Source organism: Aristolochia californica, unplaced genomic scaffold, assembly GCF_029961685.1.
Source record: "Aristolochia californica isolate CCGP_79_NKW_82.1479 unplaced genomic scaffold, dmAriCali1.0.hap1 SCAF_8, whole genome shotgun sequence".
Classification (NCBI taxonomy): domain Eukaryota; kingdom Viridiplantae; phylum Streptophyta; class Magnoliopsida; order Piperales; family Aristolochiaceae; genus Aristolochia; species Aristolochia californica.
The window spans coordinates 35,918,533-35,990,621 of record NW_027182279.1 but is presented as its reverse complement, the minus strand read 5'-3'; the positions used below and the strand labels follow the sequence as shown (position 1 = coordinate 35,990,621).

The following is a 72,089-nucleotide window of genomic DNA, read 5'->3' as shown; positions in this document are numbered from 1 at the left end:
ACAACAATGAATATATCATGGATTGTACGGGGGCTCTGCCCCCGCACCCCAGGAGGGGGGCCCCACGACAACCTTACCGCGATGGTTGATCCACGACCAACTCAACGTAAGTCATTAATTAGGCTCCCCAAACTTAACATCATAGAATCCTGCAAAACAACATGGTATTAGAGCCTTTTCATCTAAATAGTTCATTCTATGTTCGGTTGATCACAACGTACTTTGATGTACTCTGTAGCAATAGCCAAATCAACAATAGAAATAAGTATTTTTTACAGAATCAATTACTAGATTCTTGAGCCTCCATTATAGCTTGGTAGACATGTTTTTGGGCACTCTCCATGCATGAAATTTATATGCTACTACTTTACATGATAACAACATATCATGAAAAGTTTCGATTTCTTCTTGTTGCTGCAAACTATGAATTAAAGCACACTCTATGCACTTTACTGCTTGATTTTCTCCATGAATTGATTCATTGAGAAGCCAAGGTGACAAGTTTTATAGTATTGAAGGTGGAGAATTGATGTACCTCAAAAAAAAATTCATTGAAACTATTGCAAACACACTGGTTACCTCATAAGATAAATTCCAGAAACCTGAAAAAATAACAAATATTTCTTCTTCTCAGTGATTATTTTTCTTGGCCTTAAGTACACTGGCTCTCCCTCATTGTTGTAGCAAGTTCTCCCTTTTTCTTGAGTTCTGGAATTCAGAACTCTACTTGGACGTTAACCTTAATCTGGTAACTATTCTGGAATTCAAGTTGATATTTTTCAGAAATTGTTGTTTTAAGTTCAGCAATTGCTAATTCATTAGTCAGATATCCAGCTATTGAGTTGCTGTTGGAAACGTAGGACAGGATCATGGAACTTTCCCTTATTCAATCTAAGTTCAGAATATGTCAAATTTGAAGTTTCCTTTATAACAAGGCTGGTGCATACAACAAAGGGGAAACTTGCCTATTTTAGACAAGTCTGAAATCAGGTTCTATTCCTTGTTGGTACTTACCTTTTTGAGACTTTCCATGAATTGATAATTGAATATATTCATGATATATCTCTTATTTAGACATTGGACTATGTTTTTCCTGCATGCATACTTGAGGATCATTAAAGCTATGCATGGTACTTCTCTTATTTTAATGCTGGATTATGTCTTTCATGCATCCATACGTAAAAGGACTGATGTCTCATTCACATTAATATTGATCTTTCTACTGAGTTCCGACAAGTATTCTCATGATCTTGAGCTCTTAGGAGATCCCCTAGTTAAAGATAAAATAAGTGATTCAACCTATAAGAAGTGCTGCTATTTACTTGAATCTTTTGTGGATTATTTTCTTAGAAAAATTTCATGGTTAAATATTTGAACTTTCACATGGTTGGTAAAAGTAATTTTCTTAAAATTACCACTATTATTTTAAAAGGGATTATCAAACTACTTGAGTTGGTCTCAACCATTTAAGCGTTTTCTTATCACTTGTGACCTATCAGGTCACCTAACAAAGACACCTCCACCTATGGATGAGAAAGACAATATGCACACCAAATGGCTTAAAGAATACACTTGTTATTAGTTGGTTGATTAATAGTACGGAAGAAAGTGTCGCCTATAATGTTATTTATCTTGAGACGGTTAACGAATATGAGATACTTGAGCAAAGTTATATTCTAACACTGATAGCTTGCAAAAATTATACAATATTTTTAAAATAATATATAATACCAAACATGGGGAGAACTTGCATGATTACCTTGCCATGATTACAACAACACATATAGAGAAGTTGTAATAGGCTAAAGAGGCTTTAAGCCAAACTTAGGAGCACTTGAGAAATATACATTGTAAGTTTGAGGAGTCTGAGCATCATGCTAAGGAATTTGAGTGTCAAGCTAAGGAGTCAGAGTGTCGAGCTATGTCTAAGTATCATGCTGAAAAGCGGATGAATATCTATGAAATGTCTAAAAAAATAAGATGAAGGTCATCGAGGATAAGGTGCATTGGTTCTTTCAATAGATGCAGACTCAGAGTCATCCACCTCTAGACCCTTCCATAGATGTTGTGTAGTTTTTATTGTTTTCTTCTTTGGCGATTATTATTATTGCTCTCGTTAGTTTGGAATTAGGGCATCTAATTCCTAACAAGTGGTATCAGAGCTTTGGTTCGTGATTGAGAGTAATGGCTGGTAGAGAATGATCGACACTTGGAATCAACATGTTTGTTGGTATATATTTTGCGTTATGGGGGGATGCAGATCAAATATTATTTTTACATTAAAAAGTTGCACTCACTACTTCTGGATATGAAACCAGAAGGTATGTATGAAAGCTGATGAGTGGAATCTCCTTGATAGACATGTGTTGGGAATAGTCTGGTTAACACTATCGAAGAACGTCAATCACAACATGGTGTCGAAAAAAACCATAACGGGGATGATGAAGAGTTTTTTAGATATGTATGAGAAGCCTTTGGCAAATAATAATGTACATCTCATGAAAAAACTCTTCAATTTTAAAGATGATAGAAAATACATCAGTGGCAATGCATTTGAATGAGTTTAGCATGCTTGTCAATCAATTGACCTCCGTTCAAATTAAATTTGATGATGAGGTGTGTGCTTTAATTCTTTTGGCATATCTACCAAATTTTTGGGAGCCTATGAGGGCTATGGTCAACAACTCTATAGGCAATGAGAAGTTGATCTTTAATGATGTTCGAGATACTATTCTTACTGAGAAAGTTTGTAGAAAGGACTCCAGAGAATCATCAACATCTAATTCTACCCTAAATATCAAGACTAGGGGTAGGAACTTCAAGAGAAATTCCAACAAGGGCAATGATAGAGGAAGTCAAGGAATGGAAAAAGCAAGTCCAAATTTGGAAGAAATGTAGAGTGCTCGAATTGTGGCAAGTCTGGTCACATAAAGAAGAATTGCATAACACCGAAGATGGATGAAAAGAAAAATTATACTACACATGCGGAGACTGATGAAGTACAAGATGCTTTATTCTTATCGATTGATAGCCCTATTGACTCTTGGGTGTTAGATTCAGGAGCTTCTTTTTACACCATTGCGCACCGTGAGATCATGGAGAATTATGTAGTTGGAGATCACGGAAAGGTGTATCTTGTTGATGGAGAACCTTTGGATATTATTGGTATTGGTAATGTCATTTCAAGGATGTCAAACCGGTTAGTGTGGAAAATTTTACAAGGGGAGACTTGTACCAAAACTGAGGCGTAATCTGATCTCAATAGGGCAACTTGATGTTGAAGGTCATAATGTGACTTTTAATGATGTTGCCTGAAAAGTCATTACGGGAGCCATATTTATTGAACGAGGAGTTAAAACTGAAACTCTTTACATCACTTCTAGTTGCAGAGACACGATTTTAGTTGTTGATGCTATTACTGATTCTAATTTGTAGCATTACAGACTCAACCACATGAGTGAGAAGGAAATGTGTGCTTCAGTCCAAGGGAAGCTACCAGGGTTAAAAACCGTAAACAACAATTTGTGTGAAGGCTGTATTTTTGACAAGCAGAAAAGAGCTAACTTTTTTAAGGCTGAAATGGAGCAAAAGATAGCAAAATTGGAGCTAGTTCACACAGATGTGTGGGGGGCTTCAACTGTTACCTCCCTTAGTGGTTCTAACTACTATGTGACATTTATTGATGAGGCAAGCAGAAAGGTATGAGTTTATTTCCTGAAAAAGAAATTCGATGTTTCTTATACGTTCAAGAGATGGAGAGCAATGGTTGAGAATGAGAGAGATTTGAAGGTGAAGTGCCTGTAGTCAAATAATGGGAGAGAATACATAGATGATGATTTCAAGCGGTATTGTGCTGATAATGGAATTAAGATGAAAAAGACCATTCTTGAAAAATTTCAACATATTGGTGTGGCAGAGATGATGAATAGGACTTTGAACGAGCGTGCTAAGAGCATGAGATTACATGCGAGATTACCAAATATGTTCTAGTCATAGTCTATTAGCACCGCTGCATATTTGATCAACAGAGGTCCTCAACACCATTGGATTGAAAAATACTAGCAGAGGTCTGGAGCAGCAAGGAGGAAAACCTTTCTTTCTTGAAAGTGTTTGGTTGTTTTTCTTATATTCACATTGGTTCTGTTGTTAGAAGTAAACTTGATGCTAAATCTAAGATATGATTCTTTTTCGGCTATGGTGGTACCGAGTTTGGTTAATGCTTCTGGGATGACCAAAGTTGTAAGGTTATCAGGAGCAAGGATGTGATCTTCAATGAAGCTGCCCTATATAAAGATAGGTTGAGAACAGAGTCTGATAGCACAAGTAATGAAGCCAAGAAGTCTGACGTGATTCAGTTGAGAGATCTTCCATTTATTGAGATAAAGAGTATTGCTCAGGAACACTAGGAAAACATACCCCCAGAAGTAAATCAGAACATTCCTGTGAGTGAATTCAGGAGATCTGTCAGAACTAGCAAACTACCATAGAGGTACTCCCTTGTGCTGAATTTTATTATGTTGACTGATAAAGGTGAATAAGTGAGTTATGAGGAAACTGTGCAAGTTGAGGAATCCACCAAGTGGGAGTTAGCCATGAGGGATGAGATGGATTCACTGTTATCCAATCTGGCAGTTTATTGAGTTATCAAAAGAGAAGAAGGCCTAGCATAATAAATGGGTTTACTGAATTAAAGACGAACATAATGACAACAAACGGTACAAGGCAAGACTGGTTGTAAAGGGATTTCAACAAAAAAGAAGGCATTGACTACATTGAGATTTTTTCTCCAGTAGTAAGATTGACTACTATTAGAAAAATGCTTGATCTAGTGACAAATGAAGACTTACACTTAGAACAGTTAGGAAATGAAGAAAAGGTGTGCAAACTTCAAAAGGGCTTGTATGATCTTAAACAAGCTCCAAGACAATGTTATAAGAAGTTTGACATCTTCATGAGTAGTATTGGTTTCTTGAGGTGCCAGGCGAATCATTGTTGCTATGTGAAGAACTTTGATGACTCATACATCATCCTACTGCTATATGTTGATGACATGTTGATAGCAGGTAGGGGTGGCATTGAGCCGAGCTGAGCCTGAACCTACCTATGTTCTAGTCGAGTTTGATTTAAATATGTTGAATTTATGAAAAAAAAAAATACTTCATTGACTTGTTCACTTATTATAATCAGAGTATATGAATCTCTATTTATAATAGAGGAAGGTAGTAGAGTCCAATTACAATAAAACTACATTTGTCCCAATTACACCCAAACTCTAATACTTAAAGATAAGTCCTAGCATAATTAAATAACTCAATATAGATAAAAGACAAACATAACTCAAACTAGAACTCTTCTAGGACGTGACCATAAGATAAAGATGCCTTTGTGAGTCCTTGATCTTTCAACTAATGTGGTTCGGATGTCAACTTGTGGTAATCATGGTGGGTCCTACTTCTTATGTGCTTGGGCTCATCTTGTGGGCCTTCCTTGGTCATGTGGACTGGATCCAATCTTCCAACAAAATATTTCGAACTCGAGCTCATGCCAAGCCCAGCCTTGAGCCTAAAATTGTTATCAAACTCGAGCCCAATAATTTTAACCAAGTTAGAGCTCGAGTTCAAGCCGAGTTCAAGCTTCCACCTATAATTAAAACTTTGCATAAAATAAATATCAAATAAATTATATTTAAAATTAATAAAAAGGTTGATGTTGGTAACTCTACAGGATATTCTAGCAAGCAACCACCTAAACTCATATTCAGTGGCCACTTATTGACCGAAATCCAACTCCACTAAAAAATGTTTCCCCAATTTCACTTGTACATGGTAAAATCCTTTGCGATGTAGCTTGCAAATTTTTTTATCTATGGCTTTGACGAAATTCTCTCAACTCGGATGGAAGAAAAAGCAATAAAACAAAATAGGCCCCGAGGTTTGTTCCAAACAAGCTATCGTTTGTTCTTCCAAAGGTGAAAAACCAGGTAAAACTTTGGCTCATAGCACCAAAAGAGCCAAAAACCAAGAACCATCAAGGGCATCTAAAGAACATAATTTAATTTTATAAGCAAAAAAATAGATCGAAATATAGCAACTGCAAAACTTGCACTCGGCGGGGAACTTCTCCAACGGAGGAAAAAAAATAGATAAATCTCACAAAAAAGCAGTTTCAATGAAATGACAAAATGTGTCAATAGAAATCCAAATTTAGTTGCATATCAATTGGCTAATCATTAGATAGTTAAAAAGAAAAAAGAAAAAAGATTATTGCAATAGTGGGAAAGAAAATTCTTACAATAAATGTCAAGAGATTCAAGCTCACAGTGACGCATTACATTTCCTCAACTACTACTTTGAATTTTGAAACTTCAAATTTGCAAAAAAATGCCCCAAATGTAGTTTTAAACATTGAAATTTTGGAAAAATACTTATTTAAAAAATTAATTAAGAAAATATGAATCTTTAAAAAGTATTCATCAAAATACCCAATTTTCATAAGGTTAAAATACCCAATTTTTTCTTCTGGTTTTCTAACTTCTCTCTTCAAAAACTCGACTCTGACGAGAAATCTATAAAAAAAAAAGGAGATTGAATTCTGTTGTCACGAACCGAGTGTTCTTGTTGACGAAATCGAGCGATTTCTGGGCGACTTCAAAACTAGAGGGTAGTAGAAATGATAAAATCGCATTGGGATGAGAAGCAGAGATAGAAGAAGGTGCCTATCACTCCCTTCGGTGGGGAAAAAGTTCGAAGGATGAAATCGAAGAGGAAGATTAGAGAGGAAGACATCGAAGAGGAAAATGAAGAATAAGAAGATGAAATCGAATAAAATACCAAAACTTACCTAACGGAGCAGATTGAAGTCGACTTCCTTACCCTTTTTGGTTCAATCTCCGTTGTCGAATCCAGAATCATGACTTTCCCTATTCTTGCCCCCTCCGTCTCTCCTCCCCCGATTCTGACTTCTGAAAAGTGAAAAATGAAAACCCTTGCTTCGCACACGGGGCCCTCCTTAAGTTAATGAGCCGACTCGTGAGCTTTCGGTCATGCTTGTCTCGTTAACTCAAACGAGTCTTATCTGGATCCAAATAAATCAAATTGAATAGAGCTGGAATCGAGCCGAACTCGATCCGCTTGCGAACCAGCTTGATTCGATGCCACCCCTAATAGCAGGTGCTTGCAAACAAGAAATAGATAAGTTGAAAAGGGAGTTGTCCAAGAAGTTTGCAATGAAGGATTTGCGTGCTACAAAAAAAATCCTTGGGATGAGGATTACTAGGGATACTGATATCCTGAAACACTCACATGAATATGTGAAGAAGGTTTTGAGCAGATTCAACATGAATGATGCAAAAACAGTGAGTACTCCTTTGGCTAGTCACTTTAGGCTATCTAAAAAGCAACCACCTTTTACAGAGTAGAAGCAAGCCATCATGGCCAATGTGCCTTATGCTTCTACTATTAGCAGTTTCATGTATGCTATGGTGTGCACTAGACCAGACATAGCTCATGCAGTGGGAGTCGGGTAAATAACATTGGGAAGCAGTGAAGTGGATTCTTAGGTATTTGAGAGGCATTGCAAACTCAACCTTATGTTTCAGAAAGTTTTACTTGCGATTACAGGGTTATGTAGATGCTGACATGGTTGGAGACATTGATATCAAGAAGAGTACCACTGGATATGCATACACATTGGGTGGTACAATGATTAGCTAGGTCTCTAAGTTGTAGAAGATAGTTTCTCTTTCCACTACTGAGGTAGAATATGTCACCGTGACTGAAGCCAACTAAGAGATGGTATGGTTGTAGTCTTTCTTGAAAGAATTAGGTCTCAAGCATGGGAAAAATGTGCTTTATTGTGACAATCATAGTGCTATTCATTTACCAAAGAACCTTGTTTATCATGCCAGAACAAAGCACATACAGGTGCGTTATCACTTCATCAGATCGGCTCTAGAGGATGGAGTGTTAGCACTTGAGAAAATTCAAGGGAGTTAGAATCCAACTGATATGTTGACGAAGATTGTAATGATGGTGAAACTAAAGTTGTGTGCAACTTCAATTGGACATCTCTCTGAGGATTGAGAAGTCGTTGCCGCTGCAGAGGAGAATCATCTATTGTGGCCCGAGAGAGGTTAGAGAAAAACACATATGAGTGTGTGTGATTGAGCTTGTAAACTATTTCATCTTCATAGTGGATTACTGCAGTGGTGGAAGATCAGACGTAGTCTAACCTTGAGGTGAACCAGTATAAATCTTGTTGTATTTTCATGCTTTTTTTTTCGTGATTATTATATAAATTTGTAAATTTTTTATATAATTTATAATTTTTTTGGGATCTTACTGTATATATTTTTCTTGCTATACTTTTCATTTTATAAATCAATTGATTTTTTTAATTCATACTAAATAGAAAAATATAAAAAATTATAATTATTTATGCTTTTCTCTTTGTCAGTGAATTTGTAGAGGTTTAAGATCTTTGACATCGATTTTGAAATTCATTGGGAAAGATTTTGCTTCAGCTAGTGAATTTGTAAATTTTTTGGTAGGGTACTACCAATGGAAATGTGCAATGTGAATTCTACTAATAACAAATTTCACTAGTGAGTCCATTTTTTTGTAGTGAATCCTAGTGTGGGCCTATGCTTGAAAAATTATAGTACTAATAAGTCCTTGTATAGGCAAGCAAGGCTATAAATTTCTTTGTACCTAATTTCTATTGATCATATGTCTCAAGTGTGTGCAAGTGTGCTGGAAATCCCTTTATCTGTTAGGAAAAAAAGTGTCCAGTTAGCTGTTTTAAATCCCAAGCATTGGTCTAGGATAGTAACCCTAGAGTGTTATAAATTATGTTACAATGTGGGACCCACCATGGTGCGCGAGCTGGTGGGACCCACCATGAGGACGTGAGATGCCAAGAAGAGTCATCACCCAAAGCTAACACAAGCTAAAAAGATAAGAAGCACAAGTTGAAATGAGTTAGAAGATTTTGTTGGAAGATGGGATCCAACCCACAGACCAAAGAAGACCCACATATCTAAGAGTATTATAAGATGGGTCACCATCCGAGGAAGGCCCACAAGATGGGTCCAAACACATAAGAAGTAGGATCTACCATGATTAACACGAGCTAGCATCCTTATCACATAAATTGGAAGATCAAGAATAACTCACAAAGATAACCACAATACGGTTGGAAGATCAAGAAGGACTCACAAAGATAACCACGAGCTGGCATCTTTATCTTATGGTCACGTCATAGAAGAGTTTTAGTTTGAATTATATTTGTCTTCTATTTATATTGAATTATTTAATTATGCTAAGACTTATCCTTAAGTGTTAGAGTTTGGGTGTAATTGGGACAAAGGTAGTTTTATTGTAATTGGACTCTACTACTTTACTCTATTATAAATAGAGGTTCATGTACTCTAAATATAATAAGTTAATGAAGTCAAAGAAGTATTTCTCTTTTTCATAAATTCAACATGGTATCAGAGCAAGTTATGTGAGTTGACTTGGTCAACCCACACAGATAATGAGATCCTTTTCTCTAAACCCTACACCCCAAGTCTAGATATTTTTTCTTTTCAGTCCCTACACCCATTAGTTTTTTTTTGTATTTTCACCTCTATACTGAGCTTTTAATATTAAAAATTATATATTGACGAAAAGAAATTCGAGTCTAATTTCCAATAAAAAAATATTTTTTTTCAATCAAAGTTATCTACAAAGAGAAATCGATATTTGAACTTGAGAAGCTCAGATTGCAAAAGAGGTTTGAGTAGCAGTAAAAAGCTTCAACTTCCAAGATATTTTATACTATCGAGAACGAGACTTTATATGGAGAATTATATATCAAAAGAAATATCTATAAGTCTATTTTCTAAAATATTCAACCAATTCTTGATCTGAATTTTATATAAGGATATATTGATTGGAAGAGTAAATGGTCATGCTGTCAAAAGGATAAACAGTATTTAGTTCGGCCAGATTACAAAGATCAAAATCTATTTGATTATTTACCTTCTAATAATTATATTTCATGAAGAGAAGTTATACTTGGATAAAATTTATTTAAGTTGTTGGAAGATAGGCTCAAGCCCACAAGCTCAAGACAAGAAGCCCACACGTCAAAGGAGTGGCATATGTATAAAATATGGTACTTTCCATAAAGATGGCATAGAAGTGTAAATATGTGTTCCTTTTATGTCTTTTGTTTTATCAAGTTGTAGCCCTAAGGGTATTGTAAAACTATAAATAAAGGCATTGGCTAAGAGGTAGGGCATTGAAGCACTCTCTTCTCTTTCCACAAATTCGTCCAGCCCTCATTTTTCTTTTTGACGCAACCCTCTTCTCCCTTAATCCAAACTCTCTTCTTCTTCTCTTCTCCTTCTCTCTTCTTCTTCTTCTTCTTCTTCTTTCTTGTTGATCTAAAGTTCCTTTCATGAGATCCTAAATTCTACATGGTATCAGAGCAAGGAGTTTAGGATCTCTTCATGGAATTATTATGAAATTTGTTCAAGAAGTTGTAAAAAGAGTTCAGTCATAAAGAGATAAGTTCATCATCTTCTTATTTACCTTTTTTTTGTTTCCTTTTCTTATTTACATACTCCTTTTTACTGTTTTTCTTTACTTCTTGAATTTTGAGTCACATCAAGTCAAGATAAATCTTTATGTGTTGTAAAGATTTATTTCTATGACTAAATTGATGTTATAATCTTGACTCCTTGTAAATCAATTACAAGAGTGATCAAGATCATTTGTTGTTTGCATCTTATTAAGATTGATGGGTGAAATTCAATTACCTTTATGTAATTTGGATCCATCTCATTTGAGGTAGAAATCTAGCACATGTTGCTGTATCTTCTCCTACTTAAGGTTGCTCATGGGTTTGTGTTATGTTGTTGGATGCCCATTATATGTTTGATGAAATGCCAATAGCCATTTACCCTTTGTAGTTCCATTTTTTTTAACTTCAACAATTGAATTTTTTCTTACGTTGAAGTCTCCCATGAGCTGAAGATAAATCTCTTCCAAGTGTCTTGGTTTGTCTTTAAATCTTCTTTAATATTTGGTCTATTGTTCGTTTGTGTTGGAGTTTGAATTAAGGCCTAATCGGTTGCATCTACTTTATTCTCTTTGTTATTATGAATACAAGAGAAGTTGAGTGATGGCTGGATGTTATTATCACTTTCTAAAGGCACAAAAATTGTTGATAATTTGGTGCTTGCCCGTGTGAAAGAAATTGGTTCTTGTTCTCTTTTGTTGGTGATTGATTTGGTCTACCGGTTCTTCAAATTACATAGAGTAATTGTTCTTTGAAGGCCTTTTTCCCTTGAACTCCATATTTTACTTGCCTCATAATGGAGATTGGATAAAATAGTAATAAGAGTGATATACTCCGTATTACTACAATTCCACTTAGAGGTCTCTCCAATTACATGAGCTGGTCACAATCGGTTCGGAGGGTTCTTATTACTCGTGACCTCTTGAGCCACGTTGTTAACTTTCCTCCTCCGATTGATGAAGAAGAGATGTCTTACCACAAGTGGGTTAAGGATGATAACATGGTGATAAGTTGGCTCATTAATAGCATGGAAGAGCAGGTTGCCAACAATGTGGTCCACTTGGAAACCGCCAAGAACATATGGGACACTTGTGCCAAGCTTTACTCAAGCACTGTTTCATTACAAAAAATATATGATGTCTTACAAAACATGCTGCATACGAAACATGGAGATAATATTCATGAATTTTTGGCACGGTTTCACGGTCTTCTTCAAGAATGGAAACTAGCACAGCCATATTCCACTGATATTGCCGTTCAAGAATGACAAAGAGAAGCTTTGGCAGTAGCCATTTGCTTATCGAATATTAAACCATACTTTGAGGTGGCCAAAACTCAACTTCTAAGTTCTTCTGCTCTTCCATCCTTCGATGATATTAGTGCGACATTAATTAGGATACCAGATCCATCCCCTCCTTCTCCTATTGATGCTCCATCAGCGATGTTCTCTGGCAATCGGGGAACATCTTCCTCATCCCGAGGACAGGGCAAAAATATGAGAAGGGGTCGAACTGTGAGAGGGGCTGAAAATAGAGGTGGTAGAATGGGTCAGAATTCTTTCCGTACAGAGCCTCAACTTTGCACTTATTGTGGCCATCAGAACCACCTTGTGGCATCATGTTGGAAACTTCATGGCAAGCCTGATTGGGCCACAGCTAACCCAGTCTCAATAAACGTTGAGAAAAATGAAGATAAAGCTGAATCATCATCCGAAAATGTGACTCTTACGGCTGAGGACTATGCTGCATTTCAGAAAATGAAGTCCTTCATGGAATCATCTATTCCCTTATCATCTACTGCTGCCACTACTATTGCCTCAGGTATGCTTTCTTCCTCGTCTTCCTCATCCTCTTGGATCATCGACTCCTGGGCCTCCAAACATCTATCAGGTAACAAACACTTGTTGCGGTCCTTATCTCCTTGTTATCCTCATAAATTCATTACTATTACTGATGGTACCAAAACCAAGGTCCTTGGCAAAGGTCCCTCCTCTCTTACTTCATTTATTCCCCTTCAAGATGTTTTGTTTGTTCCTCAATTTCCTTTAAATTTGCTCTCGGTTAGCCAATTGACCAAACAATTAAATTGACCTATCACATTCTCATCGTCTTCTTGTGTCTTTCAAGATCTCACTACGAAGTGGGTGATTGGTGGCGGTGATGAAAAGGGGGGTTTGTACTACTTCACTCTTCCACCATTAGCTGCATTATCTTCCACTACATCTGAGGCCCAACTTTGGCACAACCGACTTGGTCATCCGTCTACCCCTTCACTTCGTTCTTTGGTTCCATCTTTAAAAGGACTTTCTAATATCAGTTGTGAGGTTTGTCAATTAAATAAACATGTCAGGAGTACATATTCTCCTCGTCTTACAACTACAAGTACTGCTCCATTTGAGCTAATACATTCTGATGTATGGGGCCCTTTATGTGTCTCAAATATTTCCCAAGTTAAATATTTTGTCATTTTTGTTGATGATTTTACTCGAGTGACTTGGTTATATCTATTTAAAGAGCATTCCGAAATTCTTCCTTTGTTTAAAAATTTTCATGCTATGGACTTGTCACAATTTGGGAAGAAAATTCAAACCATTAGATCTGATAATGCTAAGGAATATATGTCTCATGACTTCAAATCATTTTGTGAGAGTAATGGGCTTATTCATCAAACATCATGTGCCTATACTCCTCAACAAAATGATGTTGCTGAAAGGAAGAATCATCATCTTCTTGAAGTTGCTCGGGGCCTCCTCTACTCCATGAAGGTACCCTATTTCTATTGGCCTCATGCTATACTTTCCAGCATGCTTTCTCATTAATAGGTTACCTTCATCAGTCCTTCATCATAAAACTCCTTACTCTGTGTTATTTAATGGTGAAGATTTTTTTTCTCTTCCTTTGAAAGTGTTTAGATGTACATGTTTTGTACATATTACATCTCCACATAAAAATAAACTTGATCCTCGGTCTATGAAGTGCATTTTTTTGGGATACTCTCGCACCCAGAAAGGTTATGTATGTTACAATCCTACCCTTCGGAGGATGTTTATCTCTAGGGATGTGACTTTCTTTGAGGACACTCCCTTCTACTCCTCCCATGATGCTCCTCCAGGATGGACTTGTCCTTCTTCTACTCCTTGTCCACTTGTGCCATTCAATCTTGAAGTGGATCCATCCCCTGATACACCGGCCGTACCTTCACCTGTGGAGTTGTCAGATCCACCCGAGGTAAGTCCTTCTCCTCCTATGTATGGGCCTGAATTTGATACTCGACCAATTGCTTTAAGAAAAGAACGTCGCTCCTGTACTACTTCGCATCCTATCTCAAATTTTATGTCTCACCATCGCTTGTCTTTCGAGTGTTTTCAGTTTCTTGCGTCCCTTTCTTCTACTTTCGTTCCGCAGTCGTATTAGGAGGCCTTGAGACATCCAGGATGGAAGGCGGCTATGGATGAAGAAATGCACGCCTTATACGAAAACCAAACCTGGTACTTAACATCACTCCCAAAAGGTAAAAGACCTGTTGGTTGTCGATGGATTTTTTCGGTGAAACATAATCCGGATGGATCGGTTGCTCGTCTTAAAGCTCGACTGGTTGCTAAGGGCTATACGTAGTGCTATGGGATAGATTATGAGGAGACCTTCTCTCTTGTTGCAAAATTGAATTCGGTACGCATCATCTTATCTATTGCTGCTAACTCCTCATGGCTAGTCTATCAGTTGGATGTTAAAAATGCTTTTTTAAATGGTGATATCAGTGAGGAGATTTATATGGTTCAACCACCTGGTTATGTGGTTGAGGGAGAGTCAGTATGCCTGTTAAAAAAGTCTTTATATGGGCTTAAGCAGTTCCCTCGGGCTTGGTTTAATAAATTTAGTCAAACACTCCTAAGGTTTGGTTTTCATCGATGCTCAGTTGATCATTCCGTATATTATAAAGAAATGGTCAAAGGGAAAATATTATTGGCCGTATATGTGGATGATATTATCTTAACCGGTGATGATGCTTTGAGCATACAAGAGGTGAAACAGATGATATGTCAAGAATTCAAGACTAAAGACCTTGGTATGCTTAAATATTTTTTGGGTATAGAAGTTCTTCAATCCAAACATGGGATAATATTGTCTCAAAAGAAATATGTCTTGGATCTCCTTGAAGAAACAGGAATGAAGGGTTGTAGACCAGTTGACACACCTATGGATACAAATGTAAAATTATGTGCCACAAATGAAGAAGATATTGATATTGGCAAATACCAAAGACTCGTGGGAAAACTGATTTATCTCACGGTAACTAGACCAGACATATCATATGCTGTAAGTGTGGTGAGTCAATTCATGCGCAAACCACAAATTACCTACTGGAAGGCTTTAGAGAGAATATTACGTTATCTAAAAGGAGCTCCAGGAAGAGGATTGTTGTATAAAAAACATGGGCACTTCAACATAGAAGGCTTCTCAGATACAGATTGGGCTGGATCTCCTGATGATAGAAAATCTACATCAGGATATTGTACTTTGGTTGGGGGAAACTTGGTTACATGGAAAGTAAGAAGCAAAATGTGGTTGCAAGATCTAGCGCCGAAGCAGAATACACTATGGCCCATACCGTTAGTGAACTTTTATGGATTAGGACCCTTCTTACCAAAGTAGGTTTTTATAAAAAGGGGTCCATGAATCTACATTGTGAAATCAAGCAGCCATTCATATCACTTCAAATCCAGTTTTTCATGAAAGAACTAAACACATTGAGGTGGATGTCATTTTATACGGGAGAAGTTTAAGCAGGAATAATCTCTCTCAAACATGTGTCCTCTCAAGAGCAAGTGGCTGATATTCTCACTAAACCCGTTACATCTAAAATCCTATCATTTATATGTGGCAAGCTGGGTATTTATGATGTCTTTTCTCCTTCAGCTTGAGGGGGAGTGTTGGAAGATGGGCCAAGCCCACAAGCTCAAGACAAGAAGCTCACACGTCAAAGAAGTGGCATATGTGTAAAATATGGTACTTTCCATAAAGATGGCATAGAAGTGTAAATATGTGTTCCTTTTATGTCTTTTGTTTTATCAAGTTGTAGCCCTAAAGGTATTGTAAAACTATAAATAAAGGCATTGGCTAAGAGGTAGGGCATTGAAGCACTCTCCTCTCTTTCCACAAATTCGTCCAGCCCTCATTTTTCGTTTTTGACGCAACCCTCTTCTCCCTTAATCCAAACTCTCTTCTTCCACGTTCTTCTTCTTCTCTTCTCCTTCTCTCTTCTTCTTTTTCTTCTTTCTTGTTGATCTAAAGTTCCTTTCATGAGATCCTAAATTCTACATAAGTCTAGTTTCAGAATGAGAAAAAATTATGTCAATTTGATCCATATTTAAAGATATATTTGCATTGGGAGAATCAAAGGCCATGGTAGTATTCTATTGCATTGAAAAATCCGAATTTAAGACGATTGTTTTGCATTACTGTTTGAGTTGCTATATCAGGAAAATATCTCACTTCTCCCTATTTTAAGGACTTATTACTAGATCTATGTTATTTGGCCTTATTGTTGCATCTATGATATTTGGTTCAAGCTGGGATCACTGCCATTACCTCCCAACTTAAAGGGGAGAAGTAGAAGAAGTACAAGAAGGAGGTATTTTATTCCATATGTTGTGGATAAGTTTATGTGCCCAAAATATTCAAGAAAAGGGGAGCACAAAAGATGAAGTTTCTGAATCTAAGAAAAAATATTTATATCGGATTATGAATATTTCATGGGTTCTTCTACAAGATTTATTATTTTGGTTCGTGTTATATGTGTCGAAAGATGGTCGTGTTATATTCAGTTGCAGCTATTATGTCTCTTTGGGGACATTATTATTGAAGAAGAGGTGGCCTCAGTATCCTTTCTCATATCATCATTTATTTGACCCCGTAAAAAAATATCCCGATTGGGAAACCACAATGGGTCTTATCGAAAAATAAAATCACGGTTGGGAAACCATGATGGAGGATACCCTATAAAAAAATATCACGGTTGGGAAACCATGACGGAGGAACTTAATACCTTATAAAAAAATATCATGGTTGGGAAACCATGACGGGCCTTGTAAAAAAATATCACAGTTGGGAAATCATGGCAGGGGAAATTATTATTACATCTATGTTATACCCCCTTGAATTGGCCAGTTGGGCCTCATGGAACAGAGCGCCAGCGTGAGGGGGAGTGTTGGAAGATGGGATGACTATCATTTTATACAAAACGATTCTATACAACATTTGCATCAAGCTGGGAGTTCATGATGTTCTCTCACCCCCAACTTGACAGGGAGTGTTGGAAGATGAGCTCCAACCCACACGACCAAGGAAGACCCACATATCTAAGAGTATTATAAGATGAGCCACACAACCAAGGAAGACCCACAAGATGGGCCCAAGCACATAAGAAGTAGGACCCACCATGTTTACCACGAGCTGACATTCTTATCACATAAGTTGGAAGATCAAAAAGGACTCACAAAGATAACCACGAGCTGACATCTTTATCTTATGGTCATGTCATAGAAGAGTTCTAGTTTGAGTTATGTTTGTCTTCTATGTATATTGAGTTATTTAATTATGCTAAAGTTTGTCCTTAAGTGTTAGAGTTTGGGTGTAATTGGGACAAAGGTAGTTTTATTGTAATTGGACTCTACTACCTTCCTCTATTATAAATAGAGGTTCATGTACTCTGATTATAATAAGTTAATGAAGTTAAGGAAGTATTTCTCTTTTCATAAATTCAATAGACTTGAAGATCATGTGGGACCCACAAAGATAACACGAGCTGGTAACCTTATCAATATGAGTTGGAAGATCATGTGGGACCCACAAGGATAAGGCCATGAGCTAGCCTCCTCCCTTATGTCCATGTTATTGAAGAAGAGTTCTAGTTCAACTAATATTAGACCTCTAGTAGATTGTGTTATATTTTCATGACAGACTTATCTTACATAGTTAGAGTTGGAATGTAATTAGAAGATTGAAAGGTTACTTGTATAAGCACTATATGACTTCTCTACTATAAATAGAGGTGTTTTAATTCGGAATTAAGCAAGTTACACAATTCATTCTTGAGTAAATCTTGTCGAATTTAGGACCCCATGAATAATACCTCGAGCAAAGGGAGAGAGAAAGAAAAAAGGGAAAAAGAGAAAGGCTCTCGGGTAGAGAGAGAAGAGAAGGAAAATAAAGGAGATTAGAGACAGAGCATTTCACACGAGAGAGGAGAAAAAGAAGAAGAGACTTGCTTGATATTTTCGAGTTAAAATCACCCCTATTTATAGTTGAGGAGGTGATAGAATCCATGTACAACTAACCTTATGACTTCTAATTACATTCTAACTGAAACTCTCTAAGATAAGCCTATTATGATAAGATTACATTATCTATTTAAGAGACTAATTTAACTCAAGTACAAACACCTTCTTTAGGTATGTGAATCAAGCTAGAGAGCCAGCTCATGGTCTTACCTTGTGGGTCTCACATGATCTTCCAGTTCAAGTAGATAGAGGTACCAGTTCATGGTATCTTTGTGGGTCTCACTTGATCTTCTAATCTTCTATTCTATTTCAGCACATGTTCCTATCTCTTAGCTCGAGCTACTTTGTATGAGGACTCTTGTTGACACCTCTCGAGCTCATGGTGGGTCCCACTAGGTTTTGTTGCAATGGTGGATCCCACATTGTAACACTCCCTCTAAAGCTAGGGGCGAGAAAACATCATAGATGCCCAGCTTGTTGCAGATATTGGACAAAATTTTATGAGTGATTGGTTTGGTGAGAATGTCTGCAACCTGGTTCTGTGAAGATACATACTGGAGAGATAAGATGTCGGTAGTGAACTTTTCTCATATGAAGTGGCAATCTATTTCTATATGCTTTATTCTCTCATGGAAAACTAGATTTGATGTGATGTGAATTGCAACCTGATTATGTCAATATAGGTTCATAGGAGCTTTATAAAAACCCAGTTCAGTGAGGAGAGATCTGATCCATAGGAGTTCACTGACTATGTGTGACATGTCTTTGTATTTTGCTTTTGCACTAGACCGTGCTACTACATTTTGTTTCTTGCTCCTCCATATAACCAAGCTTCCTCCAACCATCATACAATATCCCAAAGTAGATTTTCTGTCATCCGGGGATCCGACCCAGTCTACATCCGAGAATCCTTCGATGTTGAAGTGTCCATGATTTTTATAGAGGAGCCCTCTTCCTGGTGTTCCTTTAAGATATTGTAATATCTGTTCTAGTACTTGCTAATGACTAAGTTGTGGTTTGTGCATATATTGACTTACCACACTCACTGCATATGAAATATTTGTCCTCATTACGCAAAGATAAATAAGTCTTTTCGCCAATCTTTTATATTTTTCGACATCTACTTCTTCTCCAGTACTTGCACATAATTTTGTATTCGAGTCCATAGGAGTTTCTGCCGGTCTACATCCTAGCATTCTGGTCTCCTCCTGTAGGTCAAGGACATACTTGATTTGAGACAATATAATTCCATGTCTGGATTGTAGTACTTCAATACCCAAAAAATATTTGAGCAGTCCGAGATCCTTTGTCTTGAATTCAGCACATATCCTTTCTTTTGTCTTTGGATGCCCTTGGGATCACTGCCAGTTATAATAATATCGTCAACATATACAACTAGAATTACCTTGCCTGTTGGTGTGTCTTTAAAAAAGACAGAGTGATTTCTAGAGCATATGTGAAATTCAGCCTGTATGAGTGTTTGGCTAAAATTTATTGAGGATCCCATGAATAATACCTCGAGCAAGGGGAGAAAGAAAAAAAATGGAAAAAGAGAAAAGCTCTCGGGTAGAGAGAGCAGAGAAGGAAAATAAAAGAGAGTATAGAGAGAACACTTCACACGAGAGAGAAGAAAAAAAATAAGAAACTTGCTTGATGAATTCTGAGTTACAATCACCTCTATTTATAGTTGAGGAGGTGATAGAGTCCATGTACAAATAATTTTAGGACTCTTAATTATATTCCAACTAGAACTCTCCAAGATAAGCCTATCATGATAAGATTACATTATCTATTTAAGAGACTAATTTAACTCTCAACTACAAATTCCTTCTTTAAGGACGTGAATCAAGCTAGAGAGCCAGCTCTTGGTCTTATCTTGTGGGTCCCACATGATACTTCCAGCTCATGTAGATAGAGATACCAGCTCATGGAATCTTTGTGGGTCCCACTCGATCTTCAAATCTTCTATTTAATTCCAGTACATGTTCCTTATCTTTTAGCTAGAGCCACTTTGTATGAGGACTCTTATTGACACCTCTCGAGCTCATGGTGGGTCTCACCAGCTTGTGGGGCTATGGTGGATCCCACATTGCAACACTCCCCCTCAAGCTGGGGGTGAGAAAACATCGTAGATGCCCAACTTGCTGCAAATGTTGGAAATTTTTTGTTAGTGACTGATTTGGTGAGAATGTCTGCAACCTGCTTCTGTGAAGATACATGCTGGTGAGATAAGATGCCGACAGTGAATTTTTCTCATATGAAGTGGCAGTCTATTTCTATATGCTTTGTTCTCTCATGGAAGACTGGATTTGATATGATGTGAATTGTAGCCTGATTATCACAATATAGATTCATAAGAGCCTCTTTGTAAAAACCCAGTTTAGTTAGGAGAGATCTGATCCATAGGAGTTCATTGATTGTGTATGCCATGACTCTGTACTCTTCTTCTGTACTAGACCTTGCAACTACATTTGATTTCTTGCTCATCCATGTAACCAAGTTTCCTCCAACCATCGTACAATAACCCGAAGTAGATTTTCTGTCATCTGGGGATCCGGCCCAGTCTGCATCTGAGAATCCTTCGATGTTGAAGTGTCTATAATTTTTATAAAGGAGCCCTCTTCCTAGTGCTCCTTTCATATATCGTAATATTCATTCTAGTGCTTGCCAATGACTGATTGTATATGAAATATCTAGCCTCGTTACGCAGAGATAAATAAGTCTTCCCACCAATCTTTGATATTTTCTGACATCTACTTCTTCTCCAGTACCTGTAAATAATTTTGTATTTGAGTCCATAGGAGTTTCTGCTAGTCTACATCCCAGCATTCTGGTCTCCTCTAGTACGTCAAGGACATACTTCCTTTGAGATAATATAATTCCATGTCTGGATCGTAGTACTTCAATACCCAAAAAATATTTGAGTAGTCCGAGATCCTTTGTCTTGACATCAGTACATATCCTTTCTTTTGTCTTTTGGATGCCCTCAAGATCACTGCTAGTTATAATAATGTCATCAACATATACGGCTAGAATTACCTTGCCCTTCAGTGTGTCTTTAATAAAGATGGAGTGATCCCCAGAGCATCTGTGAAATCCGGCCCGTATGAGTGCTTGGCTAAAATTTTCAAACCATGCACGAGGTGTCTGTTTGAGACCATAAATAGATTTTTGTAGTCGACATACGGACTCCCCCTCAACCACATACCCAGGTGGTTGTTGCATATAAATGTCCTCCTTTATATCTCCATTCAGAAAAGCATTTTTACATCAAGTTGATAGACTTGCCAGGAAGAATTAGCTGCAAGAGATAATAACAAACGTACCGAGTTTAATTTAGCCACTAGAGAGAAGGTTTCTTCATAATCAATGTCATAACATTGTGTACAACCTTTAGCAACAAGGTGAGCTTTCAACCGAGCCACGGACCCATCCGAATTGTGTTTCAGCGTAAGTACCCATTAGCAACCGATGGGTTTCTTATCTAAAGGAAGGGGAACTAGAGCATATGTCTGATTTTCATAAAGAGCCTGTATTTCTTCATCCATAGCCGCCTTCCACCCTGGATGTTTGAGAGCCTCCTGATAGGTTTGTGGTACATGTACGGAGGAAATAGCTGATATAAATTGACAACAAACATGGGATAGACGATGATGAGATACAAAGTTTGTTATGGGATGAGAAGTAGAAGGCATGGTGCATGATCTGGGCGTTTTCCTAACAGCAATAGCAGGAGTATCATATTCTAGGCCAAAAATAATCGGAGAAGATGGACTTACCTTGGTAGGTTCTGACAACTCAGCAGGTGTGGAGTCAGTCAATGTTTCTGGGGGATGAGTAGTTTCTATAGCACGGGGCACAACCGGTCGAGGAGAACTTGATACGAAAAATAAACCTGAAGGAACATTATTAGAATAATATGGAGAGTCTTAAAAAAATGTGACATCCTGAGACATAAGTAAACGCTGAAGAGAGGTATTATAGCAAACATAACCCTTTTGTGTGTGAGAGTATCCTAATAAGATACACTTCATAGATTTGGGATCAAGATTGCTGTGTTTTGGGGAGGAAATATGAACAAAACATTGACAACCGAAGACTCTCAAAGGTAGTGAAGAAGGTCATCATCAGGTAATAATAGAGAGTACGAAGATTTTTTACCAAGAACGGAAGAGGGTAACCGATTTATAAGAAAACATGAGATAAGAACTACATGCGGCCAATAAAAATATGGAACTTTCATGGCATACAATAAACCACAAGCTACCTCAAGAATATGATGGTTCTTCCGTACGGCTACACCATTTTGTTGAGGGGTGTAAGCACATGATGTTTGATGAATAATGCCATTTTCTTGACAAAACATGTCAAGATCTTTGGATGTGTATTCTTTGGCATTATCCGACCGAAGCAGTTTAATTTTCTGCCCAAACTGAGTGAGTACCATTGCATGAAAAGATTTAAATATCAAAGGTATTTTAGAACGCTCTTTAAACAAAAATAACCAAGTGGTACGAGTGAAGTCATCAATGGTAACAAATTTATGTGAAAGACATGAAGAAATTGAGTATAGAAGATGTTTGTTACTTGTAAGATGCTTGGAGGCTCCTGAGTCAATTATCCACAATGAAGAGGAGGTAGAAAACATACATGAAGTGGTGGTGACAGTGGTTGGTGAAGAAGTACTTAGGGAGGACCTCATCATGGTCTTCATTTTTTTGGAATAGTTCATAATCTTCATCAGTAAAAGTATGCTTTGGAGTTGTTGTGGTAGACTGCTCTACCTTTGTATCACTCACTAAGGCTTGGTTAGTCCTATTCTCATTAGCTTTATAACATTTGTCGCGAGAGTGGCCCAATTTACCTTATATAGAGTATTCTTTTAGGTAAAATCATGTGTCTCTAGTATGGCCATATCCCTTAAAATGGGTGCATTCGTTCCCATTTGTTCGGTCAAAACTAGTCCTTCCATCTTCCTCCTCTATAAAATTTGCCTCGGCCTCGGCCTTGGTTAGATGGTATTCCCCTATGTCCAGAGTACATAGCGGATGACATTTTAGTAGTAGAGGGAGAAGCGTCTAGAATACGGAGAAGTGTAACACATACATCATCAAAAGTGGGAACCGCGAAAGAGCTAAGAAGGTGAGTCTTAACAACTTCAGGATGCGGTTTAATGTTGGCAAGGCATATGGCAGTTACCACAGCCTCTTTCTATTTATCTTGGACAAAGATATCTATAGAGGTTGGTTGGGCAAGCTTCCATTCTTGAAAAAAGCCTCGAAAGCGGGCCAAATATCCATGTATATTGTCTCCTTGTTTGGTGGTAAGCATCCGTTGTAAAATATCATATGGCCTTTGAAAGTATGTTGTCCGAGCTTGAATACAACTTGGAGCATGTCTCCCAATTTGTTTAGCCGTCTCTATATGAATGACATTATTGGAGACATGTTCTTCCATACTATTGATTAGCCAACTAATAACCAATGTATCCTCCTTTAACCATTTGGTATAGAATATATTATCTTCATCAATATGTAGTCCACGATTGGTGAGATGACCAACTAGGTCCTTCGTGATAAGAAATCGACGAACCGATGTGGACCAATTCATAAAATTTTCCCATAAGGGTGCAGTGGTGATTCTGAGTATGTCACTCTTGTGAATCATATTATCTTCAGCCATTGTAGGCAAATCAAGTGAAATAATTCTCCAATCAAGTAATCAAAATATGACCAAGTGGAGGCTTTAACCAACTCGGATAATGGAGATGCTCAGCATAAATGCTAAGTAATTAATTTTAATGGATAATGAATCATAAAAGGATCAAAATCATCCTTCTTTATCTGGGAATCTTTTTCCCATAGATTTATAAAAAAATCCAATATGCACTGGTCTCGGTCAAAGTATTGTGCAAACCGACAAACACTGCCTTGATAATCTCTTCTAATCAAAGATAATCAAATATGCATATATTCTCATAATTTCATAAGTTAAAAAAATATGAATAAGGACATCTATAAACTACCTCCTAATACTAAAAATCAGTAGCATAAAATTAATAATATCATAAATAAATACTTATCTCTTGAACTTCAATCTTGCTTCATAAGGTGCCTTCTATGAGCAGCTTTTAATCATATCTTCATAGAGTGTAATGGGGATCCTCAATTGGTAGTTCTGATACCATGTTGAATTTAGGATCCCATGTATAATGCCACGAGCAAGGGGAGAGAGAAAGAAAAAATGGAAAAAGAGAAGAGCTTTCGGGTAGAGAGAGAGGAGAAGGAAAATAAAAGAGAGTATAGAGAGAACACTTCACACGAGAAAGAAGAAAAAAATAAGAAACTTGTTTGATGAATTCCGAGTTACAATCACCTCTATTTATAGTTGAGGAGGTGATAGACTCCATGTATATGTAATTTTAGGACCCCTAATTATATTCCAACTAGAACTCTCCAAGATAACCCTTTAATGATAAAATTACATTATCTATTTAAGAGACTAATTTAACTCAACTACAAACACCTTCTTTAAGGACGTGAATCAAGCTAGAGAGCCAGCTCTTGGTTTTATCTTGTGGGTCCCACTTGATCTTCCAGCTTATGTAGATAGAGATACCCGCTCATGGTATCTTTGTGGGTCCCACTTGATCTTCAAATCTTCTATTTAATTCCAGCACATGTTTTTTATCTTTCAGCTAGACCACTTTGTATGAAGACTCTTGTTGATACCTCTCGAGCTCATGGTGGGTCCCACCAGCTTGTGGGGCTATGGGGTGTCCCACATTGTAACAAAATTTTCAAACCATGAACGAGGCGATAGTTTGAGACCATAGAGAGATTTTTGTATTCAACATACGGACTCCCCCTCAACCACATATCCAGGTGGTTGAAGCATTTAAATGTCTTCCTTTATATTCCCATTCAGAAAAGAATTTTTGACATCAAGTTGATAGACATGACAAGAAGAGTTAGCTATCAGAGATAATAATAAATGTAGCGTGTTTAATTTAGCCACTGGAGAGAAGGTTTCTTCATAATTAATGCCATAACCTTGTGTAGAGCCTTTAGCAACAAGGCGAGCTTTCAAACGAGCCACATACCCATCCGGATTGTGTTTCACCATAAATACCCATTTGCAACCGATGGGTTTCTTATTTGAAGGAAGGGGGACTAGAGCCCATGCTAGATTTTCATAAAGGGTCTGCATTTCTTCATCCATAGCCGCCTTCCACCTTGGATGTTTGAGAGCCTCCGGATAGGACTGTGGTACAGATACGGAGGAAATAACTGATAGAAATTGACAACAAATAGGCGATAGATGATGATAAGACACAAATTTTGTTATGGGATGAGAAGTAGAAGGCATGGTGCATGATCTAGGTTCTTTCCTAACTGTAATAGGATGAGTATCATATTATGGGCCAAAAATAATCGGAGAAGATGGACTTACCTCGATAGGATCCGACAACTCAGCAGGTGTGGTGTCAACCAGTATTTCTAGGGGCTGAGTAGTTTCTACAACAAGGGGCACAACCGGGCGAGGAGAACCTAGTACATAAGATAAACATGGAGGAACATTATCAGAATAATATGGAGAGTCTTCAAAAAATGTGACATCCCTAGACACAAGTAAACGCTGAAGAGAGGGATTATAGCAACATAACCCTTTTGTGTTCGAGTGTATCCTAAGTAGATACACTTCACAAATTTGGGATCAAGTTTACTGTGTTTTGGGGAGGAAATATGGACAAGACATTGATAGTCGAAGACTCTCAAGGGCAGTAAACAATGATCATCATCAGGAAATAGTAGAGAGTAGGGAGATTTTTTACCTAGAACGGAAGAGGGTAACTGGTTTATAAGAAAACATGTGGTAAGAACTACATGCGGCCAATAATAGTATGGAACTTGCTTGACATATAGTAAACCGTGAGCTACCTCAAGAATTTGAAGGTTCTTCCGTTGGGCTACACCATTTTGTTGATGGTGTAAGCACATGATGTCTGATGAATAATGCCATTTTCTTGACAAAACGAGTCAAGATCTTTGGATGTGTATTCTTTAGCATTATCTGACCAAAGGACCTAAATTTTTTGCCCAAACTAAGTGAGTACCATTGCATGAAAATATTTAAATATCAATGGTATTTCAGAACGCTCTTTAAACAAAATTAACCAAGTGATACGAGTGAAGTCATCAATGAATGTAATCAAATATTTCACTTGAGAAATATTGGAGACACTCAAGGGTCCCATACATCAATATGAATTAACCAAAAAGGAGAGACACTTTTAATTCCTAGACGAGGTGAGTATGTAGACCTCTGATCTTTACTCATTTGACATGTTTCACTATGAAGGTTCGACCTCTCTTTAGGAAAAATATGATGAAGAGATTGGGCGAACGGATGTCCCAACCGATTGTGCCATAACTTGGTTTCAGTGTCACAGGTGGATGCAATATTTATTTTTGGCACATCTAGGTAGTAGAGCCAAGCCCTTGTTCATGGCCTCCACCAATCACCCACTTCGTTTTAAGATCCTGAAACACACATGAAGTGGTGAGAAAGTGATAGAGCAATTAAAATGTTTAGTGAACTAACTAGCCGATAAAAGATTCAAAGGAAAAGTAGGAACGAAAAGGATATTAGTGAGCAGAAGTGATGGTGTAACAGAAGTGGATTTTTTCCCTTGAACTTTAGTATGCGAATCGTCAACAATGGTAACAAATTTATGTGAAAGACATGGAGAAACTAAGTGTAGTAGAAACGGAATTAATTATCCACGATGAAGAGGAGGCATAAAATATACATGAAGTAGTGGTGGCAGTGATTGGTGAAGAAGTACTTGGGGAGGACCCCATCATGGTCTTCATTTTATGGAATAGTTCATAGTCTTCATCAGTAAAAGTATTTTTTGCAGTTGTTGTAGTAGATTTCTCTACTTTTGTATCACTCACTAAAGCTTGGTTAACCTTATTCTCATTAGCTTTATAACATCTTTCGCGAGAGTGCCCTCTATTTGTATGTCAAAACGATTCTTCCATAGGTTGATGGGACTCAAATGGGCTGAGCAGCAAAAACCCTGCTCAAATTTTGGGAATGGGGATTTTTTGTTCCGTGAAGCAGAGCAACAAAGCGATTACTCCAATTTTTACGGAATTCCGATTTTTGGGTCTGAAATGCAAGATGGGATTTTTTTGGGGATTCAGACAATGGTAGAAAATTTTCATTGGGTGATATATGTTTCATGTTGATGAGAACATCACCAATACATTTGTTCTTTGTCAAATTGAAAATGTTGTGCTTAATTTTTTGGGTGATTTGTATGCTGCTTGGCCATTGTTCATGTCATTTATTCAACCAGGTGTGAGTTATGGAAATGAGATGGTAGCAAACGTGGGAAAACTAGAGAGACTACTGGGTTGAACAGTCTGACAAATTTTCAACTAGCTGCTGCTATTGCAGTGCAAAAATAGGTTCGAGTAGATAGTCTGGTTGGAGCTAATCCAGAGGTGATAACGAAAATGGAAGATGACGGGAAATTGTTTGATGAAATGCCTGGAAGAAAGGTGGAGAACTAGATATCTATGCTTAGAAGTTTTGTTGAACAGGGGAATTTGATAAATTATATTACTGTTCATATGCATAGTAGCAAATTTTGGGCGGAACAATGCCTCACTGAGCACAATAATATTATTTTTTCTATTATTTTGAAGGCTTCTTCAAAATTGTGTGATTTGAATGAAGGGAGGAAGCTCCTCTCTCTTATTTTTCAAGTGGGGAGTCATGATATTTTTGTTTCAACGGGTCTTATTGACATGTACGTTAAGTGCAGATATGTTGAATTTGCTTGTGATGTGCTCAATGAAGTCTCTGATAATGATATGGTTAGTGCATAATGGTTGATGGCTGAATTAAGACCGATGGTTTTAGTTTCAGGGGAGCCTCTTCAGCGGTTTGGTGCCTATATGCTTGAATGTCTTGTTGCAAGGTTGGCCTACTCAGGAAGTTCGATTTACAAAACACTAAAATGCAAGGAGCCTGGTAGTCCTCCACATGTACGCATAACTAGTGTTGATGATTCTCAATCTGCCTATGCTCAGGGAGGTGGGCTCCACATTGTAGGACAAAGGCTGGAAAGAGTTGCTGATTCTTGCAATGTGCCCTTTGAATTCCATGCTGCAGCCATGCCAGGATGTGAAGTTGAATTGGTGCATTTGCATGTTCTACCTGAAGTGGCTCATGGGTTCTTCAACAAAGTGATGTTTGTTGTGCCAGTGTAGAACACAATGCTGCTAGATAGCCAAGGACATAATGCTACTGTGGCAGCGCAGAAAACATTGCTGCTAGACAGCCAAGGACACAGTGTTGTTGTGCCAGTGCAGAAAAATTTGCTGCTAGACAGCCAAGGACATAGTGTTGCTGTGGCAGTGCAAAAAAACATTGCTGCTAGATTGCCAAAAATCAGTGCTGAAAAAAGTGGCAGTGCAAAATGAAACATGTGTTGTTAATTCTGGAAATCTAGATAACTCTTTGGTTGTAATTGAGCAAATGCTCCAAAATTATTTTTGGTATTTAACAACCTTAGTTTTGGGTTTGGATAGTCATGGGTTATGCAGATATCCACCTATTGTTGGGGGGTAATGTAGCCTGCAAGATCTGTGTTGGCATGCTCAGAGGGATTCATCCTAGTATTGGGTGCATGTTTACAATAGTGCCAATTGATATGGGAGGTGCCACAAAAATTTGTTGTCCAAATAAATATTCTGGGTACTACCACAGGAACATTAGAGTCTATAGTAAATTTATTTTTCAACACTGCACATTGTTCCAGTAATATTGAAGTGGTCAGTGAATGGGCTTTGTATGGTTCCAATCTCTCAACATTATGAGCTATTGTCTCTGAAAGATGCTAGTGATAAAGAACAGCTACAGGTAACTTACCTGGGGCTATTCAGCATGCTGCTAAGTACTTGCGCTCAGGGTAATTTAGTAAAGAATGTTAGGCAATTTGCTGAACAAGGACTGTTTCCAAATACTGCAAACAATGCTTGTTGGGTGGCTATTCTCAATCGAACAGGTCAGTCCCAGCATATGCTAACTGAAGAGGCTTTTGGGTTCTTAAAAAATATGAGGTCTGTAGGTGTTAATCTAGAGGGTGTTGTTATTCTTTCAGTCCTCTTCACTTCTGCCCAGTTGAAGGACTTCAATAGTGGTCTGTAGATTCTTGACTTGGTTCATACAAACCAAATTCCTATGAGTAGCCATTTAATAGTGATAGTGGTTGCTAGGTATGCCAAATATACAACAATCAATGATGCTCAATCTATTTTTGGTAGCAGGGACCAGCAAATTCAACCAGCATTGAATGCTCTCTTAGATGATGTGCTCGCTCAATCTTTTCTCAAAGGGACAAGAAGAACAACCTGATCTCTGCCTTGTGTTGGAATTTTTGTGGAGCCATAGCAGCGTTGTATGCACAGTCAAGTGAAGGACCACTGGATGAACTTGGGCAGCCAGCTGTAATAAGGAATCAGCTCAATCCGGCTACTGAAGTTATCGGGGACATGTTACATTTTGCCCATGAGGCAACCGTTGAGGTAGATCACACAAGGGTTGTTAATGTCGAAGCAGATGTTGCTAGTTTGGAGCAGGTGATAGTTCAACTTGTTGTTTGGTTGCTTATCCATATTAGGGTGTGCTACAGCAAGTGATGTTGGCAGTGTCGACAAAAAAAAAAAATTTGCTTCTCGGGTGGAATGCTCTAGTTTTGTTGTCCAGAGGGCTGACATAGATACTGCGGATGCTACTTGGGAATAGGTGGAGATGTCACTAGGCAGACCTTACCTTCGAGCTAGAGAACAAACTATTTCTCTAAGGGGGGCAAGGGGGGGGGGGGGGGGGGGGGGGGGGGGGGGGGGGGGGGGTGTAATGTTATGCATGCAATACGATTATTAAGTTATTTAGAGTATAATTAATTGTTTTTTTAATTTACTTTATTTTATTTCAGTTAAAGAATTAATAGGTCACAGGGGTATTTTTATAATATTTTATCTTGAACCTTGTAAAGGTGAACCCTATTTATTCCAAAAATAGTTAGTGAAAAGGAGAATTTGATTATTATCTTATTTTTACTAATTATTTTTAGAAATAATAATGATCAAATTATTTTTTTTTATTTTTTTCTTTTATAGTTTCCACATTGAGCCTTAGATTATATGTTAGATTCCGTGGATGTTGCTCCTCCCCTTCCTTGGTGTCGTCTCGGCGGAATACCTAAGTTCAGGGGAGAAATAATTTCTTCACCCTTATCCGTGCGCGAAGATGATTTCGCACGTGCGAGATCATAAAGTGAATAAAAATAAAAACTTTTTCCTTAAACTCTCATTCCTCATGGCTCTTGAAGAAATTGAAAATACATTTTAATAGAAATAAGTTTCTAGGGACTATTAGTGTCTCATGTTTTTTGTAAATATTTTTCTAATTAAAAATTCTTATTAAAAAATCATATAATTTTCTAAGTAAGATTTTCCTACAATTAATTGTTTTTTTAATTTACTTTATTTTATTTCAGTTAAAGAATTAATAGGTCACAGGGGTATTTTTATAATATTTTATCTAACCTTGTAAAGGTGAACCCTATTTATTCCAAAAATAGTTAGTGAAAAGGAGAATTTGATTATTATCTTATTTTTACTAATTATTTTTAGAAATAATAATGATCAAATTATTATTTTTTATTTGTTTCTTTTCTAGTTTCCACATTGAGCCTTAGATTATATGTTAGATTCCGCGGATGTTGCTCCTCCCCTTCCTCGGTGTCGTCTTGGCGGAATACCTAAGTTCAGGAGAGAAATAATTTCTTCACCCCTCCTCGTGCGCGAAGATGATTTCACACGTGTGAGATCGTAAAGTGAGTAAAAATAAAAACTTTTTCCTTAAACTCTCATTCCTCATGGCTCTTAAAGAAATTGAAAATACATTTTAATAGAAATAAGTTTCTAGGAACTATTAGTGTCTCATGTTTTTTGTAAATATTTTTCTAATTAAAAATTCTTATTAAAAAATAATATAATTTTCTAAGTAAGATTTTCTTACCAAGATGGGCTAGAAAATCGTATAAAATTTTTTTGAATAAGTATTTGACAATTGATGCTGTAATAATTTTAGCATGAGGCAATTATTGTAATTTTGTGTTTAATATTTTATTTGATTAAAAATTTATCGTTAAGTATAGTAATATATTAGATTAATTATTAATTTTTATTTATTTCCCTAGAAGAGGCAATAAGAGGTCTATTTAACTTTCCTAAGAAAATTTTAAAATATTTCTTGTAATTTTTTAATAACTCACTAATAGTAATAGGATTTTATTTAAAGTTTTTTTTTGGAAATATGTATCATAGGAAACAAATTTCTAGTTTTTCCCAGTATATAAGTTTCAACCAGAGGCACTAAGGAGGCCATAGTAAATTTATGGCCAGATTCAAAAATTACAAAACAAGCTAGAACACATTTGGGGTAAAAAAGATTAATATTAGTGTATTTTAATCTATTATTGAAATTCAATCCTGAACCTTCCCTATTATTCTTTTTTTTTTTAAATGTATGCATAATTTTATATATAATTTATTTTATTTTATATAGAGTATTAAATATAGGTTAAGCTGAAACTCGGGTAGAGCTCAACTCAAACTCAGTTAAAATTATCAGGCTCGAGTTCGATTACAATTTTAGGTTCGAGGCTAGGGTCGACTGAGCTCGAGTTCAAAATATTTAAATCAAAATCGGCTTGAACAAGGTTTGGACTCAGCTGGATTTGATGCCAACTGTATATCCAATTTTAAGTAGAGGTTATTCTCAATTTTATGTAAAATATATGTAAAATTTTATATATAATTTATTTGATATATATTTTTTAAAAAATTTTAAATATACGTTGAAGCTCGAGTTCGGCGGACGAGGCGTCTCCCCAGTCCATTTTCAGCCCTTCGTCTGCCGTATGTTGGCCTAAGTTCATTTTTCAGCCCTTCGTCTGCCGTATGTCCGCAACGTTCCCTATCTTTCATCACTCCTACGCTTCTTCCCAACCGCCATTTTCTTTTTTGTTATGGCCGAATCGTCTGCTGCTCTTTGTTGCTCATCCTTCCTAACATTTCCAGTTATTTCCCATTCTAAACAGAGACAACTTCATTTCCCAGTTACCCTTTATCGGCCAACTTGTCTCTCCCCTTCTCGAGCCGTACAATCGAGGGCAAGGGAGTCCGAGGGAAGTGATTTCTTCTCGGAGGACCCTTTTGACTTCTATACTTGGAAATATTGGAATGTTGAAGAAGGTGATGGTGGTAAGTGATTGCTTTTGTTTCGGTTTCCTCGATCGTTTTAGAGATTAAGGTATAATTTTTGAAAGTTAAATTTCGATTTGACTTTCTCTATGTTTTATTTAGGTGAGAAAATGGGTTGGGTCTTGCGTACTTCTCTAACTAATGTTTGTAGTGGCTAGAATTTCTGTCTTGGTTGTCGTTGGTCAATACTTGTTCTTCTATGCAGTTCTGTGGATCCATGGTCTTGATTTTCTGGTCCCGTTAAGAATTTATATACATTATGAGAATTTTAAAGTTGTAATTCGTCTTATTTTTTTTCAAAACATGTTATATTCACCGAATTGGCGACATAAGCTAGCCTCTTATAAAAAATTCGATGATGCTACTTGTCCCTTGATCTTCCGTGGCTTTTTTCGATTGGGTATTGCTGGTGAAATCGCACTCTGTCCAGGTTATCATGGCTATATGCGAGCTCTGCTTTGTGATGAATCTTGTGGTCTGTACTTGGGGTCTTAACTTTGATAGTGTGCTTTAATGAAGGGAAAACAAGAGTCAAATGTGAGTAATTAAGAGACCAATAAATTTAGCTGTAAAAGCTTGAGTGAATACCAATGGGTTCAGGAGAGAAATATTAAATTTTCCGCAGAGAAGAGCTAATGTTGACCAAGGATAAAATTGATAGGATGTTTGGATGTTTTCTTTTCTCATTTTAGGGTAGGTACTCTTGCCATGGTCAGGAAATCATGCCGGCTCAACTTCGACTATTTGACATGCATGCTGATATAACAAACATGATCTTGTGAGGACTGTTGTGGCAACTGTTAAATTTAGAAGTTAATAAGGAATTGAAAAATATTCTGGGAGTTGCGAACCAAAATTTTAAACATGAAAAAACTTACTACTGTGTTTTCTTCCAGTGGAGAAGATGAACCTGAAGATATCTTAAAAAATCTCCTTTCTATGCATGTTTGCATCAAGATTTATCCAATGTGAATGTGGCAACAGCGCAGCAGCCTTACTATTTGCAGCAGCTGGATGCAGTGTGACTAGAATGAATAAAGAAAATGGATATCTTAAGGTAGCTGTGTGCTTTCAATTATGGTTTGAGGTATATTTTTGGAATCACATGTGCTTCCTGTTGTTATGTACAATTTGTGCATTTGATATAGACTATTTACTTAACTACATGATCAAGTGGTTTCTGTACTGCACATTCCCTTACTGATAATTTACCCGAAATGCATGCAGGCCACTCTGCAGTTCATCTTTTTAGAAGAATGACCATGGTACAGATGATAGAATGTAACCATTACTTTTAGTCAAATCAAACCTGGAACTAAAGGAAATCTACATGAGATCTGTTTTCTGCTTTGAGAGATTAACTCTTAAAATAATCTGTAAAAAGTTGTGACATCTGTTTTTTTCAGAAACTGTTATTTTCTTGAAAGTGTTTACAAAATGATGTGGTTTCTGAAAAACAAATTACATTTTATGAATTTATGTTAACAAGTAACCATCATTAACCTTTTGCATCTTCAGCCATGGGAGCTGGATTACATGAAAGATGACCTCCTTTTCATAGTTTGTTTTTGCTTTGCAGAAAATTACTATTTAACTTACTCATCCTTAAAGCAGACTACTTCCATTCCTTCGAAAAAGCTTTTAAGTCATTGTGAAATGCTATGCAATTATCCTCTTGGCTTTTTCCAGAAATTAATTATCAGCTGATGAAATTTATGATTGACATATGTTTACAGGCATAGAGTGGGTTCCTGAAGAAAGAGTTACACTTTTTACTACTGATGGAATCCTTCAGATCGGAGGTTCCTTGTTGCCTTGTCACATTTCTTTATCAAAAGTATGAAATCTCTTGAGTTTGGGATTACATGTTTATGTTGTAGACCAAGGAGTAACCATTTTTTTTAAGAATGATTCTGTTGGGTGCTTGTTCTCTGGTAAAACTCATACTGAATCCATGAAAAAGAGCTGATTATTCCAGAATACTGTGCAGAGAAAAAGAGGTAAAAGAAAGGCATCTCAAAGATCCCAGCGGTTTCAGGAGAGTGATTATATGGATCCAAATCGAGGTCTTTGCCTTGGAGCACTATTTGATATTGCAGCAACAAATGTAAGCAGTTGTACTTTTTTGTACCTATTTGTAGTTATCAAAGTCTTTCAAAAACCTGCTGTTAAAAAAAAAAAAAAAAAGCCCCTGGAAACCTTTCTAGCAACTATCTTATCACTAAGACTTTTGTTACTCTAGGGGCTTGATATGGGTAGAAGATTATGCTTCTTTGGGTTTTGCCTTTCCATTGAAATGCTAAGCGATGTCGTGGAGGATACTGTGTTAGATCACGGTGGTGAGGTATATCTATTGCATTTCTATTCAGTGACTGCATAACACTTATTCCTTTCTTCTTTTTCATAATATACACATTTGCTTGTGGTAGCACAAGCAAAATGAACTTATGTAGTAGTTGAACCACGATCAGTCAAGAGGATAATTTCTAGTAGGGTTATTGCATTCCTAAGTGGTAGAAGTATACTTGACCTTCAAGTTCTTAGCTTAGTGGTCTTAGCCTTCACAGTATGGTTTTCAGAGGAATTGTTATTAAGTGACTGTTTGTGCCATTATGGGAAAACAAAATGACAGAAAACTCATTTTCTTACTAGAAAAATTTCCTATTGGAAGAAATTCCCTTTGACCTTTTTATGTTGCATTTGTGCCGCCATAGGGAACATCGGGAAAATGAGTTATAGTGTTTAAGTGGTTATTAGAAATAAATAAGTTTTATAAAAATAAAAAATAAAGTTGAAGTAAGAGGTAAGAGCTTAGTAACCATTTTACAGCTTCTTGGTTTATTTTTTTTCAAAAATAAGGCTGCAATAGGAAACTCATTTTCTTATCTTTTTTAACATTTCTTAAAGGCAAAAGAAATCAAGGAAAATTTTTTTCGTCCCCAAAAATGGCACAAATACTAGAAATTTTGGTAAAACAGAAAATTTTCAGTTAGGCATTTTTGTCTACACTTGCCTATTGACACAAGCACATCCTAAATGTGATCTAGATTTCTCTTTTCCACTTGTAGTAGAAGAAACTGGAATCTACCAGTTCATTGAAGAGAGTTATTGAAAATATATCTTCAGATTTTTCAAAAAATAATAACTTCTCTAATAGTCACAGAAACGTTTCACTAGAAAGGAGTCCCTCCGGTTTCACCTGAGAAGTAAACTACTGGGCACATGCTGCACTTCATATTTTTCTTGAGAAAACATTCATTTCTTGCTCCTGCCTCGAAATAAGAAGGAAGCCCAAGTCTGCTTTTATTTCAATTAGTGACAGCATTGAACTCATTTTCTAATTGTGCGGGGAAAGCTAGGTTGCATGCAATATTGAACAAAGTTTGTTATGTAAATAAAGTTTTGCTGGATCATCTCATTGACTTGTTTTCTTTCAAAATGTTAGGTTGTTGCTATTGAGAAGGCTTCTGACGGAGGGTTGCAAGAAAAGTTAACAATGACTGTAATTATTCCACTTTTATGGGGTGTTCCTCCTGCATCAGAGACTCTACGTTTTGCAGTTCGAAGTGGCTGAGGAGTCATAGAGAAGGACTATTGGCAGTGGGACTTCTTATAAATGATCTACCTCATGAATCTCATCTGAGCATCTTGTACATAATTGATGTAATTTTGTTCTTACCAAGCTGTAGGTTCCATTGTCTTGATCCCTTGGTAAGTTCCCTTGTAGTGTTTTAACTAGGACTTGCAAATGTGTAAACTGAATGATCATATTCTTTGTGAAGGAAAAACCCAACATAGATCCTGAAATGTATAAGAAGAGGGTGAGAAGGTGATAAAGTAATTTAGATGTTTTGTGTGCTAACTTACAGAGAGTAAGTTTAAAGGAAATTGAGGAACAAATATGATATTTCAAAGTGGGATAGAGGGTGTAATAGAAGATGATCCTTGCCAAATACTGTGGTTTGGGTACCATTAGCTATAGTAACAGACTTATCAGGAATACATGGAGATAAAAAATTTAGCATATGTTTGTTACCTGAGACATGTTCGGAGGCCCCATACTCTATTATCTAAGATGAAAACGAGGAAGTGAAAGAAAACATGCCTGAAGCAATAGTGGTAATTGCCATAGGTAAGGATGTAAGGGAAGACCCCACAAATGACTTCATTTTCGGAAATGTTTCATAGTCTTCATGAGAGAGGGTCATCTTCCCGTTTGTGATTCAACCTTTCTTCCCGTTTATAATTGGTAACAGAGGCTGGAGTAGTCGTGGCCCATTCCGGTTTACCATGAAGTTTCTAACAAGTTTCCACAAGGTGATTTTGACCACCACAATAAGTGCATATTTGAGGCTTTGTGTGAGAGTAACTAGGACCGGTTCTACCACCTCTTGTTCGACCTCCTCTAGAATTTCTGTCGCGGCCTCGGTTGGAGTATGATTTACCTCTATTACCTGAATACATAGCAGATGAAGCATAATTATTTAAGTTAGGAGATGGATCGGGGATTCACAACAATGTGACACTTATATCATCAAAGGACGGAAGTGCGGTCTTAGCAACTTCAAGGTATAGTTTGATATTTGTCAAACAAATTGTTGTTGCTAAAACTTCCCTTTGCCTTTCTTGAACTGAAATATAAGTGGAGTATAGTTGAGTGATCTTCCACTATTGAAGTAAACCTCGAAATTGAGCAAAATATTTATGAATATTGTCTCCTTGTTTAGTATTGAGCATGATTTGTAATACATCAAATAACTTTTTTAAAGTCATCGTACTAAAGTATAACTTAGTACAAGTGTCCCAAATCTGTTTGGCTGACTCTAAGTGGACAACATTGTTAGCTAAATGCTCTTCCATACTATTAATAAGTCAAGTAATCGTCAAATTATCATATTTAACCCACTTTAGATAGGATCGATTTTCTTCATCAATCAGAGGTGAAGGCTTGGTTAAGTGATTGAGAAGGGTCCTCCCCCTTAAGATCTATTGATAAATGATTAAATGTAAATATTAAAATTATGCTCTTCACCCTTAGCAAGAGTGAAGAAGACAGAAGAACTATAAATTAAATACATAAATAACACCATAATTACATCATATCTTCCAACACTCCCCCTCAAGCTGAGAGGTAATGCCAGTGGTCCCAACTTGAACTAAATAACATAAATGTAGTAATAAGTTTCTCCATCACGGTGTCCCAACCTGGGCATCGATTCTCAAAGGTAGAAATGGGTGATAAGTGGGTAAAGCTTGTCATTCACAAGATGACGATAAACTACCCATTGGTGCATATAAGTAGTTTCAATGGACTTAAAACACCCATATAAGTAAAAGGGATCTGCCAAAGCAATGCTCTAACAGGGTTGGCTAAGAAGGGTAAGTGAGAGTCAAATAAAGCATGGTAGGAGAAAGGCTGCCAAATAACCAATGGGTAATGGGTAAAGAGGAAGATAAGATGTTGAGACCACCATGTGCTTTATTTTTCTAAGAAATTCAAATTCCCCATCAGACGAACCAATGCCGACAACAGTCAGCAAATAATGAACCCAAGGCAAGCAACCGAGGAGTTTTTCTTTAAAATTAATGTCTCAATCAAGGAGACACAATAACAGTTGCGGAAATTGGCCAATACCCAAATAACATGCACCATATGTGCATTTGTATAGTAGCGGATAATTGGTAAATAATAGAAGTCCTTAAGAGTAATAAGGACATATGAAATAGTCCGCAGCGAGTCCATTAATCCAAGATAATAATTCAGTTGGAGATAAAGAACCGAGTCGAATCTAGACAAATACTAGACTAATATAACCGAATCTAGTCAAATACTAGACTAATATAACCAAGTCGTAGAAGAACTACGTATAGAACTTGGAACCCAAACACTTATAACCTAGGCAGGAAATAAATGGGCCGAGTCAGGTTGACCCGGACCAAGTTGACCTGGATTGAGTTGAATTGGCTCGAGTTAACCCAAGTGGGTAGCTGATTCGCTGGGTTAACTCGGCCAGGACCGGGTCTCTATCAGAATAGGCGCAGCCTGAATTTAATCCCTCGCTTCCCAACTCAGGAAAAAATAATTCAGCAGGTGATCTTCTTCCCTGCATAGCAGAGACGCTGGTGTGGTTGTTGTCAAAGTGATGTCCTGGCAATGTAGAGGAAGGAATCCAATGAGTCGATAGCTGGATAATAGCAACTTTCGGTATACAGTAATCGGCGGAAAATAATCTTCCGAAGATAGCAACCAGAGATAGTAACGAACAGCAATAGAGAATGCGACGAACATAAAAAACCCTGGAAGGTCAATCACGATCCACTAATCAAGCTCCAACCGAACAGATAGAGTAATTTATAGAGCAAAGCAATGCGAATTCAAGAATAAAGTCATCCGGCAGAGATCGAGTCAACCAACAACTTTCTAGTTTGAGTTTTCGAAATCAACAAGTTGCTGGCAAAGAAAAGGCCAGCGAAGAGATTCTATCTTCGGAAGTTACAGAAACAACAAAAATTACTGCGACTAGCAAGGAGATCAATAAGCAAAGATCTGATGAACTAGGGATCATGGACAAGAATTTTTTCAGATGCTGGCTTTTGAACAGAGCGGATCCGATCCAACGCCGGCGAAGAAACTAGCCAGATTTCACCAGATTGAGCTCACTTTCAGATACAACTTATCATCAACTTATCGATAACTTTCGACAGACAGCAATGGACAGCAAGAATTACCAGACCAGATAGAACTTCCAGAAATAGAAGGTCGGCCATGAATCAATCAACAAAGCAAATAGAGCAATTCGGAATTTCACGAGATCAACTCGGAATGACGACGCTCCGAGTTGGATAATTACACCTTCGAGTTTGCAGCAGTAAACTCGGGAGAAAAGATACGACTTTCGTCCAACGTGAGAGAAAAAATCGATCCAGAAAAATCATCTACATCGATCTAGAGACGGCATTGTAGCCATGATTTCGACAGTAACTAGCACATACATCAGCAGTCAAAACGCAGCTGATGATGTTTTCGAGATGCGGAACATTATCAATATAAGGTAGGGCGCTTGTAATCAGGATATTTATGCGTCCCGGTATAGGGACTCGGAACTCCAGCGTCGCCCATGACTTCCCCTCTTCTGTTACTGCTTCTTATTTTCCCGACTAATACGGCCCACAACAAGAAGCTACTGAACGTAAAAACACTTTGCCTTCAAAATCGATAGGATGGGCAACCAGTTAGATAGCCAGAAGCATAGAGACCGAATATCTGTTAGAAAGCAAAGAGCATAAGGTAGGAGGGACAGAGCTTTCACGCATGTGGAACAGTGATGACCCGCTGGTACGATGCTGTTCTGTTGAGTCCAACCGGCTCAAGTCGGATATGACAACAATGCAATTATCCCGACTAATACGGCCACCAAGAAGCTGCGGAACGTGTACATACTTTGCCTTCAAAATCGATAGGATGGACAACAAATTAGATGGCCAGAAGCATAGAGACCGAATATCGGTTAGAAAGCAGAGAGCATCATGTAGGAGGGACAGAGCTTTCACGCAGGTCGAACAGTGATGACCCGCTGGTATGATACTGTTATTTTGAGTCAACTCAACTCAACTCAGATATGGGAAGAAGGAAAAAAAAAATGTAATTATCCCGACTAATATGGCCCACAACAAGAAGCTGCGGAACATGTAAATACTTTGCCTTCAAAATCGATAGGATGGACAACCAATTAGATGGCTAGAAGCTTAGTGAGCAAATACCTGTTAGAAAGCAGAGAGCATAATGTAGGAAGGACAGCTTTCACGCTGGTGGAACAGTGATGGCCTGCTGGTATGATGTTGTTCTGTTGAGTCAACTCGGCTCAACTCGGATATGGCAAGAAGAAAAAACAACAATGTAATTATCTTGACTAATGCGGCCCACAACAAGAAGCTGCAGAATGTGTAAATACTTTGCCTTCAAAATCGACAGGATGGGCAACCAGTTAGATGGCCAAAAGCATGGAGACCGAATATTGGTTAGAAAGCAGAGAGCATAAAGTAGGAGGGACAGAGGTCTGGTGGAACAGTGATGGCTCGCTGGTATGATGTTGTTTTGTTGAGTCAACTTGGATACGAGAAGAAGAAAAAACAACAATGTAATACTGGATAATAGGAGAAAACGACCAACAAAATCAAAAAATGAATTCCAGAAACTATAAAAAAAAGATCATCAAAGGAATCCTGAAAACCATACTACGAGTCCTAAAAATCAATGATCTGATACCGTGTTGATTTTCAGGACTCCATGGATTTAACTCGTGGAGAAAAAAAAAAGGGACTTATTGGGAGAAAATAGGAGTTAGAAGAGGATATAAACTTATTTCCAGACCCTCCCCCTTAAGCTCTATTTATAAATGAATAAATATAAATATTACAAGTATGCCTTTTACCCTAGCAAGAGTGAAGAAGAGACAAGAACCATAAACTAATTACATAAATGATACTTTAATTACATCATATCTTCCAACAGAAACCTTATAACCGATTGAGGTCAACTAAGATAATTGGATAATCCTCTTAAGGGAATGGTAGTAATTTTGAGTATGTTACTCTTACTACATGTATTTCCTTCAACCATCTTAATTTAACAAATGCTTAGCAAAACACTATTGAATTTATCGAAAACAGAAATCCTTCATTGACTTATTATAAAAAGAGTACATGAACCTCTATTTATAATAGAGGAAAGTAGTAAAGTCTCATTACAATAAAACTACCTTTGTCCCAATTACACGCAAACTCTAATACTTCAAGATAAATCTTAGCATAATTAAATAACATAATATAGATAAAAGACAAACATAACTCAAACTATAACTCTTCTAGGACGTGACCATAAGATAAAGATGCCTTTGTGAGTCATTCTTCTTGATTTTCCAACCAATTTGTGGTTATCTTTGTGAGTCCTTCTTGATCTTTCAACCATCATGTGGTTATCTTTGTGACTCCTTGATCTTTCAACTTATGTGATAAGGATGCCAGCTCATGGTGGGTTCTACTTCTTATGGGCTTGGGCTCATCTTCCAACACTCTTAGATATGTGGGCCTTCCTTGGTCGTGTGGGTTGGAGCCCATCTTCCAACACTCCCCCTCAAGTCAGGGGTGAGAGAACATCATGAACTCCCAACTTGCTGTAAATGATGTATAAAACTTTTTTGTATAAAATGGCAGTCCTCCAATCTTCCAAAACTCCCCCTCACATTGGTGCTCTCTTCCATGATGCCCAACTGGCCAATTCAAAGGGGGGGGGAGGGGATTGGGTATAACATATATTTAATAATAAGTTCCTTTGTCATGGTGTCCCAACCGTTGACATTTTTTGAAATTAGGATCCCTTTTCCAATATTCTGAGAAAGAGAAAGGAGAAAGAAAAAAGAAAAAAATGGAAGAAGAGCTCTCAGGTAGAGAGAAGAAAAAAAGAAAAGAGAGATGTGCGCCAAGCAAAGAGGAGAAATTTACTCAAGAAGGAGATGTGTAACTTGATTAATTCCGAATTACAACACCTCTATTTATAGTAGAGGAAGTGATAGAGTCCTTATACAATTAATCTTTTAATCTCTTAATTACATTCGAACTCAAACTCTCTAAGATAAGTCTATCAACACGATCTACTAGAAGTCTAATATGAGTTGAACTAGAACTCTTCTTCAATAACGTGAATATAAGGGAGGAGGGCAGCTCGTGGCCTTATCCTTGTGGGTCCTACATGATCTTTCAGCTCATATTGATAAGGTTACTAGCTCGTGGTATCTTTGTGTGTCCCATTTGATCTTCAAGTCTTCTAACTCATTTCAGCTTGTGCTTCTTATCTTTTTAGCTCGTGCTAGCTTGGGTAATGACTCTTCTTGGTATCCCACATCCTCATGGTGGTCCCACCAACTCGTGCACCATGGTGCGTCCCACATTGTAACACTCCCCCTCAAGCTTGCTGTAGATGGTAGACATAATCTTATGAGTGATTGGCTTGGTGAGAATATTTGCAACTTGACTTTGTGATGATATATGCCTTAGAGATAAAAAACTTGCTTGAAACTTTTCTCCTATAAAATGGCAGTCCACTTCAATATGCTTTGTTCTTTCATGGAAGACTGGATTTTATGTAATGTGTATTTCTGCTTGATTATCACAATATAGATCCATCGGAGCTTCTTTGTAGAATCCCAATTCAGTGAGGAAAGATCTTATACATAGGAGTTTAGTAACAGAGTGGGCCATGGCTCTCTATTCTGCTTCTACACTAGACTGTGCTACTACATTTTGCTTCTTACTTTTCCATGTAATCAAATTCTCTTCAACCATCGTAGATTTTCTGTCATTTGGGGATCCGACCCAGTCTACATCTGAGACCCCTTCGATGTTGAAGTGACCATGGTTTTTATAAAGAAGCCCTCTTCCTGGAGCTCCTTTAAGATATTGTAGTATCCTTTCTGGAGCTCCTTTAAGATATTGTAGTATCCTTTCAAGTGCTTACCAATGACTAAGTTGTGGGTTGTGCATGTATTGACTTACCACACTTACTGCATATGATATATCCAGCCTTGTTACACACAGGTAAATAAGTCTTCCCACTAGTCTTTGATATTTCCCAATATCTACATTGTTAAGCACCTAGCTAATACTACCCAAAAGAATGGCCTGTTAGGAGCGGAAAACATAGGTACTTAACCCAGGACCATAACATCACACCCCACCTTCGGAAGCCGATGACCACGGCGGCACAACGACACTGGCCCAACCGCAATAATACCTAGACGTGACCTACCAGTATTTTAATCCAGCCTTTGTGCCCGTGCAACGACACTGGCCCGACCTAGGGCTTATCACAAGGACCTACCAGTATTTCAATCTGGCCTTTGCATCCCGGGACTCGAACTCGCGACGTGGGAGCCCGCTCTGATACCAAATGTTAAGCACCTAGCCAATACTACCCAAAAGACCGGCCTGTTAGGAGCGGAAGACATAGGTACTTAACCCAGGACCATAACATACATCTTCTCCAGTGCCTCCACATAATTTTGTATTTGAGTTCATAGGAGTATCTGCTGGTTTGAATCCCATCATTCTTGTCTCCTCTAGTAGATCAAGGGCATACTTCTTTTGAGATAGCACAATCCCATGTCTGGATTGTAATACTTTAATACCCAAAAAATATTTGAGCAGTCCAAGATCCTTCGTCTTGAATTCAATACATATTTTTTTCTTTGTTTTTTGGATGCCCTCAGAATCACTACCAATTAAAATGATATCATCAACATATACAACCAGAATTACCTTACCTCTCGTTGTGTTTTCAATAAAAAATGAGTGATCTACAGAGCATCTGTAAAAGCCGGCCCGTATGAGGGCTTGACTAAATTTCTCAAACCATGCTGGAGAGGATTGCTTTAGACCATACAAAGATTTTTTTAGGTGGCATACTATCTCCCCCTCAACAACATACCCAGGTGGTTGTTGCATATAAATTTCTTCTTTAATATCCCCATTTAGAAATGCATTTTTCACATCAAGTTGATATATCGGCCATGATGAATTGGCCGCCAGAGTTAATAATATACGTACCGAGTTCATTTTTGCCATTGGAGAGAAGGTTTCTTCATAATCAATTCCATAACACTGAGTATAACCTTTGGCAACCATTTGAGCCTTCAGTCGTGCTATGGACCCATCCAGATTATGTTTGACAATATAAACCCACTTGCAACCAACAAGTTTTTTATTTGTTGGAAAAGGAACCAGTGACCATGTCTGATTGTCATTAAGTGCCTTCATTTTGTCATCCATTGCTGCCTTCCACCCTGGACTCTCCTGATAGGACCGTGGAACGGATATAGAGGAAATAGAAAGAAACTGACAATATAAAGGTGAGAGGCGATGATGAGACACAAAATTTGAAATGGGATGAGAAGTAGAAGGTCTAGTGCATGATCTAGGTTCTTTCCTTACAACAATAGGACGAGTATCATATTGAGGGCAAAAAATAATTGGGGATGAAGGACTTACCTATGTGGGATCTATAAACTCGGTAGGTGCGGTGTTGGCCACTTGCTTTGGAGGTTGAATAATCTTTGTATCACGGGGCACAACCGGTCGAGGGGAGCTTGTTTTGAGGATAGACTAGGAGGAGCACTTTCAAAATAAAATGTGGAGTCTTAAAAAAATGTTACATCCCTAGACACATATAAACGTTGAAGAGTGGGACTATAACAAACATAACCCTTTAGTCTGTGAGAGTATCCGAAGAAGATACACTTGATAGATTTAGGATCAAGTTTGTTGTGTTTAGGAAATGAATTATGAACGAAGCATTGATATCCAAAGACTTTCAAAGGTAGTGAAAACGGATCATCATTTGGTAATAATTTAGAGTAAGGAGATTTATTACCAAGAATGGAAGATGGTAGACTATTTATAAGAAAGCAAGTCATAAGGACTGTATGAGGCCAATAAAAATAAAGAAATTTCATGGCAAATAATAAACCTCAAGCTACCCCAAGAAAATGATGAATTTTTCCGTTCAGTTACACCATTTTGTTGAAGAGTGTAGACACATGATGTTTGATGGATAATGCCATTTTCTTGACAAAAAGAGTCAAGGTCTTTGGAAACATATTCTTTGGCATTATCAAACCGGAGTATTTTTATTTTCTGACCAAATTGTGTGAGTACCATAGCATGAAATGACTTAAAAATAAATGGTATTTTAGAACGCTCCTTAAATACAAACAACCAAGTTGTGCGAGTGAAATCATCAATAAATGTAATAAAGACATCAGTATGAATTAAAGAAAATGGAGTAACACTTTTGACTTTTGGACGAGGAGAGTATGTACTTCTTTGATGTTTATTCAATTGACAAATCTCACAATGAAAATTTGACCTTACTTTAAGAGAAAGAAACATATAATGAAGAGATTGTGCAGATGGATGTCCCAATCGATTGTGCCATAACCTTGTCTCATTTTCAGTAGTGGAAACCACATTCATTTTGGGCACGTCTAGGTAGTAAAGACCCTCTTGTTCATGGCCTCCACCAATCACCTGCTTCGTTATAAGATCTTGAAATACACATGAAGTGGGTGAGAAGGTAATAGAGCAATTAAAATATTTTGTCAGCTGACTAACAGATAATAAATTCAAAGGGAAAGTAGGAATGAAAAGAATATCAATGAGCATAAGTGATGGTGTGACAGAAGTGGATCCTTTCCCTTAGACTTTGGTTTGAGAACCGTTGGCTATGGTAACAAACTTGTGTGAAAGACACAGAGATAGAGATTGTAATAAATTTTTGTTACCTGTAAGATGTTCGGAGGCTCTTGAGTCAATTATACAGGATGAAGATGAGGCAGATAGCATACTTGAAACAGTAGTGGCAGTAGTAGTTGCGGAAGAACTATGAGAAGAACCCAACACTGTCTTCATTTTCTGAAATAACTCATACTCTTCATCAGTAAAAAATTTCTTTGCTGCTGATTTTGTGGGTTCTTCTTCTTTTGTATCACTTACAAAGGCTTGATTAGCCTTTCTCAATTCTAACTATCCATTGGCTATATAGCATATTTTATTATAATGACCATATTGTCCACAGTAACTGCATGCTTTGTAATCCTTGTAATAGCATTGATCTATAGTGTGGCCAAATTTCTTACAATGAGTACATTAGTTTCCATCTGCTTTGCCAGTACCAGTCCTTCGACCTCTTCCTTGGCCTCCTCTATAACCTCTGCCTCTGCCTCTGCCTCGGATGCTGTTAGATGATGGTCCTCTATGATCTGAATACATAGCAGATGATACTTCAGTAGTGGAGGAAGAAGGGTCTGGAATACGGAGTAGTGTTGCACAAACATCATCAAACTTGGGGACAACATAAACAGTCAGAAGTTGACTCTTAGCAATCTCAAGATGGGGTTTAATATTTGCAAGGCAAATAACAGTAATTAAGGCTTCCTTCTGCTTGTCTTGGATAAAAATATATGTGGTTGAAGGCTGCGCTAACTTTCACTCTTGAAGAAAGCCTCTAAAGTGGGCCAAGTACTCATGGATATTTTCTCCTTGTTTAATATTCAACATCTTTTAGAGAATATCATATGGTATATGTAGAGTATCCGGGCAAGAGTACAATTTTGCACATGTCTCCCAAATTTTTTTAGTAGTGTCAAGATGAATGACATTGTTGGAGACATGTTCTTCCATGTTGTTGGTTAGCCAGCTAATCGCCAATGTATCATTTTTCAACCATTTGTTATAAAAAATATCATCTTCATCAATAGGTGGTCCTCGGGTGGTGAGGTGACCAAGTAGGTCTTTTGTTATAAGAAACCTCTGAACCGATGTGGACCGACTCATAAAATTTGATACCCTATGTAAGGGTATAGTGGTAATTCTTAGTATATCACTTTTGATATTCATATTCTCTTCGGCCATGATAGGCCCATCTTTCTAACAATAACACCAAGTAGTATTCTTCAAACAATTCAATGTGTGGAGAACTTTAACATTGATGCTAAATTATTATTCTGATGATTTTTTTATCTAATACCACAAAAAAGAGACTCAATAAAAATCTTCTATATCAGGGGACTCTTGTCCCATGAAAAAAAATTCCAACAATCTGATCATGGACTGGTCTAGGTTAACATAATTTCCAAACTGAAAAAACTATTTTGATAGCTTCTTCTAGATGGAGAGGCATGCATATCCACAATATCATAAGATGAAAAGCATTCACATACTCATCTTTAAATCATCTTCTAAATTTGGAAACCAGTAACATCAAGGAAAAAAATTAAACACTTATCTCATGGCTTGTGATCTTTCTTCACAAAAGAGCCTTCTTTGAGTGGTGTTGATCATCACTTCTTTAGAACATTCCTTTTGATGAGGGATCCTAAATTTAATGCTCTGATACCATGTTGAATTTAGGATCCCTATTCCAATATTTTGAGCAAGAGAAAGGAGAAAGAAAAATAAAAAAAATGGAAGAATAGCTCTCGGGTAGAGAGAAGAAAAAAAAGAAAAGGGAGATGTGTGACAAGCAAAGAGAGAGAGAGAGAGAGAGAGAGAGAGAGAGAGAGAGATTTACTCAAGAAGGAGATGTGTAACTTGATTAATTCCGAATTACAACACCTCTATTTATAGTAGAGGAAGAGATAGAGCCCTTATACAATTAACCTTTCAATCTTCTAATTACATTCCAACTCTAACTCTCTAAGATAAGTTTATCAACACAATCTACTAGAAGTCTAATATAAGTTGAACTAGAGCTCTTCAATAATGTGAATATAAGGGAGGAGGCCAGCTTGTGGCCTTATCCTTGTGGGTTCCACATGATCTTCCAGCTCATATTGATAAGGTTACTAGCTCGTGGTATCTTTGTGGGTCCCACTTGATCTTCAAGTCTTCTAATTCATTTCAGCTTGTGCTTCTTATTTTCTTAACTCATGCAAGGACTCTTCTTGGTGTCTCAAGTCCTCATGATGAGCCCCACCAGCTTGTGCACAATGGGGGGTCCCACATTGTAACAACATTTGATATTTTTTGACGGGGTATTAAGTTCCTTCATCATGGAATCCCAACAGTTGACATTTTTTATAATTTTGACGGGGTATTAAGTTCCTCCGTCATGGAATCCCTACAATTGAAATTTTTGGTATTTTTGTCGAGGTATTAACTTCTTCCATCATGGAATCCCAACCGTTGAGATATTTGATATTTTTGACGGGGACAAATAAATAATGGTATGAGGTCACCTCTTCTTCAACAATAATATCCCCAAAGAGACATAATAGTTATAGCAGAATATAACACGACCATCTTCCAACACATATTACATGAACCAAATAATAAACTTTGTAGAAGGACCCATCATAATCCGATATAAATATTTTTTTATTAGATGCAAAAACTTCATCTTTTGTGCTCCCCCTTTCTTGAATATTTTGGTCACATAAACTTATCCACAACATATGGAATAAAATATTTCTTTCTTGTACTTCTTGTACTTCTCCCCCTCAAGCTGGGATGTAATGGCAGTGATCCCAGCTTGAACCAAATATCATAGATGTAGCAATAAACTCAAATAATAGACATGTATAAATAAGTCCTCAAACTAGGGACAAGTGAGATATTTTCATGGTATATCAACTCAAAAAGTGACGCAAAACAATGGGCATAAGTTTGGATTTTTCAATGCAACAGGATACTAGCATGACCTTTGATTCTTCCAATACGAAAATATCTTAAAATATAGATCAGATTGACATGAAAAATTTTCCTTATGAAATTAGACTTAAATACCTTTCATCCAATTAAAAGTTTTCTTCATAAAATATAATTATTAGAAGATAAATAATCTGATAGATTTCGGTCGTTGTGATTTGGCCGAATAAGCACTGTTTCTCCTTTTCTTTCAGCATGATCATTAACACATCCATGACTAATATCTTCTTATAAAAAAAATCAGATTTAGAATTATTACAATGTGGGAACCACCATGGTGCATGGGTTGATGTGACCCACCATTAGGATGTGGGATGCCAAGAAGAGTCCTCACCCAAGCTAGCACGAGTTAAGAAGATAAGAAGCCTAAGCTGAAATGAGTTAGAAGACTTGAAGATCAAGTGGGATCCACAAAGATACCGTGAGCTGGAATCTTATCAATATTAGCTAGAAGATCACATGGGACCCACAAGGATAAGGCCACGAGCTGGCCTCCTCCCTTATGTCCACGTTCTTGAAGAAGAGTTATAGTTCAACTTATATTAGAACTCTATTAGATTATGTTATCCTTGCATGATAAACATATCTTAGAGAGTTAAAGTTGGAATGTAATTAGGAGATTTAAAGGTTAATTGTACAAGGACTCTATCACTTCCTCTACTATAAATAGAGGTGTTGAAATTCGGAATTAATCAAGTTCTACAATTCTCTCTTGAGTAAATCTCTCTCTCTTTTCTTGGCGCACACCTTGTTCCTCTTCTCTTCTTCTCTCTACCCGAGAGACTTCTTCCCCCTTTCTCCTTTTTATTTCTCTTTTCCCTTGCACGGAATATTTGAAAAGGGATCCTAATTTCAATAGAGATCAAGCTAAGTCTCATGCAAGTCTCATATTATTCTTCCATCACATAACCATCAACTTCATAATCAATAGGACCTCAAAACCTTGTAGGCAACCGATCTTGATAAAACTTGAAATATTTGAGTGCAAGAAGATCAAGGTGATAATATCCTTTAAACACCAGGTATTAGCTTTCAAAACTTCTCATATGAAAGCCATTTGTTTCTTTATGTAATATAGAGATTAAGGGCTCGGTACATAGTATGAATGTATGGAAAAAAGTAACCAGAAATCATTTATCTTTCCATGGTTGAATCTCTTCTTTCAAGAGCACCTTGCATGAATCCTTCAAAGGTACTTAAGCATCACTTCAACATGGGAGTCCTAAATCCTTAGCTTTGATACCATGTTGAATTTAGGACTCCTTCAAATTGATCTCGAGCCAAAGAGGAAGAGGAGAAGGAGCAAAAGGAGAGGAAGAAGAGAAGCAGAGAGAAAGAAGAGAGAGTTTAGAGATCGGATTCCAAGAGAAGGGAGAGGAGTGGTTGGACGAGATTGAGAAGTGAGGATATAACTTAATGGTCTAAATTTTAGCCAAAGGCCTCTATTTATAGTTTTTACAATGCCCTTAGGGCTACAACATTACAAGAGGCATAAATTGACAAGTAATTACATTTTCATGCCATCAATATGAGAAGTTTTCTTATTTACCAATATGCCACCTCTTGGACGTGTGGGCTTGAGCCCATCTTCTAACACCATGTCTGGATTGAAGAACTTCAATCCCAAGGAAGTACTTGAGAAACCCAAGGTCCTCGGTTTGGAACTCCTTATTATTGTCCCACTTTACCTACTGAATGCCACTAAGGTCACACACTGCCCGTAAAAATAATATCATCCATATATACCACTATAAGAATGTTTCCCTTAGTGGAATCTTTGGTAAACACTGAGTGATTTATTTCACACCTCTTGAACCCAACTTTTGTAAGCACATTAGTAAATTTATCAAACCAAACGCTCAAAGACGGTTTCAACCCATATATAGCTTTATTCAGCCGACATACTTTCTCCCCCTCAACCACATAACTAAGTGGTTGGCACATATAGACTTCCTTAAAGAGTATACCATTCAAGAAATAATTTTTGACATCTAACTAATGTAGCTCCCATTTAAAATTGGTCGCTAGTCAAATAAGAAGTTTGACCGAGTTCACCTTGGATATAGGATAAAAGGTTTCATCATAATCAACGCTATAAATCTGAGTCTAACATTTAGCAATCAATTGAGCCATGTATCTAGCAATGGAACCATCTGGATTATACTTTAGGGAGAAGACCCATTTGCACCCGATTACCTTTTTCCCTAACAAATGGTGAGTGGAAACATAATGAGAGGGTGTTAAGTGGATGAAGGTCTAACATCAATGAAGTAGGGTTCTTTGCGAAAAGCAATGGGCCTAGTATCATATGGAGGTCCATAAACTACTAGAGATGAAGGAGGAGAACATACCACGGGATCATATGAAGATTCCATAGGTGACTGATCAACAAGAGTAGAGAGAAGGTCTTTAGAAGGCTGGTCCACAGTATGAAAATCATAATCCACTAGAATAAGTGGCTTTGGCATCCCTATAGATGATGAGAAACCAAGAGGAGAGCTAGCAAAAAAAGAGGGTTGATGCTAAAAAAAGGAAACATTGCCTGATGTTGGAAGATAAGCTCAAGCCCACACGACCAAGGAAGGCCCATAAGAAGTAGGACCCACAATGATTACCATGAGCTGACATCCTTATCACATCAGTTGGAAGATCAAGAAGGACTCACAAAAGTATCGTATCTTATGGTCACGTCAAAGAAGAGTTTAAGTTTGAGTTATGTTTGTTTTTTATCTATATTGAGTTATTTAATTATGTTAGGACTTATCTATAAGTGTTAGAGTTTGAGTGTAATTCGGACAAGGGTAGTTTTATTGTAATTGGACTCTACTACCTTCCTCTATTATAAATAGAGGTTCATGTACTCTGATTACAACAAGTTATTGATGTCAATGATGTATTTCACTTTTCCATAAATTCAACATGGTATCATAGCGGGTTTTGTGAGTTGACATGGTCAACTCACGGGGGTAATGTGATCCTTTTCTCTAAACCCTAAACCCTAAGTCTAGGTTCATAGTTATTTTTTCAGTCCCTAAACCCATTGTTTTCTTTGCATTTTTTACCTATATATGGAGTTTTTAATATTTAAAATTATATATTTACGGAAATATATTTGAGTCTACTTTCCAAAGAAAACTGATTTGTTCCAATCGGAGTTATCTACAGAGAGATGTCGATATTTGAATGAGGGAAGGTCAGATTGTAAAAAGGTTCGAGCAGTAGCAGCAATCTTCAGATTCTTGGGTATTTTTTTCTACCAAGAACTAGACTTTATATGGAGAAATATATATCAAAAGAAAGATCTATAAGTCTGTTCTTTTGCCTATCCAACCAATTTTTTATTTGAGTTATCTACAAAGAGAAATCAATATTTGAAGCAGAAAAAGGTCCGATTGAAAAAGAGGTTCGAGTGGCAGCAGAAAGCCTCAACTTCCGAGGTATTTTATGCTATCAAGAAAGAGACTTTATATGGAAAATTATATATAAAAAGAAAGATACGTAAGTCTATTTTCTTACTTATTCAACCAATTCTCGGTATGATTTTTTAATAATGAGATATTGTTCTTGGAAAAGTTGATGGTCATTCTGGAAAAAAAAAGAAACAATACTTAGTTCGGCCAGAGGACTGAGACCGAAATCTATCAGATTACTTTCTCAAGTTTGTAAAAACAAAAAACTCTTGGGTGAATAATAGAATCACACTGGATGTTTGGCACACTTGTTTCCTCTGTTGGTAGTGGGCTATAGGCATTACTCAAAAGTATAGTAATAAGCTCCTTCATCACAGTGTTCCAACATAGGGCACCAACTCTCAAATGGTAGGAGTAAAAATGCCAAATATGAGGGGTAAAAGGTAATCACCAAAAGATAATATTATTGAGCCACCACGTGCTTTCTTCTTCATCAAAATAACTAATGTTAACAACAATCAACAATCGAGAAGTCCTTCAATAATAATGTCTCAATTAGAGAGACACAATAGCAATAGCTGAAATGGGTCTGGGCCCGAATAACATGTACCAATTAGGCAATTATATAGTAGTAGAGTAGGTAGTAAAAGTCCCTAAGAGAAATAAGGACACATAAGATAATCTGCAGTAAGTCCATCCTTGAATAAGGAAGCAATGTACCAAGTAATAAGCTGAGGATAATCCAAGGTAATAAACCAGCCGAAGTCCAGCCTGTAGCAGATAGTAGATAGCAAATAGCAAATAGCAGATAGTAACTTTGAGCATGAGTGAGTGAGTCAAGCCAAGTAATAGATTGCCAATAATAAGTTGAATCAAGTGCTGTTTGATAATCAATAAATAAAAAATTTTCCAATGTGCTCATCCTTCATACTTCTCTTTCAATTCCCTCCCTCAAGTTGGGAAATAATGTCAATGATCCGAACTTGAAGTCAATAAATATTTTTCTTGCTCAACCTCTTGTTTTATCAAGTGAAAGAAGGCTAGTATCAACAACTTCACTAGCTCAAATATTGTAAACCAAGTAACTCAAGCCAAGCTGAATATTTCAATCATTTCTTGCCTAATTTTTTTTAGGCAAGGATACCAAATAAAGTTCTTTGTTATCTTTCAAAATACCAACAAAATCTCACAAAATTTGTGGCTGTAATTTTTTTATAAATAAGGTAGCTTCCTCCTCCAATTGGTGCCAACTTAGAAATCAAAGAAGACACCTTTCCTTGCCTTTTTTTCTTGAAATCTTTAGGCATGGCAATCTTTGACAAATAAATCAAGGAAAGTTTATGAAAATAAGATGATTTTCCAAAGATTCATTCCAGATATTGTTAGTTAAAAACAGAAACTTTCCAAGGGTAGATTGTGAGATTTTTTCTAATATTATCGATCAATAACAACAACTCAAAAGTTAAGGAAACAATATGGCTTAAATCAGGATCTTCGCATGCAACATGATACTAGCATGACCTTTGATTCTTCTAATGTGAATATCTCCTTAAATAAAGACCAGATTAATATGAACTTTTCTCCTTATAAACTAGAATTAAATAAATTTCAACCAAGTATAACTTCTATTCATAAAATATACTTCTTTTAAGTTAAATAATCTGATATATTTTGCACTTTGTAATTTGGCTGAACTAAATACTCTTTCTTATTTGGCATGCATGACCATTGACTCTTCGAGATTGATATCTTCATCTAAAAACATTAGAATGAGAATTAGTTGAATAGGTAAGAAAATAGACTTTCATATATTTTTTTGATATAAAATTCTCTATATAAAGTCTCAGTCTTGATGGCGTAAAATATCTCCAAAGTTAAAGCTTTTTGTTGCTACACAAAACTTTTCTACTGCTTCAGATGTCGATTTCCCTTTCTATAAAAATTTGATTTCAACGATTCATTTTTAGTTGAAAACTATACTCAAATATCTTTCCAACGGTATATATTTTCTATATGAAAAATATGGAAATAGAGTGAAAATCCAATAAAATATAGAAATTGAGAAATAAGACTTAAGAAAAAACGAGAAACTCCCCTTTTTCCTTTTTTTTTCTTATTCTTCATCTTCCTCCCTTTCGATTCCATTTTTTCCATCTTCTTCTCTTTTTACATCTCAGATCATTGCCTGCTTTGATACCATGTTGAAACTTAGGATTTTATGATGTATAATTCTTGGAAGAGGATTAAGGAGGTGAGAAGAAGAATAAGAAGAGTTGTGGGGAGAAGCTTTTAGGAGGAGAAGAGGTAGAGTGACGAATTTGGAGAAAGATGAGGAAGAATAGGGTAATGGACTTATCCAACCCTCCCCTTAAGTTGTATTTATAGATGTCAAAATTACTAATATTACAAGAATACCCTTCACCCTAGTAAGAGTGAAAATGAGACATAAATCATAAATGAATTACATTAGTGCCATCTTTATGAGATGAATCTTTATTTACCATCATGTCACCACTGTGTGGGCCTATGGGCCTTCTCCTTGGTCTGTGGGCTTGAGCCCATCTTCCACACACTTGGACATGTGGGCTTGGGTTCATCTTCCAACAAAAGATGATATGAAGCTTATCTTTGTGAATGCAAGGAGGAAATTTTTAGAGGAGTTGAAAGATTTGTAAAGAGATGCTTCTTTTCTCTTAAAAATGAATTTAGAAAGGCATTTCAAGATTGAATGCTTTGAATGGTGTAGGTATGCCAATAAATGCTCATTAACTTCTCAAAGGCATATTTGATGGGGTATTTATAACTTTTCCATGCCAACTAATTTTTATTTGGCTGTTCGTAGAAAGCTAACATGGCATTAATCATGTGTAATGGTTATATTTTTGCTTGACAATGATTTGTCGATCAATGAATTGATTGATCAATATTTTTCTTCTGGGTCTAATACATTAAGTTGATTGATCAATGTTCATGCAGTTTTCTTACTAACCGTGCAATACATATATGATCGATCAACAAGAATTATGTCCATCAATGCCAAATATTGTATGATCAATCAATTTGATAGAATGATTGATCATGCTAATTAATTTTTTCTATGCCTAGAGAAGATTCATAGATAAGTCCATAAGGAATGATCGATCATACTTTATAGAAAGTTCTGGCCAAGTTTTGATGATCAATCAATCACCCCTAATTGATCAAACATGCTTTGTATCTTAGGCAAACAAACATTCAGTTTGATCAATCATTGGTAGACAATAATTGATCATGCTAAAGCGAATTTGCTAAATATGACTTCAATGCATGATTACTGTTAGTCCTATGTGATTGTAACATATTTTAAAGACATTATACATCGGTAAAACATGTTATCAACGAAAAATATTTTGTAGCTCCAAAAACTTCTATGGTACCTCAAGTTTAAAGAATTTGGGATTGCTCTCTTACATAGGTAGAATACTTGAGATTTTCTAGATTACTTAGACTCTAATATTCAATTCTTCATTTTTTCCCTTGTGGGTGCTTCTTCAAGATGACTTGACACACTTGAGAAGCTTGAGGTCTTGAGATGCTTATGTTGATTCTTTTACATAGACCTTGATTTTTGTCTCTCTTGAAGAAAGTGCATTTGGAATGCTAAATTTACATTTGTTTGATCAATTAAGTTTTGTTATCATCAAAATCTGGATGGGAGTCAACCCTTGGTCAATAACTTGGTTTGGAATACTTGTCCCTGTTATATTAGAAGTTATGATCTAATTAATTCAACAAGATTCTATTTGTCACTGGTTTGTCTCAGATATTTAGCATACCTGTGAGGAAATTATTTGCTTAAACCAATTACAAACCCCACACTAAAGTTAATGGGATGGTATCTACCTTTGCTACAACCACTCTTCACCAAAAGGATGTCCTCTTTGCTCCTCATTTTTTGTTAAATTTACTGCCTACAAGTTGGTTAACCAAAAAGCTTTATCTCCTTTACCTTTTTCCTAATCATTGTATTTTTTAGGATTTGGAGATGAAACAAGTGATTAGTAGAGGCAATGAATAAGGGGGGGCTCTACTATTTGAATCCCTCTGCAGTCACTGCCACATCAAGGTCCCATACAATGGATCTTCATTGACACAATCGTTAGGACATCCCTCCAATGAATGTTTCCTTCATTGAATTCTGTTTCTGATTTAAATTGTGAAGTTTGTCACTTGAGTAAACAATAAAGGAGTACTTATTCTTCTTGGTCTGACATAAAAAGGGTTGCTCCTTTTCTTTAGTTCACACTGATGTATGAGTCCAAATTTTTCTAATGTTTCTCAATGTAAATACTTCATTATGTTTATTGATGATTATACTTGGATGGGTTTTATTTTTATTTTTATGAAAGATAGGTCTGAGGTCATCCCTATTTTTGAATCCTTATGTGCTATGATCCCGACTTAGTTTAATACTACATTGAAAGTTATTCAGTCTATCAATGCAAAAGAATATACATGTGGTGCCTTTCAATCCTTTAGTGAACAAGGTATTATTCATCATACCTTCTATCCGTATACACCTCAGCAAATGGAGTGACTGAGCACAAGAATAAGCACCTTCTTGAGGTTACCCATACTCTATTAGATCATATGCATGTGCCACATTTTTACTGGCCTCATGTCAATCTTACTGTCTGCTTTCTCATCAACAGTTTGCCTTCTCCATTTCTCAATAATAAATCCCCATACACTATGTTGTTGCCTACTGAGGACATTTTTTCCCTTCCCTTGAAGGCGTTTGGTTGTACTTTTTTTTCATGACCCATCTCCACACACTACCAAATTAGACCCTAGGTCTATTCAATGTATTTTTTGGGATATTCTTGCACTCGAGAAGGATATCTTTGTTATAGACCATCTCTTAAAAAAAAACTATTTGTGTCGAGAGTTGTGACTGTTCTTGAGGACCATCCTTTTTACCCCTCTGGTGTTGCCCCACCTAGGCTCTCTCCCTCTGTAGGTTTTCCTAAGCCTCTTGTGCCCATAGAAGATCCAATGTGTTCTTGCACTGGCAACCATCCTCTACAACCCCTTTGGCATCGTTTGACACCCCTCTTATGAAGTCTATATCCTCTTGCCATAAGTTCTCCTTCTTCTCTATTACAATGTGGGACCCACCATGGTGCACAAGCTGGTGGGACCCACCATGAGGACATGGGATGCCAAGAAGAGTCCTCACCCAAGCTAATATGAGTTAAGAAGATAAGAAACACATGTTGAAATGAGTTAGAAGACTTGAAAATCAAGTGGGACCCACAAAGATACCACGAGTTGGAATCTTATCAATATGAGCTGGAAGATCATGTGGAACCCATAAGGATAAGGCCACGAGTTGGCTTCCTCCCTTATGTCCACATTATTGAAGAAGAGTTATAGTTCAACTTATATTAGAACTTTAGTAGATTGTGTTATCTTTTCATTATAGACTTATCTTAAAGAGTTAAAAGTTGGAATGTAATTAATTAAAGGTTAATTGTATAAGGACTCTATCACTTCCTCTACTATAAATAGAGGTGTTGTAATTCGGAATCAATTTCTACAATTCTCTCTTGAGTAAATCTCTTTCTCTTTGCTTGGCGCACACCTTGTTCTTCTTCTCTTCTTCTCTCTACCCGAGTGCCTTCTTTACCTTTTCTCATGTTTATTTCTCTCTTCCCTTGCTTGGAATATTGAAAAAGGGATCCTAATTCAATATGGTATCAGAGTATTAAATTTAGGATCCCTACATCAAAAGGAATGCTTTAAGAAGATATAATCAATACCACTCTTAGAAGGCACCTTGTGAAGGAAGATCAAAAAGCGTGAGATAAATTCCTTCATATTTTTTTATTACTTCTTGTTACTGGTTTCAATATTTAGAGGATGATTTAAAGATAAGTATGTTAATATTTTTCATCTTATGAGATTGTGGATATGAATGCCTCTCGATCTAGAAGAGGTTATCAAAGCAGTTTTGTCGGTTTGGAATTTCTGTTAACCGAGACAAGTCCACGATCAGATTGTTGAATTTTTTTTATGGGAACAAGATGATATAGAGTCTATTATGAGTGGTTATTTACTCAGAAAGAATTAGAATAATGATTGTTTAGCGTCAATGCTAAATTTCTCCATGCACCATGTTGTTTGAAGAATACTACTTGGATATTTTGATTAGAATTTTTTGGAGAATTATTTTCGTTGAAGTGCCTATTATGGATACTCAGAATTACCATAATACCCTTATGAAGGGTATCAAATTTGATGAGTTGGTCCACATCGGTTTGGAGGTTTTTTATAACAAAGGACCTACTTGGTCATCTCACCAACCGTGGACCACCTATTGATGAAGAAGACATTTTTTAAAACAAATGGTTAAAAATGATACCATTGTGATTAGTTGGCTAATAAAAAGCATGGAAAATTTGTGGAAAGAATGCACTTATTGTGGGAGATATGGCCACACTATCGATACATGCTATAACAAGAAAAAGAGCTACTGTGGAAAATATGGTCACTATGGAGGAATATGTTATAATGCCAATGACAACTCAGACTTGACAAAAGCTAATCAAGCCTTAGTAGGTGATACAAAGGAGGATCAACCTACAAAATCAACTAAAAAATAAATTTTTTACTGATGAAGAATATGAGTTTTTTCAGAAAATGATGGGTTCTTCTCCAAGTTCCTCATTAAATACCGCTGCCACCACTCTTTTAGGTATGTTATTTGCCTCATCCTCACCTTGGATAATTGACTCAAGAGGTTCTGAGCATCTTACAGGTAACATACTTTTATTACATTCTGTATCTTCGTGTCTTTCACATAAGTTTGTTACCATAGCTGTCGGTTCTCAAACCATGGTCCAAGGGAAAGGATCCACTTTCGTTACACCATCACTTTTGCTCATTGATATTCTATTTGTTCCTACCTTCCCTTTAAATTTGTTATTTGTTAGTCAGTTGACAAAGTATTTTAATTTCTCTATCACCTTCTCACCCACTTCGTGTGTATTTAAGAATCTTATAATGAAGCGGGTGATTGGTGGAGGCCGTGAACAAGGGGGACAAGACTACCTGGATGTGCCAAAAATAAATACTATTTCCACCAGTGAAAATGAGACATGACTATGGCACAACCGGTTGGGACATCCATCGTCACAATCTCTTCATTATATGTTTCCTACTCTTAAAGTTAGCTTCAAGTTTAATTGTGAAGTTTGTCAACTGAGTAAACATCAAAGGAGTACACACTCACCTCGTCTAGAAGTCAAAAGTATTACTCCATTTTTATTAATTCATACCGATGTATGGGGAACCTTGAGCGTCTCAAATATTTCTCAAGTAAGATATTTTATTACATTTATTGATGACTTCACTCGTACCAATTGGTGGTTCATATTTAAGGAGTGTTATGAGATACCATTGATTTTTAAGTCTTTTCATGCTATGATACTCACTCAGTTTGGTAAAAAAATAAAAATACTTCGGTTTGATAATGCCAAAGAATACATTTCCAAAGAACTTGAATCTTTTTGTCAAAAAAATGGCATTATCCATGAAACATCATGTGCCTACACTCCTCAACAAAATGGTGTAGCCAACGTAGCTCGAGTTTATTATATGCCATAAAAGTTTCATACTTTTATTGGCCCCATGCAGTCCTTACAACATGATTTCTTATAAATCATCTTTCATCTTCCGTTCTTGGTAATAAACCTCCTTACTCTATATTGTTACCAAATTATGATCCATTTTCACTGCCCTTGAAAATCTTCGGGTGTCAATGTTTTGTCCATATTTCCTCCCCAAAATACAGTAAACTTGATCCTAAATCTATCAAGTGTATCTTTCTAGGATACTCTCGTACACAAAAGGGTTATGTTTTCTATAATCCCACTCTTCAGCGTTTACTTGTGTCTAGGGATGTCACATTTTTTTAAGATTCTCCATACTATTCTCACAATGCTCCTCTAGGTTTATCTTCAGTACGAGGTTTTCCTTGACCAGTTATGCCCTGTGCTACAGAAACTTCTCAGCCCCCAGAAACATTGGCTAACACCACATCTGCTGAGTTACAGATCCCATCGAGGTAAGTCCATCATCTTCAGTTTTTTGGCCCACAATATGATACTCGACCTATTGCACAAAGAAAAGAACCTAGATCATGCACCATACCCTCTATGTCTCATCCCATATCAAATTTTGTGTCTCATCATCGTATGTCCCTTGCATGTTGTCAATTTCTCTCTGCTATTTCTTTCCTATTTGTACCACAGTCCTATTAGGAGGCTCTCAAACATCCAGGGTGGAAGGCAGGCTCTCAAATATCTAGGGTGGAAGGCATGCTCTCAAACATCCAGGGTGGAAGGCAGCAATGGATAATTTACGAAAATCAGACATGGGCTCTGGTCCCACTTCCATCAGAAAAGAAACCCATCGGTTGCAAATGGGTGTTTAGTGTGAAACACAATCTGGATGGGTCTATGGTTCAGTTGAAGGCTTGCCTCATGGCTAAGGCTATACGCAATGTTATGGAATTGATTATGAGGAAACCTTCTCTCCAGTGGCAAAAATGAACTTGGTACGTGTGTTATTATCTCTGGCAGCTAACTCTTCCTGGCAGGTATATTAACTTGATGTGAAAAATATTTTTTTGAATGGGGACATCAAAGAAGAAATTTATATGTCACAACCACCTGGGTATGTTGTTGGGGGGTGTCTGTATGTCAACTAAAAAAAATCTTTGTATGGTCTAAAACAGTCCCCTCGTGCATGGTTTGAGAAATTTAGTCAAGCCCCCATATGGGCAGGATTTTAAAGATGCTCTAGAGATACTCAGTTTTTATTAAAAATACACATGGAGGCAAGGTAATTCTGGCTGTATATGTTAATGATATCATTTTAACTGGTAGTGATTTCGAGGGCATCCTAGAAACAAAAGAAAATATGTGCTGAATGTAAGACAAATGATCTTGGACTACTCAAATATTTTATAGGTATTGAAGTATTACAATCCAGACATGGGATTGTGCTATGCCAAAGGAAGTATGCCCTTGTTCTACTGGAGGAGACAGGAATGGCGGGATACAAACCAGCAGACACTCCTATGGACTCAAATACAAAATTATGTGCAGGTGCTAGAGAAGATGTAGATATCGAGAAATATCAGAGACTAGTGGGAAGACTTATTTACCTGTGTGTAACATGGCTGGATATATCATATGCAGTAAGTGTGGTGAGTCAATACATGCACAAACCACAACTTAGTCATTGGCAAACACTTGAAAGGATATTACGATATCTGAAAGGAGCTCTAGGAAGAGGGCTCCTCTATAAAAATCATGGTCACTTCAACATCGAAGGATTCTCATATGTAGACTGGGTCGGATCCCCGAATGACAGGAAATCTATTTCGGAATTTTGTACGATGGTTGGAGGGAATTTGGTTATATGGAGAAGTAAGAAGCAAAATATAGTAGCACGGTCTAGTGCAGAAGCAAAATACAGAGCCATGGCACACACTGTTAGTGAACTCATATGGATAAGATCTCTTCTCATTGAATTGGGATTCTACATAGAAGCTCTGATGGATCTATATTGTGATAATCAAGCAGCAATACACATTACATCGAATCCAGTCTTCCATGAAAGAACAAAGCATATTAAAGTGAACTACCATTTTATAGGAGAAATGTTCCTAGGGGTCTTTTATCTCTAAAACATATATCATCACATAGTCAAGTTGCAGATATTCTCACCAAGCCGATCACTCACAAGATTATGTCTACCATCTGCAGCAAGTTGGGCATCTACGAAGTTTTGTCATCCCTAGCTTGAGGAGGAGTGTTGCAATGTGTTACCCACCATGGTGCACGAGTTGGTGGGAGCCACCATGAGAACATGGGATGCCTAAAAGAGTCATCGCTCAAGCTACCACGAATTAAGAAGATAAGAAGCACAAGCTAAAATGAGTGAGAAGACTTGAAGATCAAGTGGGACCTACAAAGATACAACGAGTAGGAATCTTATCAATATGAGCTGGGGATCATGTGGGACCCACAAGGATAATGCCACGAGCTGGCCTCCTCCCTTATGTCCACGTTATTGAAGAAGAGTTATAGTTCAACTTATATTAAAACTCTAGTAGATTGTGTTATCCTTTCATGATAGACTTATCTTAAAGAGTTAAAGTTGGAATATAATTAGGAGATTTAAAGGTTAACTGCATAAGGACTCTATCACTTCCTCTACTATAAATAGAGGTATTTTAATTCAGAAGTAATCAAGTTCTATAATTCTCTCTTGAGTAAATCACTTTCTCTCTCTTTGCTTGGCACACACCTTGTTCCTCTTCTCTTTTTCTCTCTACCTGAGAGCCTGCTTCCCCTTTTCTCCTTTTTCTTTCTCTCTTCACTTGCTCAAAATATTAAAAAAGGGATCCTAAATTCAACATTCTCCTCTTATGTTTGGCCCTCCATTTTATAACAAGCCCATTGCACTTCAAAAGGAACCATGGGCTAGCACCCAACTCTCTACCTCTCACCTTATATCTAACTTTATCTCTACTCATAAGTTGTCTTTTGCTTTTTGTCACTTCCTTGCCTTTGTTTATTTTTGTTTCTCTTCCTAGGTCTTATTAGGAGGCCCTTCAACATCCAAGATGAAAGCAATTATAGAGGAAGAAATGGCTGCCTTGTATGAGAATCAGACTTGGAGTTGGTTCCCTTTCCACCTCACAAGAAAACATGGGTTGTAAATGAGTTTTCATAGTCAAACATAATCTGGGTGGCACAATGGCATGTCTTATGGCTCGACTTGCGGCTAAAGAATATACACAACTTTATAGTATTGAGTATGAGGGGACCTTCTCCCCCATGGCCAAATTGAATTCAGTACGAGTTCTTTTATCTCTTGCTGCCAATTCTCATTAGTCGGTTTATCAATTTGATGTGAAAAATAATTTTCTCAATGGGATATTAAGGAGGCGATTTACATGGATCAACCATCAGGGTTTGTGGTTGAGGAGTCTATGCTCAACTAGCTCTCTATGGGATGTGTTGATTTTTAGGACTCCGTGGATTTAACTCATGGACTAAAAGAGAAAGATACCCATTGGGAGAAAACAGAAGGAAGAAGAGGTTATGGTCATGTTGTCCTAACCCTCCCCCTAAGCTCAATTTATAGATTAATAAAACTTCTATATTATAATTATGCCCCTAGATTTTTACCTAATTACATCAATGCCATCTTTATGAGATGACTATTTATTTACCATCTTGCCATCGCTATATGGACCTACGGGAGCCTATCTTCCCCATCTCTTGTATGTATGGGTCTTCCTTGGTCTTATGGGCTTGAGTGCATCTTCCACACACATGGACTTGTCGGTCTTCCTTGGTCGTGTGGGCTTGGGCCCATGTTCCAACACTCCCCCTCAAGCTGGGGGTGAGAGAACATCGTGAACGCCCAATTTTTTGCAAATGGTATATAGGATCTTCCCATATAAAATGGCAGTTTACCATATCTTCCAACACTCCCCCTCAAGTTGGTGGTCTCTTCGAAGAGGCCTAGCTAACATAAGATTAGTGAAAGTAAAATCACTCCATGCCGCAAGATTTCTCTCCATACTCCAATCATATAACTCATGTTGGATGTAGGGCACACTCCTATCTTCTGTAGGTAGTGGGTCTATACGTAGTGCTCAAAAGTGTAATAAAAATCCTCCATCACCATATCCCTCCACAAGACACCGACTCTCAAATGGTAGGATTAATAATTGCCAATCAAGGGGGTAACGGGAAATTACCTAGAAGATAATATTTTGAGGCCACCATATGCTTTATTCTTCATCAAAATAGCCAATACTGGTAACAATCAGCAATAGAGAAGTCCTTCAATAATAATGTCTCAACCGAAGAGACACAATAATAGTAGCTAAAATGAGATTGAGGTCAATAACACGTACCAAATAATCCTTTTAAATGACCCATAAAAAAAATCTTCTGTGAGTCCACTAATTAAGGTAGCTGCACCAAATAATATGCTAGACCAGAGTAATAATCCAAGATAATAATTCAGTCAGAGAAAAAGTGACCGAGTTGAGTTGAGTCAAACAGTAGATCAATATAGTCAAGTCATGGAAGAAATAGGTATAGAACTCGGAACCCAGATACGTATAATCGAGGCAGAAAACAAGTAGGCCGAGTCAGGTTGATCGGATCGAGTTAACTCGACAGGCTGGTGCGGCTCGACAGTAACTAGATGGGTAGCCCGGTTCACTAGGTTGACTCAGAAAGGTTAATATATGCACCATGGTAGACATAAGGTAATGCACTGGATTAAATTCACTTTCCTAACTTAGGAAACAATTTAAATCATCAACAGTCATCGGTCTTCTTCTCCACTTCTGAACAAAGCGGGACAACTTCGTTTTCATCGAAGCTAGTGAAGGAAAAGCCAGCGAAGATATGCTATCAAGGGGGAGTTTTGGGATTGACCGCCAAAATATTTCCAAAGATAGCCAGCAGTGACAGAGAGGAACTAGAACAACAAACATAATCTTCCGTCGTGTTTCCGTGATTCAAGCTAAGCCAGCGAACCAAACAGATCAAGGAGCAAACAGACAAACTAGCTGACAATTTTTACGCTGGTAATAAGAGAAACACTAAGAACGGAATGATCTCACAGTGCTGGAAATAGTAAATAAGCCAACCAGAGATATTGGAGGGATACGATATGGATACAACTTCCAAACAACTTCCAACAAAATACGATCTGGAAGATAAGTTAACCAACCGAGCAAAGTTGCGTGAGATATAAATTTTTGGAGGATTGATCAACTTTCCAAGTTTTGTGCGAAGAGTTACTAATTTTCCAACCAGACAACCAATAACTTATGAGTTTAAATGATTGCTCTGTTGCTTGGGAAAAAATCCAGAGGCGACTCCTCTACCTTGTTTTCAGACCAAAAATAGAACCGAAAACATTTCTGCTGGTATTATTGAATGAAGATATCTTCCTCTAAAGCAAAAATACTTTTTGGAATGACAAACCAGTGGCTGACTATCTAGTGAAGCAATTTTTGGAATGGAATATCAAATGCTAGAGCTCAAATAACACTACCAGACAACTGGTTTAGTAACTTTCCAGTAATAATGCTAAAGATGATGTGGAGACGCCGAAACTCGGTCAAGCCTCTCTTCCACTTCCAGGCTCTGTCTTCCCATTTAGCTCCAGAGAAGATCAAATCTCGAAGGAAGACAACATGGGGGGATAAAGAAATACTCGGGCCATCAACGTCAAAATCCTGGTCAGCCTTTTCCATGAGAGACGTAGAAATGAAATTCCGGTGTGTCAGAATCACTTCTTTGCTTACTCCAGTAGTATCTGAAGAATAGAGAAGACAAACCATATCTGTCTTCTTGATAGAAGCTGGTAGGAATTCCAAAATGGGACCCGCCAATTCAATTAGATCAAAGCACCATAATCTGATGTGATGGACTTTGCACTAAGTGATGAAGTACTGGGCAGCAAGAAAAATGATCAACAAAATAGAAAAAAATAAATTCCAAAAACTATATATAAAACAAGACAAGAATAAATCTTGAAAAACCATAGCCGGAATCCTGAAAACCAATGTTTTGATACCATGTTGATTTTAGGACTCCATGGATTTAACTCATCGAAAAAAGAGAAAGACACCCATTGGGATAAAACAGGAGGAAGAACAGGTTATGGACTTGTTGTCCTAACCCTCCCCCTAAGCACAATATATAAATTAATCAAATTTCACTATTACAATTATACCCCTAGAACTTAACCTAATTACATTAATACCATCTCTATGAGATGACTCTATATTTACCATCAGGCCATCACTATATGGGCCTACAAGCCTTCTCCTTGGTCTATGGGCCTTGAGGCCATCTTCCACATCTCTTGGATGTGTGGGGCCTTCATTAGTCGTGTGGGCTTGGGCTCATCTTCCAACTAGCTAAAACAGTCTCCATGTGCTTCGTTTGGTAAATTTATCCTAACAATGCTTCAGTTTGGATTTACTAGATGTATGTTGGATCACTCGATCTTTATAAGACATACTAACAAGGGGGTTGTGCTCCTTGCTGTGTATATTGATGATATTATTATTACATGAAGTGATACAAATAGTATTAGGTAGGTCAAAGAAAACATTTTCAATGAATTCAAGACAAAAGACATGACTTCTCAAATACTTCCTTGGTATTGAAGTTGCAATCAAAGTATGGTATTATTTGTCACAAAGAATGAATGTGCTTTATCTACGTAAAGACACGAGGATGATGGGTTGTCACCCTATTGACACCCATATGGACACAAATGTAAAACCATTTGTTGGCTTAGGAGAGGAGGTAGATGTGGGAAAAAACAAAGGCCAGTAGGAAAATTGATTTATCTTTTTATTACTAGACCAAATATCTCATTTGTAGTAAACGTTGTTAGACAATATATGCGTAAACCTCAGATATCTCACTAGCAAGTTTTAGAATAGATCCCCAAGTATGTAAAAAAGATCCTAGACAAGGACTCTTATTTAAGTGTCATAGTCACTTCAAAGTTGAAAGCTTTGCAGATGCAGATTGGGTTAGGTCATTAGATTGATAGGAAATCCACCTCTAGCTACTGCACTCTAGTTGAAAGAAATTTGGTTACATGGAAGAGTTAGAAACAAGATATTGTATCTAGATCTAGTGCGAGGCTGAGTATAGAGCTATGACACATGTGGTGAGTGAACTAGTATGAATCAAATCACTCCTTACGGAATTGGGATTCAATAGAGATGTTCCCATGAAACTCCTTTGTGATAATCAAGTGGCAATCCATATTGCCTCTAATCCAATCTTCCATGAACAAACACAATATATTGAAGTCACTGTCACTTTGTCATAGAGACAGTGCAAGCTGGCACTATCAGTCTTAAGCATGTCTTATCCCAAAACCATGTTAGATAAAAACTTTTGAGCACTACCTCCATCATGTTGGCAATAAATGATGTTTTTGCACCACCACCACCTTGAGGGGGAGTGTTAGAAGACATAGAGTGGCATTAAAATAATAATCTCTTATTTCTTGTCCTTACACTTACCCTATTAGGGTAAGTGGCATATATGTAATTTATTTATTTTAATTATTATAAATAGAGTAAGGGGGAGGATTTGGGACTTCATTGAAATTGTCATAACCCTCACACCCTTTTCTTCTTCATAACTTGCATAACATTCTCTTCCTCTCTTCTCTTCGTAGGACTTCTCCATCTCTCCTTCTTCTTATGTCCTTCTCTACTTCTCTTCCCTTCCTCCTTCCTCTCCAAGATATTGAAGGTTTCAACCATGGATTCCTGAAATTTAATAAACATTATTCATAAACCGTCTTGTATTTTAATTATATAGTGAACATAGAGAAATTTTTCAAAAGGAGTGTACAACTAACCTGGACCAAAGACATGAGGAAGAGTTTGTAGTTTGGATTAAACAAAAGGTTAGTTGTGTTGATTAATTACATGGACTCATGATCTCTAGGTTTACTGAATATTTTTTTATGTCATCCAATTTATTACTGGTCAAAACTCTAGTAGCTTGTGGTCAATTGGAATTGAACAGTGATATATTTCGTCTTAGAATGGGTCCTATATCAAGTAACAACAACTTGAGTTGTATTTTCAATGGCATGCACATCGACACTGAGCAACTTAAGGCAAATCATAGGACTCGAATCAATGGCATTGTTGTATGTTGTGAACATAGTTGACTACCCTCAACTAGTGCCATTTGTTTGGGTACAAAGATTGATGAATCTTGGTTATGGCATAAGAGACTAGGATATATAGAAAAACCTAGTTAGAGGACTACTAGATCAAAACTTTGTAGGAGAGAGACCTTGTGATGCTTACCAACTTGGAAAGCAACACAAAAATTCTTTCAAATAAAAAAATATAGTTTCAACCTCTCCACCTCTTCAACTAATTCACATGGAATTAGTTGGACCTACTCGAACCTTATGCCTAAATGGAAAGTGGCTCACCTTAGTGGTGCTAGATGACTATTTTAGGTTCACATGGGTCGATTTCCTAGCACATAAAGATGATGTTTATCTTGCCTTTGCCAATGTATGTGAAAAAGTTCAAAAAGAGTAAGGCTATAGCATTGTCAAAATTAGGAGTGACCATGGAGGAGAATTTGAAAACTCACACTTCGAGGAATATTACACAAAACATGGTATAAAGCATACATTCTCAGCTCCTCAAACTTCTCAACAAAATGGTATTGTTGAGAGAAGAAATAAAAGTTTAATTGAAAGCAGTCATACTACAAGCCACATGAATTTTGGCCGGAAGCAGTAAATACCGCTTGCTATATCATAAAACGAGTAAGTATAAGGCCCCTTTTCAACAAAACTCCTTATGAGTGGTACACAACCACTCTTCCCAACATTACCTACTTTAGAACCTTTGGATGTAAAGTGTCCATACTAAAAGAACCAATGGAAAGATTAGGGAAGTTTGACTCTAGGGCTAATAAAGAAATTTTGTTTTGGGTTATTCAACTTATAGAGAAGCATATAAAGCTTATAACGTGACATCTATGAGATTCAAAGAGTCAGTGCATGTTGAGTTCTACGAATCTTATTCACCAAATCCAACCCCAACTCCAATTTCTGATGACGAAGAGGGAAACCCATTTGATTCCTCCCCGCAATCTCAACCTCAAGACCAAAATCATGAAGAAAACCCAAATGACCTGAATTACCAAGAAGAGCCACCTATGGTGCCAAAGAACTATAGGTTCATGGCTAATCACCCCTTACAACAAACCATTGGTGACCCAAAAAGTAAGATTGCAACTAGAAGAGAAACTCATGAAACTATGGCAAATAGTTCCTTCATTTATCAAGTAGAGGCAAAAATCTTTATCGAAGTTGAAAAAGTTGACTTTTAGATTACGACAATGCAAGAGGAATTGAATCAATTAGAACAAAACAATGTTTAGAATAAAGTACCTAGACCCTAAAATCAACTTTTTGGGAAGTAAATGGGTTTTTAGGAACAAAGCTAATGAAGAAAGCCAAGTGGTGAGAAACAAAGCTAAGTTAGTTGCCAAAAGATATAAGCAAAAAGAAGGTATTGACTTTGAATAATCCTACGCAACCGTGGCAAGATTGGAGGCAATTCAAATCTTTTTAGTCTATGCTTGTCACATAAAGTTCAAATTGTACCAAATGGATGTAAAGAGTGCATTCCTAAATGGATACATTCAAGAAGAAGTTTATGTTGAATAACCTGAAGGTTTTGAAGACATGAACAAGCTTGACCATGTATACAAACTACATTATGCATTATATGGGTTAAAGGAAGCTACTAGAGCGTGGTATGGAAGACTAAGTGAATTCTTAGAGAAAAATTATTATCAGAGAGATAGTGTAGACAAGACTCTATTTACGAGAACCATGATCAAAATTTGATTATCGTTCAAATTTATGTGGATGATATCATATTTGGTTCTAGAAATTCCTCTCAATGTCAAGAATTTTCTAGTGTAATGAAGAATGAGTTTGGAATGAGTTTAATAGGTGAACTCACATTCTTGTTCGGACTTCAAGTAATGCAAACCGAAAATGGCACATTCATAAACCAGTCCAAATACACTAAGGGATTGCTTAAGATGTTCAACAGTGAAAATCTTAAGTCAATTACAACACCCATGAGCTCGTCCTTGAAAATAGACTCAGACAGCTCCGGTAGGGCCTTAGATAAAAAACTCTATAGAAGCATGATATGCCCCCTACTTTAACTTTCAGCCTATAGACTAGATATAATGTTCTCAATATGCCTATGTGCTAGATTTCACTCTGACACTAGAGAATCTCACTTAGTAGCTATGAAAAGGATTTTTCATTATTTACTTGGAACACCGAACTTAGGTCTTTGGTAGTCTAATTCATCAACCATAGATCTAGTAGGTTACTCCGATGTTGATTTTATCAATTTGAAAATTGATAGAAAGAGTACGAGTGGTAGTTGCTAATTACTTAAAAATATGTTTGTCTCTTGGTTTTGCAAGAAACAACACTTAGTTGCTCTATCTACCATCGAAACTGAATACGTAGCATGTGGAAGTTATTGTACTCAACTTCTTTAGATGAAACAACAACTAGATAATTATGGGTTAGGGCGAAAGAAATTTTTGTCCATTGTGATAATATGAGCGCCATAAGTCTAAGTAAGTACTCGATTCACCACTCTCGTTCACAACACGTAGAAATAATGAATCACTCTTGATCATTCACGATGCAAAAGGAGAAATTAAAGAGTTTTAAATGAATTTTCATTTTATTTTCTCATTCTAAATCATTCCCAACTTCAAACCCTAGCAATTCTCAGCAATTTTATAGAAGAGAGATTGAAGGTTTTTGAACACATGTTATGTGTATTTTGGAGTGAGAAGAGGTCATTTACCCCTTGTTAGTAAAGGTCTTCTACTCGAACTTGAAGGTAGAAGAGCTTTCCCCCAACAACTTAAGACTTACATCGTATGTGAAGAAAACTACAATGTCAATATAGTCTATGGAGCTGAATGATTTGTTAGGGAGTACCGAGAATTGGCTGGTAAACCTCCACAGTGATTGCCCTCAAAATATTCAAGATGCTATGCTATTAGTATCCGGGAAGACCACCAGTAGCTCGTGAGAGGTCAAGATTAAGGACCTCACGATAGCTCAACAGGAAGTGATGTTTTTCCACCCATGACCTCCACCCGTGGAAGAGGGCATTCTCTCATCTAACCACAGCTGACATCTTTTGGATGTGGGCTCTTACCCAGAAAGTGAGACTCAACTTCAGCTGCTATATGGCGAGTCGGATAATGGACATCACGACGAGCTTGAGAGCGGATGGCCTCCCATTTGCTCAAGAGATCATTGCCAACCTCTGATGTTGTGGAGTAGACCTCACCAATGAGGAAAGCTTGGACATCACTAAGAAAATGTTCATCGTGTTTCCATTGACAAACTCGAAGTAACATGGATAGCTCCTTGGAAAAAGGATGCAAACGCACTTCTGGGTGTATCATTCAGGACAAAGGCAATGGCTACTGCAAGGTTCATTACTTTTTCATCTGTGCATGTTCTCCATTTTAAATCTGATATTGGTTAAGAATGGCTTATGGTATCTGATTTCAGGTAATCTGGGTAGAGCATGTGGAGTGCCAAAAACACATGGTCCACATGCTGAACAGGTCAATTGTTAACAACGACATGGCATTTGGGGCAAAGCACTGGTTCGCCACACTGTAACTGCAATGCGAGATGCTCGTCTTCTTTATGGCCACCAACGTGTCTATTAAGGATTCATTATGTGAGTTTTGTCTTCCCAGTCTCGTTCATAAAACATAGAAATAATTCATCACTAACCAAGGTAATTAGAATTGAATTTGTTTCTATTGAAAATCAGCTAGCGGATATTTTGACGAACCCATTAGGATTTTATCAGTTCTTAAAGCTTCAAGGAGAACTACTCATGAGAGACCCACCTTGATCCAACAAATATGAGCTTAAAGGACACATCCCATGCTAGAAGTGCCATAAGAGTGAAATGGAAATAAAAAAGATTACAATTCTGTCATTCTACATAGTGCATAGTCCGATTAATGTATATTGATTGATTGATCAACTTGAGTGATTGATCAAACGATCGAGACAGAATGATCGATCATTTGCAGTGCAAAATGAGAAGTTAAAGAGTTTTACATGAATTTTTACTTTATTTCTCATTTTAAATCGTTTCCAACTTCTAACCCTAGCCATTTTCAAAGTTCTAGAGCCTTCACCCTCATTTCTTTTCAATGTTTTGAGGCATCTCAGCTCCAAATCCGAGGAGAAACCCTAATTATCTCCCTTTTTCCACCAAATCCGAAAATCCAAAGATGGTTTGCACAAAAGTGATGGTAAAGAAGAAGACTCCAACCAAAGAGGGTGATGTGTGCGAGTAATGCTTAATTGGAGAGCACATTTCCAAACTCGACAGCAAATGAACTAAAGTATTTCCAACATTTTCCTTCAAAAGCATAGTGGTGTCAAGTAAGGTGGATGTGGAATTTTATAGAAAAGAGATTGAAGGTTTTAAGCACATATTATGTGTCTTCTGGAGTGAGAAGAGGTCATTTGCCCCTTCTTGGTAAAGGT

At 37.1% G+C, this 72,089-nt stretch overlaps 2 protein-coding genes across 3 annotated transcripts; both read left to right on the top strand.

The window, feature by feature from the left end:
• Nucleotides 1–27,771: 27,771 nt before the first annotated feature.
• Nucleotides 27,772–28,131, top strand: LOC137938435 (chitin-inducible gibberellin-responsive protein 2-like). The gene has a single exon (XM_068783391.1). It carries the CDS (start codon nt 27,772–27,774, stop codon nt 28,129–28,131), a length of 360 nt encoding a protein of 119 aa, XP_068639492.1.
• A 3,693-nt stretch (nt 28,132–31,824) lies between these two features.
• On the top strand, nt 31,825–36,033 carry LOC137939516 (uncharacterized). 2 transcript variants are annotated; one of them, XM_068784802.1, is made up of 5 exons: nt 31,825–32,193; nt 33,930–34,030; nt 34,184–34,300; nt 34,436–34,537; nt 35,639–36,033. In XM_068784802.1, the coding sequence occupies exons 1-5, from the start codon at nt 31,959–31,961 to the stop codon at nt 35,765–35,767; spliced, it is 684 nt and encodes a 227-aa protein (XP_068640903.1). In that variant the 5' UTR covers nt 31,825–31,958; the 3' UTR covers nt 35,768–36,033. The 2 variants fall into 2 exon arrangements, with proteins under 2 accessions (XP_068640903.1, XP_068640904.1); XM_068784803.1 differs by lacking the exon at nt 34,436–34,537.
• The last annotated feature ends 36,056 nt before the right edge of the window (nt 36,034–72,089 follow it).

Coding starts and splice junctions, on each gene's coding strand:
- LOC137939516 (XM_068784802.1), top strand. CDS start 31,959: ATGGCCGAATCGTCTGCTGCTCTTTGTTGCTCATCCTTCCTAACATTT. Junction 32,194..33,929: donor TGTTGAAGAAGGTGATGGTG/GTAAGTGATTGC, acceptor ATATGTTTACAG/GCATAGAGTGGGTTCCTGAA. Junction 34,538..35,638: donor TGTTAGATCACGGTGGTGAG/GTATATCTATTG, acceptor TCAAAATGTTAG/GTTGTTGCTATTGAGAAGGC.
- LOC137938435 (XM_068783391.1), top strand. CDS start 27,772: ATGGTTTTAGTTTCAGGGGAGCCTCTTCAGCGGTTTGGTGCCTATATG.